The sequence below is a fragment of the Centroberyx gerrardi genome, chromosome 12 (assembly GCF_048128805.1).
Source record: "Centroberyx gerrardi isolate f3 chromosome 12, fCenGer3.hap1.cur.20231027, whole genome shotgun sequence".
Taxonomy (NCBI): Eukaryota; Metazoa; Chordata; class Actinopteri; order Beryciformes; family Berycidae; genus Centroberyx; species Centroberyx gerrardi.
Genome location: NC_136008.1, coordinates 19,044,288 through 19,115,407, shown reverse-complemented (window position 1 = coordinate 19,115,407; position 71,120 = coordinate 19,044,288). Strand labels below are relative to the sequence as shown.

The following is a 71,120-nucleotide window of genomic DNA, read 5'->3' as shown; positions in this document are numbered from 1 at the left end:
AGAATTTATTGATCTGTTATTTTTGGAAATTTTGATGTTAAATGGTAATTTTACTAATTCTCAACAGACACAACATGTGAGTATATACAGTAGGTACTCAGGAGCACTTCCTTTCCCCACCCTAGTCTCATTTCTAATTTAAGATGGCGCCCAGGTGAATAATGTGGATTAGGGCATTTGCCCCGGGCTCTGCCCCCCCTCCCCTCTCTACGTGACTGGTCCAGGGTCTGTGGGTGCCAGTGGAGGCCGCCATGGCAGCAGATAACACTAACGAGCTTCCTGCCATTACTGCTAATTGCCCCACGGCCCGGAACTCCACAGGCACCCTGGGTGGGGTGTGACTGTGTTGTGTGTGTGTGTGTGTGTGTGTGTGTAGCCTATCGTTTGGGGGTTAGGGTTATTCTTCAGACAAGAGATGCGTGGGGAAATTTATTCGCATATTGAAACATTTGCTATGCCTCCCCTGTCATGGGGATAAGTTATGGTTGATGCGTTGTGTCAATATTCATGGTGCTTTCACAGAAGAGGGAGGAGAGGATGGCAGGCATTTCAGTAGAGGAGGAATGGATGGGAGAGATAGAGTGTGGGTAGAAGGAATATGTACAGTATGATGTCGATGGCTGCTTAACAGAAAAAGCAGCAGAGGAAATATCCATGATATAAAGGGGGCTATACGATTCTGATCCTTGTGTTATCTTCATATTCTGTATAAAAAATGACCCGCTCTCACTGTCCCTCCTATAAAGCCTCTTCATTTAATTTATAGCCCAAAATCTATTTTGCATGAAGAAACAACCTGTCACGTATCAACAAGTTGGGGAATAACTGTGTTTTCTTACCTCACAGTCCAGGAGACTGGATTTATTCAGCGTACACCACTCGTCTTTACTGCAAAACACATCATAAGTGGACTGGTACTGAAGCACCTTTATAACACCTTTATAGCACCTTCATTAGAAAACTTTATTTCAAGAAAAAGAGTGTTTCATAGTTATTACAAATAACGTATAAATACTTCAATTAGTCTGTAATTGATTTAATAACTGCTGGCTCAAAAATGACCTGAAGACAATCTTTGTACCCTGATGGTGTACAGCTTTTATAAAAATATTTTTTTTTAAAAAGGTAAATGTTTCACTTTTTCTAATTGTAAGATCACTCCAGAAGAAGTCAACAAATTTCATGCAGAAAAGAATGTATTTAGGATGTTTTCACTGCTGTTAAACTCAGAAACGAGGACAACAGCAGGGATATGACTCTGATTCAGCTATATGACTCTGCTGACTTAAGTCACGTGTGTGTGTGTACTTCAAGGTAAAATTAATTTGTGTTCAGATCAGATCTGGGCCTGATCAATTTGAGGAACATAAATACACCACATGCCACATAGATAGTATGTATATACAGTATATAGCCCACAGCTGTAGGAGGGCATACAAGGTTGATGGTGCATCAGTTTTCCTGATGACTTTCCTGTGTCGCAGAAAAGGGAGGAGAGGATGTTTATATGTTGCACTGTATATTATCACTGAACTGTCTGCAGATGTCTACAGTAGGCTATATGACCCTGGGGAGGGCGGGTGGTGGGCTGAGGATATCTATGAAGGGCATCAAGCACAGACAGTGTGTCTATGCAAATGGTACAAAAACAATATGGATAATATGGTTATAATTTAAAAAAAATTGTTCATCTATTTTTCATCAAAATATTTATGCCTCGTTTAACCGTGGTGTATGTGTGTGTGTGTGTGTGTGTGTGTGTGTGTGTGTGTGGAATTAACTTTGGCTGACTAAGATCTCTTTACAACAACAGGAGTTAAGCACCTTGTGACAGCTAGTGTCATGTTAGAGGTGAGCAGACTGTCCCTGCTTTTTTCCAGCTGGTTGAGCGATTTGAACTGGCAGACCTTCCAGTCACAAGCTTGCATCTCTGACCATTAACCTACACCCTTGTAAACATTCACTACAGCAGTGGCTTTAAAACTTTTCTAACCCTAACCTTTCCAAAGCAATTTTTGCAGGCTGTTGGATAGGCTAATTCAGCAAAAAGTTAGTGTAGACTGTTTTAGGGACACTATTTTAATCCTAGCTCAGGGTCGGGGTTGAAGTGTTGTTGAAGAGGCAGAAGAAGTCAGTTATGACAGGTTCCTATGTGCTGAGTAAGTTCCATCACCCCGGGGCGAATGAAGCCCATTCAAAACCAATGACACTGCAGCTTTTAAAAACTGCTCAAAAAAATCATCTTGATGTCTTGTGACAGCAGCGTCACTAGATATATCTCAGCCAGAGGAAGCCTCCAGACATCTGAAGGCTTGGCTGACTGAGCGCTGCAGACTTAAAAAAAGATCACCGGATCTTCTGAGGAGATCTTGGCTATCTGTGTGTCTGTGTGTCTGTGTGTCTGTGTGACTGTGTGTGTGTGTCTATGCTGATGAGAGGGGGGCATCAAAGCGGGGCTGGCATCCTGTGGGCAGCCCAGGGCAGGACCAGTGGGCACAAGGCGGCAGCGAGGTGGGTGTCCTGGGGCAGGCACCGCACCGTCTGCCCTCTCTCTCTCACACACACACACACACCCTCCTCCAGGCACAAAAGGCCACCGTGTAATTGAAATAGTGTCAGAACTCAGGGGACAGAGAGATGGGAGGGACTGCACTCTAACACACACACACACACACACACACACACACACAGACCAGAGTAGCCTTTCTGAAAATGAGCTACATTTTACAGTAGTAAATGAATTAGACTTGTACAGTTTTACAGTACTGTGTACTATTTGAAACAATGTAAAATTAAAGCTAAAAACCACTGAGGATTTATGCTTGCACATCTATATTTATTTTTTTCAGTGGCGTGGTCGTAGAATTAAATACTCTTCATTAACATTCATCTTTTTAGGATTAAAAGCTCTTCAGGTTTTGCTCCTCACGTGTGTTCTTTGGGACAGAAAGAGAAGGAAAGGCCATCTGGTCTATCAAAGGCACTGATGTAATAAGCAGAGTATAAACCTTGGTGAGCAGTTGATGCTATAACCAACCAACATACATAACTAAGTACTTTAGTCTCTCATTCCTCATCTCAGACCATCCATCATATGTAGCGTATCAGTATCATAGCCATGAAAAGTGTCCGAACAGGACGTGAATGTTTTTTCTCATACTGTGAATGGGACACTACCCTCCGTCTTATTTTGGTTAAGTTAATTTAGGGCAAGAGTGTGTGTGTGTGTGTGTGTGTGTGTGTGTGTGTGTGTGTGTGTGTGTGTGCGTGTGTGTGTGTGCATGCGCATATGTGCAGGTTTAAAGAACGAAAGGGAAAAGGAGGGAGAGGGGAAAAAAATTGTGTTGAGTTGCTGAGGGAAACTTCAAGCAGTTTGGTTCATGATTCATTTGGTTCAGACAGGTCCCAAGTCTCTCTTGCAACTGTTGAGAGATGAAGATTCACTTTCATTGTGAATGTAACTAATTGACAGTTGAGATCCTCTGTATCTTATAAAGAATTGTCAGTGAATAGTCCAGCAGGGCAGGTTGTTAGAGTGTCTGATGTTAAAAGTGTGAATTGAAAGTGAACTTTGAAGAGCAAGCATATAAAATGTGTTAAGTTGGAACCATTTGCTAATATAGACCAGCATTTGCTCGAGCTATTGAAGCTTCAGCTAGTGAAGATCATTTTTTAATTGACAAAATAAAGTTAATCAAGGCATCATCACCAAAAAGAAGAGGAAGCACTGATGAGGATGCAGCAGGTCATTAATGCAGACCTGAAACAACAATGGTCCAAGAGTCGAGTCCTGCGGGACGCCATGTTGCTGCTGCCCTGTCCAGTGTTCATCTATTTGCATCTAAAATGTGCCAATGGTCAACGATGTCATTCTGGAGCCATTTAAATGAAAACTGTGGTGTGGTAATCTGTATATTAGAGTGTCATGATTAACAGTGTCAGAAGTCTAAAAATTCCTATGCAAAACAATCAAACCGACATGCAATTAGAGGTTTATCAAATTGATCAGGTTCCTTTTACTGTATAAACCAGTTTATTACTTTGATGATTTTGCTTGCTAGATATTGCTTGATGTAAATCCTTGGCCAAATGTATTTTCTTCTCCTATAAAACAAGGTTGACTGAAAAGCATTACTTCTCTTATGATGTGAGGACCCACTAGAAGCCAGTCCAGACCCACAGCTGAATAAACCGGGCTATACTAGACTATATATAATAATCAAGACAGTACCCTCCTTTCCCATGATCTCCCTTGTTATCTTATGACAAACTGCTCACTGGATATACAGTGACTAGACTACTCTAACAGAGCAGCTGTGTTGGGACTGCATACACCCACTCAGTCTGGTTCATTTAAGTCCTTCAGTTCTACAAGTGAAGCTATAAGCCCAGCTCAGACATGAATTCAGTCTTGTCTCAAAGTAATGATACACGGTGTGTGTGTGTGTGTGTGTGTGTGTGTGTGTGTGTGTGTGTGTACCTCTCTGAATCTGTCTGTCTGTGTCTGTCAGCCTGTCCGCGGCTTTGTTTCCTAATGTGAGTGACTGCATTCATAGAATAGGCTGCAAAGAGCCTATCGGGTTTGCAGAAACATGATGGTGATTGGCTGCCATCTAGTGGTTGAATCAGACTGATTTGAGACAGATTGGTGACCTACTCAGGCATTTGCTTTATTTTCTGCTTGGTAGTAGGGAATTGACTTTCTGTTAAAGGGTATCTACACTCACTGGCCAAAATAATTGGAACACCAGTTTTCCATAAAACACAAATGAGCTGTCACATGTCTGTTAACCAAACCTGCACCTCCTGTTCTTAATGTGATTATCTACGCTGTTTTGTGACTTTCAATTCATGTGCAACTTATAGATTATGGCTCGGTTTTTTGATGAGCATGACAATTAATAATAATTGACTGGTAATCATATTATTGTCAAATGTTTTTTTGGGTTTGGGGTTGTTGCTGCATGTTAAAGTGACTGGACAGACTTGTTAAATCACCTCAAGAATCATCACCACCACAGATAGGCAATATTTTCAATTTATTATTTTATTATCATTTCAACCACCATTTTGTAGATTTGTATTTTGTGAATGGATACAAACGTACAGGGTTCCCACACCTTCTTAAACATCAAATTCAATGACTTTTCAAGGACTTTCCAGGCCCAATTCCCTCAAATTCAAGGACTCAACACGGCATAGTTTGAGACACGGATCAAGGTTAATTACTGTTACAACACTGAGAATTTTTATAATGAGAACTAGCAGGCTTTACAGAAGCTCACAGACAACAATTAAAAAGAGAGAGAGGCTTGAATGTGTGAACACTTCTCAACTGTGCTGTGTTACAGTGATGGCAGACTATGTGGTCTCTTGCCTTCTCTAACACAAATATATAAATTCAAGCACTTTCAATGACCCATATCTATTTATGTCTATTTTCAAAAACTTTCAAGGGCTTGATTTTTTTTTCTCAAATTCACAAACTTTCAAGGATTTCAAGGACCTGTGGGGACCTTGAATGTATTTTTGCCCATTTCTGCACCCCACCACATTAACATCTAGTGTACAGCATTGACAGTGAAATCATAGGAACAACACCAAGGTTGCACAGGCCTACAGCTTGTGTGAGTTAGGAGGGACCACTGTAAAATTGAATAGCCTCGTGTGAATTTAGAGGCTTTTGAGCCGTTGCTGTGAGAAGATTATGTTGCACTAATTAAAGACTTAAAGCTGGATAAAATAAAATAAAGTTATTTTATCCATCTGGACTATGGAGTCAGGTTACACAATACCGAGTGGCAGTTTTACCATGGTTGAAGACGCTTTCCATAGACTGCTATTGAAAGTTTTGACCGAGAAGAATGAAAATCTGCTAACTATTCAACACAGGCAATCTGACTGATATGCCAGCAGCCACACACTGTAGGCTGCTGTTACTGTCAAGTCACATTATTTACACCACCATAAGCCATGTCATTGCCTAATTTCATTACAAAAGTTACAATCATTGAAAGTCAAATTACCTGGCAATTTATTTTACAATACAATTAAGTAATTACTTAGTATTTAATAGGTAATTATGAGGAGATTATTGGTACAAAAAGGTAATTATCTGTAGTTAGTAATAGGTATAGTAATTACTAAGTATTTACTAGGTAATTATGCAGTAATTATTGGTACTTATTATTGGTAATTACCTGTAGTGACTATTTACAGTGCAGCAATTACTTAATATTTACTGTACAATTATGCAGTAAATATTAGTACAGAAAGGTAATAACCTGTAGTGAGTATTTTCAATACAGTAATTACTTAATATTTACTGTACAATAATGCAGTACATATTAGTACAAAAAGGTAATTACCTGTAGTGAGTAACATGAAATAACACAATAAATGTTACAGTAGTTACACAGTAATAATTACTATATAATAATTGTGTTATTTATTATATAAGTGTTTTTGCCCTGTTTTCTGATCCCGCGGCAGAAGAGAGACGTTCTCTGCGTCTCTTTCCTCGTCCTCCAGCTGTTGGTCACTCCAGGTCCCAGGGGAACGAGAAGCTCTCGCCCTCCATCTCTCCTCTGATGACGGATGAGAATCGGACCTCTTGCTCCGGGCCAAAATGGTTTTTCCAGTCCCCAACAATGCCTGACACACACACACACACACCAAGAGGAAGAAACACAATATAAAATCAATGATTTGATAGAAAAGTGACAGAAGAATTCTAAAAATCATGCCAGACAAATACACATTCACAAATAGGCAGACACACAGAGACTGACGCACAAACAGACATGTACAAGCCTCGTCCCTAATACCTAACCTAAGTTAAACATTCTCCACTTTTAGATCCAATCTCTGAGACATGCATTCCATCCACTCAACAAATTTAAATCGATTTAAAATTTAAAGCAATTTAAATGAACACACTGTTCAAACAGACAGTGGCTGCGATGCAGACAGACACTGTTGGAAAAATACTCCATCAAATTACTGTCACTGACTTTGCTTCACAGCAACACCAGAGCCATGTCTTTGAAGCTGTATGGAACTTCTTTTTTTTTTAAATTTAAAATAATGATGATAATAAAAATTAGTGCCTAAATCCCCGTTTGCCATAAATTGGCTTTTCAATGATGTTCGGGAAGTTTTTTGGGCACGGCCAGCTGTGAACTGGGTTGTGGCTATCAAGAGCAACAACAACAATGGCGGAAAGCAGTAAGAAATGTAAACAGTGACCTGAGTGAACAAGACCTGTTCAAAAACATTGCTTTTTTATTGCAGATTCCCTGTGTTCAGTCTGCTTCTTCCAACACCTGTGGAGGCTTTACGGATACTGGTGGCCTCAGCCTCAGACTAGTTAGACTGCTCAAAATGAGTGACAGGTTTTGGGGTGAGATTATGACCATCTGAGGAAGAGGAGGAGGGAGGAAGTCGGGGGTAACACTTACTGCCTCAAGGCGAAAAGTTGCATATTGTAGCATTAGGGGAGTTCTGCCAAGGAAATCAACAAGGCCCTGGCTGTTCCCTGTGCTTCTTAATTGGATTTTCCATAATTTAATCACCAAATACAAATTGCAGTAGAGTTTTGGCACCTATTGCTTAGCAACAAACGTTTAGGGTCCTGACTACCGTTACATTGCAAAACGGGACACAATCAAACAACTGTGGGTTTGGGCATGGCATGCATGATGCACACTGAAAAAATGTCTGTCTTAACAAGTCATTCAGTCTAGCAATCAATCTTAAAATCTTGCTTGTCTTAAAACAATTGAAAAAAATCTGCCAAAGGTTGAGATAATTTTACTTGTTTCCAATGCAGTTTTCAACTGCACACTGACGGTGCAGATCATCGCAGTCAGTCTCACAAACAGCCTGTTTCCCTTTGGTTATCACAAATTCAAAAATTGATCTATGAATAATCTATTAACTGTAGCTTTCCCTTTCCTTTTTTTAAGATTTACACAATTTATTAGTTTGTATATAGTAGAGAGTGACAGGAAGGGATGGGGAGAAAGGATGAAATGTTTTTTCTGTCTACAGTCTTCTGTGTTGAGGCAGTTTCCTGAAGTTGCACTTCAGCGATGGCTTTCAGCTCCTCTTAGGTATGAGAGGGGTGGAACAGTTGATTAGGTCTCTGCTGGGGATCTTTCATCTATGTTCATCTTCCATATTATCACAAACCCCAAGATTAAGCTACTTTCTAGCCAATACTGTTACAAGGCTTACCCTACAATAATCAATTGAACGCTGGGTAAATATCCCTTAAATGTGAAGGCCTATGTTCAGAGATGTTCTTGTTTGCCCATACAAATGTTTATCCTTTGCTTTCACTGCTCGCATTGGTGGCCATTTTACAGTGCAAACTTTTGCAGCCTTCCTTGTGAGGCTGTGTCCACCTGGGACCCGTCTTTAAAGTCCTAGCTTGTGTTTCTTATAAATTTGAATGATAAGAATATACTCTGGCGTGATTTGGCAGTAGTGAGGACAGACGTTAAATGGGATAGTTTGGTATTTTGAACCCTGGGCCCAAATAACATCTTTTCCGTCATGATCCCTATTATTAGAATAGGAGCAGACGGAGCAGGCGGCTAGTGAAGTTATGGTTTCTACTAATAGGGATCAGCTTGCCCTTTAAGCAAGCGTGATGCTAAAAGTAAAAAATGTTTCAACTTATGCAAAAGTCCAAACATTTTTCAACAGGTTTTCAGTAGTCTGGGGCCACATCTCCCACTTCACCCAACTCTGTCCACCTAATGAGGGAAATGCTTGGTGGCCTCACCTTTCCTGAGGAATGCAGACTTGCTGGAGTCCATGATTTCCTTAGGGACCAGGGAGTAATTGGACATGGAGTTGGTCTTCATGTTGTTGAAATAGCAGTGCTCTGCTGTCCTCTGAATGGCTTCTTCACTGAGATTACTGCCCAGGAAATTTGAAAAACGCCTTAGAGCTCCATGCAAGTCCTGGGAGAGAGGCACACATGTTAAGCAGCAGGTGATTGCCTTATGTCTGGAACTAGTCTGAAACGAATGCCCAGGAAGACAGAGAAACAGAATAGCATACATAGGGTTGGGAATTAGGGAAAAATGTGTCAACACACATTTTTCCCTAATTCCCAACCCTATGTGTCTCATTCCCAACAACCTGCATGCTATTCTGTGGTACCAAGTTTTGGTTTTTATATTGATTTTAAGGCATCAAAAAGTATCAAAAAGCTTCAGTGAGTTTGATTCATATCAAGTTCGCATCTGGTCAAGGACAATTTTATTGTAAAATACTGTGTATCTTTGCTTTGAAAGGTGCTGCTATATAAAAAAAAGTTTATTATGATCATTATTATTATTGAAGAGATCAATGAGCATAGTCTGATCGCATATACAAAACAAAGAAAATCATTTACTTTACTGCATAAGGAAATTTCAATTTTTCAATTTCAACTTTCATTTAACCAAGAAAGGTGTTAAATCTGCGCGGGCAATCAGTCTACAGTCAGCTATCACCTTTCAACTCAGCAATAATTCTGAAATCTGTAAATCATGCAATAAATTGTCAAACAGACCCAATACTTTGTGCTCATTGTGCCAGACACTCACTGTGATTATCCTTCTGGAAATCAGTACAAAGAAAGTCAGTCAGTTCTCCAATATTTCACATGGAAAACCTCTTGATGTCTTGTGCATCATTTTATACACATTTCCATGTACTTCAGCTTGACATATCTGGTATCTTTGGAAACTTTGGGATCTTGACTACAATTTAAAATAAAGTTCTGTGGGTTTGAATAAAGCTTTGCTGCGCAACATGCGTTTGTAATCATGGACCCACTGGTGGGGCCAGCAGAGTTGAAAGGGTTTAACCAACTGGTCTCTATTCTAAAAAGGCAATTTGTGTTGTAAAATAGTCAACGTGGCATTACAGTTAATGCATTAGCCTATAATGTGCAGAGTGTTGGGGGTTCCTTCTGACTGACTGTGTCTCTTACCTGGACCATTTCTTCATATGTGATGTACAGTATTCTGTCTCCCAGCTCTGTATGTCTCCAGCTCTTCACATGATCTGTCCATTTTCCAAACAGCACTGCAGACAACACAGTATAACAGTATAAAAGCAATCAACAAATGACTCAAAAGAAATTAGAAGGTGATTAACGTCATCTTTCTGTTCTCAGAAGGTCTCTAATTTTCATCATCCAAGATCTGCAAAAACATTCTGCTGCCCACTCCAGTAGCCAGAACCCGTCTGTGACGTGACCTCTGACCTTGTCCCTCCAGGAACTTCTCCATGAACTCCTGGAAGGTTCCGGGGTCGTCAAGGAAACTGGCCATCTTGTGGAAGTGGTAGGATGACACCATGACGTCCTTAGGGTTCCTCATTACATAGATCACCTATGGTACAGACACACAACGCACAAAACACACAACGTAATTGATACAATCTGTACCTTCACATGGGGTGATGGAAGGAGGATAGAAAAAGACACTAATACACAAAACGGGAAAAATAACTAATAGAAAATAAAAAAACAAAAACAAATATACTTTACAATAGGCTGTTAACAACTATCTTAATTTTACTATAGGCTATTTAACAACCATTTATTTAAAACATGCTTAAAACTCTTCTCACCCTGTAATTGTTTGTGAGATACTGGAAGTTTGTTCCAAAGTACTGCAGCGGTATATAAAAAGTATTTTTGCCCATGGAACTATTGAATCTAATCTAAATGACATTTGTTGAGCTGCCTCTTGTTGCACAGTTATGCTGATCCCTAACAAGATTAAAATAATTTGATAAGTAAGTAATAAGTAAATTGTGAGTAAGAACCAGCTTGATTTGAGCAACTCTTTTTTCCACAGTAAGATAATTTAGGTTTTGAAAATGTGCAGCACCCAAATGGGTATGGGGCAGTAACTTTAATATAACCCTAATGAGCTTTGTTTTGGGCAGTCTGGAGTTATTTTAATAAATTGTGGACTGTGAACTGCTCTACCAACCCAGCATAATGAAAATGGCATAGTCTTTTGGTCAATGCTTTAACTGTCATGCCCTCCCCTGATAGATGATTATCTAAAATACATCCTAGGCAGAGGTGGTAGAAGTACACAAATTCCTTACTCAAGTAAAAGTGCAAATACTCATCTAAAAATATACTCTGGTAGAAGTTGAAGTACCGTTTAAAATCCTAAAGTATAAAAGTAAAAGTCGTTCTCCCAAAGTCATTTCTAATGTTCTAAACTGGTTCTCTGTTGAGCGTTCCTCTGAACCACAGATGAGAAAGAGTCTGCAGCTCAAATCACAAACGTTAATTCTAGCAGCTGAATTCACTAATGTTAATTCTCTCTCTCTTGTTGCTTCTCTCTTCTTCGTGTTGCTTCTCTCTCTGTCCCTTTCCTTCCTTTTTGGTGTTGCTTTGCTGAACAAGCAGCCAGTCACATCTGGCTCTTGATCAGCTGCTTCCGGGATGGAAGCTGTCTGATGCGGAAAATAAAAAAAAGTGTTGAAAATCAGTTGACGATTTCCCAAGAGTAACGAGTCTGTTTTGAAAATGTAGTGAGTAGAAAGTACAGATTTTTCTTTTGAAATGTAGTGAGTAAAAGTAAAAAGTCTTCAGTGAAAGAAAAACTTGAGTAAAGTACAGATACAGTACTTGAAAAGTCTACTTAAGTACAGTAATGAAGTATGTTTACTTTGTTACATCCCACCTCTGATCCTAGGTAACTGAGGATTTTGCAGAAATTACAGCCTGTCCTACCTACACAAACAAACCTTGAGATTTACTTAGATTAGACCGGGAACCAAAGGGAATGGCCTCTGTTTTCCCTAAATGAGGGGAAGGTTTGTTGTCAGACAAACACTGGCAACTTGCAACACTACTGGGAGTTCCCTCCGTGTGGAATGCAGGTTGATCAAAGCGACAGTAAACTTTAATAAGGCAGTCAGGTCGGCTGGAGTCATCGCAGGGGGCAACATGCCTTGATTTATAGTAACAGTAGTTTATAGTAATCTCCTTCAGGCCATGACACGTTCCTCTGCTGTCATGGAGCATGGAGTTTACTCTCAAGATTGTGTCTATATGCAGACTTAGCCTTTTCCAGCAGCCTTGTAGGCGTCCTTGTCCCCACTCCTAAAAGCAATGTTTTTCTCCTTGCAGAGATTTTTGACCTCCCTACTGCCCCATGGTTTGCTATCGATGTGTCAGTATGTTACTGACTGGGGGCGCCCCGGTACTCACCCGGTAGAGTGCGTACCATTAAGGCTTTGTCCTTGTTGCAGCGGCACAGGTTTGAATCCAGCCCATGCCCTTTGCTGCATGTCATCCCCTCTCTCTGCCCTGTCTTTCCTGTCTCTCTACTGTGACTGTCTAACAAAGCAAAATACCAGTTACCAGTTACTATAGAAGAAGAACTGGGTAGTTAGCATGAGCAGCGATAGCCACCATGGCTCAACAGACAACAAAAAAAACAATCAACAGATAATCAACAATAATCCAAGACCCAGTAAAGGACACACTGTTTGATTGACAAGTCCTCTAAAGGACATCAAAGAAAAATCTCAGCAGACATTACATTATGATGAAGGGAGATCCTATGTGTAAGCAAACAATTATTAAACGCATTCCCCCTAATTTTGTGTCATGAATTAGTGTGCAAACTGTATATTCAGTCAATGCTGTGAATACTGCAACAGTGAGCTAAATGTAATTTTTGCTGGTGACTTTTCTACAATGTAATATGGTTTTCACCTTAAAAGACAATCAATATAATTTGCTATACCCATACTTAGGGTTTAGACCAACTTTAGACCAACTTTACTTTATACTTACGCTACCGATTATATATTTGAGTAGAGCTTTGGAGAGGTTCTATGTGTACGAATGAATCTGTTTTTTGACAGGGACTTCAAACAAAACTTCCACCCATTTACCTTGGCTTTGGAGCTGTAGAAGGAGGTGGGCATGAGGTGGTAGGGAAGGTGTGTGACCAGCGCCCGGGGCGACGGCAAGCAGTCCATTACCAACGCTGCTCTGGTCTCCTCCAGCCAGGGAACCCTGTCCCAGTTAGGAATGGTTTGGACTGGCGTTAGATCCCCCCCATTCAGCACCAATGGGAGGATCTCCTGCATCCAGGTTGTACCTGCAGACATGAAGAGGAGAGTGGAGAACATTTTTTATATAGAACACAGTAAGGTAGAATAATACAGAATAAGTTGAACAGAATAGAGATTTAATGTGAAAAGTTGTTCTTGGTCTCTTTCATAGTCACCACAGCAACCAATCAATGGATAACGTTACACTTCTCAATCTGAGAATTTTATGAGATCACATTGCTGAATGTTCACATTTGGCCTGAAAATGGCCGTTATGCATCACCTGTGGCTGTATTTCTATGCATAACTCAAGCCATTTTCGACCTGGACCCCATTTTCATACCAATTGATTCTGACCACAATCTCGTCAATTGTTTCTTGATAGAGCTACTACTGCTATCCCAACTGCAACATCAACAGATGTCATTTAGCAATATACCAACATTCATTTGAAGCCAAATATCTGCACAAAATTGCAACGAATGACACTTTAGCTGAAACAGTACATTACGTTCAGCTCACACTACCTACCTAGTTTGGTGGGTAAATAAAATGTTCAGATGCTCCAGAACACAGGAAAAGACACTATGAATGAATCTATCTATCTTTCACCACCTTAATCATTTTGGAAGTCATCCAAAAGTTCTACAAAGAAAAGGTACAAAATGTTTTGTATGTCATCCTCGGCTTCAAGTTTTCCTCAGGTATGTAGAGGTATAGCCTAACTCAGCAGGCCGCCACTGAGTTTTATATGCAGGAAAAACATTCATGTAGGCCTACATTAACTGCAGAACAGCAGTACAACCTCTCTCTCTCTCCCCCTCCCTCCCACTCACACACTAGTGAATGAAAGTAAATGTATGTAGGCTCTGAGTTCATGCATTGTGATCATTCCTGTCGGGCAGGTAACATGCTGTGTAGCTGGTGAGAGAGACACTTAACTATTTGACTGCAGCCGCCCTGCTACCGTCTCCATGTAACCTTGCAAGCTATAGACCTCTCTTAAGACCATGTTTCACTTTGATAGAAGATTTTCATTTTCATGTCCTTATAAGAAGGGCTGTTAGCAGGGCGACTGTGTTAGTGTCCCCCTACACAGTTCTTTTTATTAGGCCTACTTGTCTTATTCATCTGAATGCAATGTTTTTGTTCATGTCGGGTTGTAGACAGGTGACAGCCAAAACGTCGTCGACGTTAAATTTGAATTCCTGCGCAAACTTCAAAACTCTCGACGGAGTGATTGTGGTTTGGTATCAAAAGTCCGCAATAGCCTACACGCAGGGGCGGAAATCACGGGGGGGACAGGGGGGTGCGGACCCCCCCTTCCTGGGACTAACAGAGAGTTGTCCCCCTCAATATATCATTGTAAACATAACTATATAATTTGAAATAATATAATAATATGCATTGAAAGCACTTGTGCTAATTATAGACGCAAAACAATGCGTTTTTAAGTTTCGAAAGATTGCGTCCCCCCCTCATACGCCTCACAGTGGTTTGGTCCACTGCCTACCTGACTCCCCGAACCCACACACACATCAGCCCTCGGTACGAGTGTCTGTGGAGGATCTCTGGAAGTGTGTCAGTGGTGGCTGACCTCCAGTAAGAAGTTACTTTGCAAAGGTTAACTTAAAACAAAGGATGTGTCAGACATTTTTCTTTACTTCTACCACTCAATAGAATAAAACACATTCACAATGTAACCAGACTACATTTTGTTGGCTCCATTACCTCGCGGTTGAATCTTGTGCGTCAGCGTGTTGGTACGGAGCCGCGTCTCCTAATGCATGTATGTGTATGGAGGCAGGAGGTCTGTCCACAATTAAAATCGTCATAACTCGCTGAATTTTCGACCGATTTTCAAGCGGTTTGGTTTGTTACAAATGCCAGACATGTATTTATGATACAGGATACTTGGTTAAATTAAAATGCGGGTTTTCATACCAAAATACTTTATCTTTTGTAGATGGTAACAGTAATATTTCTATAATATAATATTTAAGATTAACTTACCCTATGTAATTAGGTTCTAAGTATATTATTTTTTTCTTACTGCATGTAAAATGGCTGCCACTATGTTATTTTGTTCATAATTTTGGAAATAAATGAAGACTTAATTAATAAAAAAGACATAATTACAACAAACATTATGTTAAAATATAAGTAAGTTTCTGGCAGGCTTCATAGCGTTCTGGACTTTTACACACTGACAGCAAAACATTAGAGATCTGCTTTTTCGGGAAAACTAAATCTAATTAGGCATATATTAGCTTTAGTTCAGTTAATGGGTGTTGCATCTCACCTACTACTGTAAATAACCTGCATGCTGTGTGTGTGTGTGGGGTGTGTGTGTGTGTGTGTGTGTGTGTGTGTGTGTGTGTGTGTGTGTGTGTATTTGTCAGCCAGTCAGTTAAAATGGCAGAGAAAAGAAAAACAGACATCCGATCATTTTTCAGTGCACCGAAACGCCAAGTAGAAAGACCCCAGTAATATCAAAGGCAATTTGATAAAATCTTCATAAGAAAGGAATGAAGTGCTTATGGAAATGTTTCATAATGGACCTCTATATACATTTAATACAACAGTACTTTTGGCGGCACCTTTGGTGTCCCCTTCAGGAATTGCTCTTGAGAAATTTTTCTGTTTATTGTCCCCCCCAACAGTGAAATGAAATGTCCGCCCTTGCCTACACGAAATGTTTTTCTTCGAAAGTCTTTATGTTGTAGGCTACGACGCACTTTCCGCCGGTATCACATGCCGGTATCACATTCCGGTATCACATTGGCACATACAGAAGAGTAATGTGGTTTCAGTGGCAGACTGCAGTGCCAAGAGGGAAGTGTAGTTACTCAAAAAATAAAAAAAGAAACTATGACTTCGAGTCGGTGATCAATAAAGCATCACAGCTACCAATATAAATATTTAGGCTACATTTTCAAAATTCAGTTTCCCCTTAGAGATCTTCACATAACTTGCATCAGTTTGATACTACTTACTGTTTACTAATAGTTACACATGATTTGATGTTGCATCATGATTAATACGCTCCTCTGAATTTACATAATAAAAAGTTACAGTTGCCGAGGTCTAACATATGTCTGCCTATAGCTGGATCAACTCTATTTCACAAATACAAAGGTGGCTAAACGGAGTATGACCCTCTACATCTCTGGTTGTAACCCCAGAAACTAGTGGGAAATTGCTGAGAAATAAGAGGTTTAGTCAATCAATAGTCAGTTCCAATGAATAATTATAATACCCAAACAATAATAATAATTATAATATACTAAGTTGAGAACTGGGCTTTATAGCCTAATTAGATAGTGCATAATAGAGTAAGTATAATAGGCTACCTGATTTGGGGTATGTCACCCCAAACACGTCGGTGTCCTTCACGAGGAAGTTTTCGGCGTACTTCAGGCTCTCCTCGGAGTGAGCCACAGTGGGCAGGAGGAGCCCGTGGTGCAGCAGGTACCGGCCTGAGGACATGGCTGTGGCACGGGGGAGATGCAGCGTAGGCAGTCGGTCCCGCAGTCGGTCCCGCACCTTGCTCCCCCGCCCCCCAAAAGGACAAATTAGTCCAAACAGGACAAATTGGTCCAAAGACAAATCTCCATAGTTTTTAGATGCGAGTAACTCGTGGACCTGCCAAGTAACTCACTCACTCACTCGCGTCCTCACGGTTAGCCTATCTGCCCCCCTAGTGGCCGTTAGGAGGCATGGCACTGTCTAGATACTCTAAACCAGGATCATTCACTCGTCTCCTCTCTGCACTGCTGAACTGTGTAGCCTGCTGATCGCATCTATCGCACTGTGAGCCCTTGCTACAACGGTGCCATGCCATTCTTCCGACGGCCCATTATTCCGAAACCCCAATAGTCCGAAAACTCCATGCCTGGCTCCATCCACAACCGTGGCTTCTGACAGCCTTGACCGTAAGCTTGCTCTAACCCTAACCTCAGTGACCCCATGCCTCAACCCAACCACCTCCGGGATGTCGGACAAATGGCCTTTCGGTCCAATATGGGACATTTTTAGGACTATTGGGGTTTCGGAATAATGGGCCGTCGGAACAATATGGGCAGTCCCCGCTACAACTGATATTACATAATCCGGTGGGGGGGGGGGGGGGGGGGGGGGGAGACGACTTGCACTGTGGCATTAAGTGCCTTATGCAAAGCTAAGGATTGCCTCTCCCCTTCACTCTCACATATGGTTTGTATAAAGTGTGTCGGGGGGCACCCCAAAGTGTGACATCAATCACAGCACGAGACACCATTATGTCAAAAGCTATCCCCAAATCTCAAATCCTCATGTTAGGTAAATAAAATACCATAGGCTAAATTGGAAGTACAAAAAGGGTAAGGTTGAAGCCCAACATGTCAAAAGGTTAATTATAAAACATACAACAGATATTTCTGGTCCTCAGTTTTGACTGGCTGAGACACATCTGAAAAGCACACCTGTATCTGTGAGCTGTCGCTTAGCAGCCACTTTGTTTAGCTACTGTTCAAGAACTATAGGCTATTCCTTGTGAGAAGAATAATATTTTATCATTATTATCAATCAAAAATACAAAATCATTTGAACACTGCCTAACAACACCTCGTAGCTGGTCTTAAGTCACTGCAAAGGGCTTCCTTTCAGGGCTTACAGTAATTTGAGAGGGTGCAGGCTACCGGAGAGGAAAAGTTTGAAAAACCAGTGTAGCAGGAAGCACCGATAATCGCCTATACAGAATTGTTGGGTAAGACAGAGAAAATGTGGAGTACGTACCCTACCTGAAACCGGAGGAAGTTTGGAAGCGGGGAAAGATTTGTACCCTCTCTCTTTCTTCTCTGTTTTTTGGTCAGTATTGCAAGCTGACCCCCTCTGCGGCGTTGCTATATTGCCAAGCCCCGCCCACTCCTGGAGTCATAAAATCTCACTGAAATCCACTGTCCAGCTTTCAGACTTTCTCTCCCTCCCTCCCTCTTTCTTTCTCTAGCTAGTGCAATTTTATCAGCATTAGTGGACAAGCAGCAGGAGTGCACGAACAGAGCAGGGTGTGTGTGTGTGTGTGTCTGTGTCTGTGTGCATTAGGTAACAGTCAAGCCTGGTCCCATTGTGGTGTTGCAATAATGAGAGCTTTGTTAGACTCCAGAGGCCCCAACTGAGAGAGAGAGAGAGAGACTCCAGAGGCCCCAACTGAGTGAGAGAGAGAGAGAGATTTGTGGGGTTCAGTTCAGGCAGAGTGAACTCCACCAGGAGCAACGGGGTGGGAGGGAGAACGCCTTTAGACCAGGATTCGGATTTCTCAAAGGTACATCAAGACATGAGTTCTCAGAAGAGTTCAGACATTGAGCATATTACTGTCCCAAGGCCATCAATTAGATTATTGAACAGAAAGCTGCTAATACATACAGTCCATAATTCCCTTGTGGATTCATCAATTTTATAGTTTCATGTTCTTGGTTCGCCGTATCACCTGGTCAAGATAGATCGCCTTTATTGTCCACGAGTGGAAATTTGTTTTGATCGGGTCAAGCACACATCATCAAGCAACATCTCAACAACAAAACAAGACAAGATAACACCACATAAATAAATACACTTTAAAAAAAGAAACGTTGACTATGTACACATTAAGCACACTGTTCAGTTTGAAGTCCCTTTGGATGGTGGGGGGGTTAAAAAAAAAATAGAAGGCCTTCTGGGGCGGGAGAGAAGGGGGGTTTCGGGGGGCTTGCTCTGATTTCAACAGGCGAATGGCGGAGGGAATGAAGCTGGCCCTGGCTCTGTTAGTTTTGTACCTAGGGGTGGCATACCTCCTGCCAGAGGGCAGGATTTGAAAGCAGCTGTTGAGGTTGTGTGTTGCATTCCTTGCAATTTTGTGTGCTTTCTTCACTGCTTGCTGGTCGTACACCTGAGCGTAGACCTGAGCACTGCTGCTCACAAAGCTTGGTCCGCAGAGAGGTCACACTCCGCAGCTTGCTCTTGTTGATCACAGAGTCCCCCATACCAGACCAGGAATGAAAAGGTTAGGAGGCCCTCTACGTGGCAGGTGTAATAGCTGCGGAATATTGCCGGGGCTACATGCAGGTGCCTCAGTGTCCGAAGGAGGTAAGTCCTCTGCTGGCACTTCTTCACAATCTGCTGTGTGTTTTCATTGAAGGTTAGTCCGCTGTCAAGGATTGTTCCGAGGTACTTGAACCTGCAGTGCTTACTCTCTCTACAAGCGTCAGCTGTGGGAGAGGGTCCGCCTTCCTCCTGAAATCAATGAGGTGCTCCTTTGTCTTCCTCACATTCAGTTGGAGAAAGTGCTCCTCACACCAGCGGTGCAGCCTCTCTGCCTCCTCCTCAAAGTGGGCGGCACTGTTGGAGGTGTCAGCCAGAGCAGTGTCATCAGCAAACTTCACTGCCATGCTCACACTGCCTGAGCCCCTCAGGTCATTGGTGTATATTGAGGGACGGGAGAGATCACTGTTCCCTGGGGGGCGCCAGTGGATGTGAGTAAGACAGGAGATGTTGATTGGTTTACTTTGACATACTGTCCTCTTTTGAGGAATAAGGATAGCAGAATCCACAGAATAAGGTAGGGGTCCACCTGGAGCTCCTGCAGCTTGGTGCAGAATGTGAGGCTGCATACAGTTGAAAGCTGAGGAGAAATCCAGGAACAGAATTCTGGTGTAAGAACGTGGCTTCTCCAAATGAGGGTATGTGTGCAACACAGACATCACTGCATCGTCCACAGAGCGGTTCTGTCTGTATGCAAACTGCAATGGGTCAAGGGAAGGGCCCGTCTGTGTTGTAAGGCGAGATAGCACTAGGCGCTCTAGGAGTTTGATCATGACTGATGTTAGAGCCATAGTTGCCGTTTTAGGTGTGACCTAATTGGAGAGGGCTGGAGCCTAGGAACATTCAGTGTTCGATATGAGGCACTGGAATTAGGGAGAGGAGACGGCAGATTCCACAAAAAGGAGATTTATTGTGTCTTGGACATTCCCTTTAACGTCATTAAGTGGTGGGTTCTGTATAGAGCACACAAACAGAGAAATCCATATGGCATTTAGAAACAGTCACGTATTTTCTCAACTTAACACAAATACATAATTAAACTCAAAGTCTCAGTTGGCATTGAATGGAATTAGACTGATTTCCAAACATACACAAACAATACATCAGCTGAACACTGGAATTAGCCATAAATGGAAATATACAAACACATTATATAATCAAACTGATAAGAAATGAAATAATAACCCAATAAGCTAAAGATTAAGCAATCAACTTCATATATCACTCACTTTAGACGCACTTAGCGAGCACAAAGGGAAGGCCAGTCTGGTTGGTGGCAGAGCAAATGGAACAATGGTTTCTCCTCCTAGTTATGAGAGAGCTCAGGCTCAAAGGCAGATTGAGCACACCTGTGTCTAGCTGACCTCAGACAGCAGGTGTGTGCTTGTTGCTCCTCCCAGAGGTCAACAGGGGTGATCACAGACATGGAAGACTTACAACAGTTGCCATAGATGTTATAGATGTTAGAGCCGATAGTTGTTGGGTTCCTAGGGTCTCAGGTACATGTGCTCCAGGTGGAGGTTGTGGCCATGGAGCCACATGTACTGTACCTCCTTTCCTTCACCATGTCCTCAAGCCTGATCCACGCTGCCAGGAGTCCTGCTCAAGGTGGTGGAGCTAGAACTGGGCAGTCCAGCTGTTCAGAAAGCTGCTTAGTAAGTATTGCTAGTCTTTAATGTCCAGAACCACAGCCAGACCACCCCCGCCCATGTCCAAACATTCCCTGCTGGCCCATTGCCAGGTCTGGGTGTGGTGTGAGAGGAACTGGAAATGGAAGGGGAAACTGGAGTTGTGTGTCCTTTAGAAGCTGGCCTTGCTCTGTCAGGGACACAGCTGGACATTTCACTGTTAACGTCCAGCCATTTTCTCCTCCCTTAGACATTACTTGACCTTTCAATTCAAGGGAGAAAAGGAAACCACCAGAATTACAGTTATGTTGTTTTAATCAGATTCTTGGCCATTCTCAGTGAACTCTGCAGGCAGACTCCCTTAAATGGGATGAGTAAGACGAGGCTGCTGCTCTACAGGCCAGAGGCCCAGATATGCCAGATCTGCCAAGTATAGACTTGTCAAAACATACTTACTGCTGCTATCAAGGAAAAATGTGCTTCTACTAAGTAGTGATTGAGGGGTGTGCACATTTACACAGTCAAGATGTTTTTCAATTTCAATACACTGGCAGAAATGAGTAGCCTTTTGTTGTTACGTCAGTTATGCTGGTTATTATGTGCAAATAGAACTGAAAAAAGTCTGAGATATTTATATTTGAGATTTGACATTGTTTATGATACACAAGGATGATAACATGGATGGATCTTGGACCGGAAGCAAAACAATTTCCATCCACCCCTGACACTGTGTTGTCTGTGTTGTGATACTATATAAAACCTCCTTGGTCATATTACGTTTTGTAGTGTAAGTCGTGTTTTATCTCCAGGACAATGCTGCTACTGCTTGCATGCTCCTGGTGTACTCAGTAGCTCATTACAAGGCAGAGGGCCTGTACAACAATACAATACAATACAGCTATATTACTCAGCTGTATTGTAGACCTTCTGTACAGTTTGAAGGTGACTGAATCTACAGCACTGTGCACTCGCTGGAAGATGCACATTTGGTAGCTTAGTGTTAGACTGTTAATGTATTTGATTAAATGCATGTGTGATGCAGTGAAGTGCAAGCATCCTTGTCAGCTGTCTTACCTTTGCACTGAGCTTTATGTGACAACTGAACATCTACATAACTGCAAAGGGTCCCCACACTTTTCACTGATGAAATTCCCATGACTCCTCCATGACCTCTTTTCAAATTTCCATGACCAAATTTTAATGAGACTGAATTAAAAAGTAACAATAAACTACACTAACTTTAAGCATTAGTTTGTTTTTAACTCTAAAATCAGAGATTATATTATTTGAACTAAACAGTCAACAAAAAACAGCCAGAAACCAACATTATTTTCCTCCAGCAGGGAGGTCTTGACTGTTTCGGAGCCAGCCACAGCTTTTTTTTTTTTTAAATCATAAGGCCTGGAAAATACTATTTTAAAATTCCATGACTTTTCCAGGTTTTCCTGGACTGTGGGAAGCCTGGACCCAGTAGGAAGACTGATGTGCTGTCAGTCTAGGTCAGGTGAATTCCCTCCCTTCAGTTTTCCTTCCCTGTGTTCCCTGTGTGATGCTCCCCTCTCCTCCGCAAGTCTATCTTCATTGTTCTGTACCTCCCCTCCCTACCTCTTCTCTCCTCCTCCCTGCCATCCCACCCTCCTCCTTCTTTTCATTGGGGCTAGTGCTTTTGTTTGGATTGTGAAGGTGTTGTGGAAACCAAATTCTCTCTCTATTATCTTCTCTGCCTCCCTTTTCTTCAGAACTGCTTTTAATTCTTTTGATTCCTTCCCTCCCAGGAGGCAAGTGTGTTTTCTAGTTGTAGTCATTCGCTCCAGGAGTTCGACCAGTTTCTGTGTAACAGTAGAAGTGTGGGACAGAAGAGCAGTGTGGGAACTACAAGCGGTGCGTGTCATTAGGCAATTTCAACCTGAACCTCGTTGACTTCCCCTTGGCAGAATCCCCTCCTCCATCTTAAGTGCCGTTCCATTACTCTGATAACTCAAGGGAACTTTCTGAGCTGGACCCTTCAAGGGCCGAGGGAGCGAGTCAACAACAATGTACACTTCACAAGTGCATATTTCCCAGGATGCATTGTGGTCGTCCGTCAATTCTGGTGCACGAACAGGTGATAAATATAAATGGAAGTAAACAAACAATATTTAGAGGATTTAGACATATTTATGAAATGAACTCATCTGCAATATTTCATTACTCATTGTTCTGTGTAATTTTTATTATTTATTCTTATTATTAATTATTAGGCCTGCTTAAGGGCAAGTGCGTTCCGTTTCAAATATTCTGCTCCCCCTCGGACCCTGCCCCCCTGCTCTGCAAGTGGCCACTCGCGTTACGTATGGTGCTACGTATTACCAAGTGCCGAGGGGAAGTGAAGGAGGGCTGGTTAAATGACTAATGAAACGCAGCAACAGTGTGGCAAACCAGGGGAAAGAGCCACACAGCCAGAGACAGAGCCACAGTGAACCTGCAGAGACACTTCAGAACCTGGGACAGCTCCGCAGGCTTAACTGAGACCAAACACAGAGACTTTTCACGTTGGACTGACATCTACTGGTTAAAAGCATGCTATTGCACTTGCAATCTGCTATTGGCTGATCTTGGTTACCTGTGATATAGGTTACCCGTTTTGCCATGGTTCCTCATGGATCAGCCAACAGCAGATTGCAATTGCAATAAAATGTCAGTCCAACCTGGAAAGTAGTTTCTGTGGTGATTTTGGACCTATTGTATATATAATTTGTCTCTTACATACCTGTAGTACTTGGACCCACAGAGAATACTGACTCCTGAGTCAGCCGTTGGTTGAAACAGCGAGCTCCGTTGCTAGGCCCCTTGCTGCTAACAATGAGTCCAAATGGGGTACAGTATATTAAAACAGAATCACTGGAGGCTTGAAACTGCTCCTGACCCGTTAAATGTCACATTTTTAGATACAAGGTTTTGAGTTAAACCAGTGTTTTTTAACATCTAGGTCAGGAAAAAAGAATAGGTGGTAGGAAGGTCAAATTATTCTGGAGAAAATGATAATCAAATGTTATGGGCTATATTACCAAATTCTTCTCAAGTCTCTGCAATGTTCTTAACACAATTAATTAAATACAACTGGCTTATTACACTGGATATGTTAGGGTGAACACAAGGGAAAGGAAGGCTGCAGGCTGAAATCCTGGCCTGCTGGGAAACTATTGATCTTCTTTCCCTCAACAAATATGAGGTGCCCTTGAGCAAGGGGTTTAATCTCTTATTGGTTCACTGGAGCTGTTCAGTGGCCAACAGAAGACTGTGGTTGGATCAGGCAGCTGATTCAGGTGTGAATGCATGAACGTGAAGCACACCATTGCTGACAAAGAGCATGCATCCTCAGAAAATCTGTCCCCGGATAAAGGCTTTAAGACGGAAAAAATTTAGCAATCCAGTTCTTGTCTTCTCAAACCAAAACCACTCAACACAACACTATCTGGTCAATCAAAACTCTGAACAGCCAAAATTTACAATAGAAAGACATTTATTAGTTGCATGTCAAAATCACAGACACTCACACCAAATGAGGCCAAAGTGCAGAGTATCCACGACTCCGCTCCTGTGCCCTCATCTCATTCATACTGTGGGCCTCATTCAATCTCCAATACCATTTACCTAATAATAGAAAAACAAGATATAAAGTTTCCTCAGCATAGTGGTGATATTTTAAATGCTTGCTGTATTTACTGGTATATGAATAAACTGATAAATTGAGGCCCATTGGTCAAAGGATATAGCCAGTGTCATCCATTTGTTAAAAATTCATTCAGTCTAGCTCACTATTGAATCTAAGCACACATGCTGGCTCATTTGGACAACAGATAGAAAAGAAATATAAGTTATTGTACACTTAATTCATTTGTGATCATTCTGTTTCCATCTGGGAGTGCTACAAAATGCACCTTTTCACAAAACTAACAAAACATGTCAACACCAGCTGGGTAAGCCAATCATACTACAGTTTTAACTGGTGGACTGAACACGAACTTAGTTTTACCCCGAGTACATATTTTCTGTTATGGGTCCATACAAGACAACAGGCTGTATTATGGCAAAAATGTGCCAATGTCCATTTTCTAAAGAACAGACTGACAAAAACAAATTGGTGGAACAGCTGGTTAGCTTGCCAGTTGGTGCAGTTTTAAACAGGTCCAACTATCCAATATCAAACAACAAGCAGTTTGTAGTATACTTTGGAGTTGTACGGTGATACTTAGACTGCTATGGCATCAGGGGTAAAATTCTGGCATGTGGCAACCCGAGTCCAGGCCAAGACTATCTGAGGCTTATTCCAGGCTGTGGGGTTTTACTTAGTTGCTGTGGACCAGAGTGACGAAGAGAAACAGCGAGCAGAGAGAGATGGCTCCAGTCAGCACGGCTTTCACCAACAGCGCTGTCCAGCTGCCCAGCAGGAAGACGTGGACAAATAACCTGAAGGGACATACACAGAGAGGTGGAGAGAAATGGAACACATATTAAACATTTTACATTATACATTATATGTATTATCATTTTCAACATGTTTGTGTGTGTATGTGTACACGTGTATGTGTGTCTCTGTGCACGTGTCCACATTACTCAATGAGAAACCCCTGTAGATACACAGGCCACGGTTACTTGTGTCTCTCTGTGGACTGTATGCAGTATGTCTACGTGTGTTTATGTGGGTGTTTGAACGTGGGAGTGTGTGTGTACGACTTACTCCATTAGGAAGGCCTTGTAGACACACAGGCCCAGCAGCACGGTAACAGGTAGCCTGAAGCTCTTGGGAAGGTCATACCGTGTAAACATCCATACCACCGCTGCCATGGCGATATAATGGACCTATACACAGAGAGAAAGGCGGAATAAGAAGAGAATGAAAAGTCCATCTTTATCTAAACAGGCAGACAAGAACACATTAATCCATAACGTATTCATTTTGTTATCTTTTCTTCATTCAACACACAACAATCTGAGGTCCTGGTAAAGGAAACGCAGAGGAAGATTCAAAATGAGAGGAGTGTGTGAAAAAATGAGAAGAGAACATGTACTCACCAGACTTATGTTAGAGTCAAAACTCATCTGGATGTATTTCCAGTCAAACTCTATCCCTCTGGCTCCTACCCACAGAGGAAGACACCTGGAGACACAGCAACGCAACACACACACACGCTTAGATATACAGTATAATGATATACAATAATTAGATTAAACAAATTCTCTCCCTGGGGAAACTGGATAAAAAAACGCATGATAAATGATGTTATATAATATATGTTTACTATGCACTAAAAGATCCCTTCTAGGAACTGCAGAAATTAGTTTATAGATAAAATGAGCTTAAGTATTTCAGTATTCAGGTTAAAGTGAGGTTAAAGATTGTCAATTCGTTTTCAGTACATGTTCATCCATAATGAATAAAGAGTTGAAGAACTAGATTACTGCTTACCTGGACATGACCAGTTCGGCTGTTGCCCAGCCCATGGCAGCCACCATGATCTTGTACTCTCCTTTACCGGCATTACGAGACATCACAAGATGGAGGCCCAACAGGTCTGCTAGGTCCACTGTTGCCTTCATGAATTCCTGGGATACACACACACACAAAAAAAAGTGATACAGACAATGGTGGGCACATATGCACACATTTCATTACTGCATTTTTGTAAATCGGAAGACACTGCAATTTTTTTTGTTATGGCGGAAAGCTTTTTTGGTATTCTACAGGATCCCTGGCCTACAAATCAAGTTGCACTTTGGACAAAATCTTTTAATTTACTCAAACAAAGCAAACACTAAGAACTGGGATCTCAGATTACCCCCTCAAAATGAATTTGGATATATATTATTTTTCCAAATGTTTAAAGTGTTGACAATCTTGAAAATCTGCTGACATTTTTTAACTACGTCTCTGCAATTACAAAATGTGACTGAATCAATCTTTCCGATATTTTGTTACTACGATGCAGTCCCACCACTCACCCCTACAAAGTCGTAAACTCCAGCTCCTCCTTCCCAGGTGGGGAAGAATGTGGCCAGGAACAGCATCTGAAACACAGAGAGACCAACGAACTCTGCTTACATGCTCCAACACACAGGGAAGCTCATGACATTTCAATTCCTGTTGGTCGTCGCTATTTCGTCTTGTATTCCAGGTGCTTTAGCCTTGCAAAACAGGTGAGATCTTGAGGTCATCACGGTGTGAGACAGGTTTGGCCCTCCTGTCCAATAGGAGGCTGGGAATAAGGTGTGCCTGGCAAACACTCTAAAAGGTCCTATCGGCTTTGGAGGTGGATCTTCAGGGATGCTTCTGTTGCACACAGCAAAATGCTAAACAGAAATGGTGGCTAGGAATTGATGGTTCATGATTATGGATTTCTACAGGCCACTACTGGTTTTAAGAGTGAAACAAGCCAATTATGATTAATCAGCAATTGCTAGGGAGTTCACTCACCTTACATAGCTGGACAAACAGGTAGGTTGCTCCAGCCTGGACACACCTCCAGAATGCATTATACTCTGAACTGAGGGATGGATGAATGAACACACACACACACACACACACACACAGAGTTAACTAGCAGGACTGTACACAGAGGCACAGCATGAGGCAGTCCCTCCAGAAATGTGCTATGTTACACCATTTTGTAAAATCAACCATTCGAGGGCTTGCGATCAACGTATACAAATACACAGTACAATACAAGCACTACCCCACCACCGTCCAACCCACACACACATTGCACAGTTATAAGAGGATTGTCTGGACCCCCTCCCAAACCTGACATTACAAAGCAGATTAAAAACAAAGACTCTTTAGTCTCTGGGTGTATGGCTCTACAACACAGGAATAGGCCTCCATACTATGAATGTACTATGAATGAGGAATAGAGTATTGTCTCAAGATAACAGAGTCCCTGTTGACTTCAGCAGGTGGTACAGCACAGTACTCTAATCTTTCCTCCACAACTTATTTACTGTATATGAATGGATGGATGGAGTTCATACATTGTAAGCAGCCATACATTACAACGCATGATGTCATTGCAGCATCACATTTCTCAAAGTCCAACAAACACTTACAGTCCGCTGCATTTGTATGTGATGAAGTAGGGGAAATATGCCAAGGCAAAGCAGTTTCCAAAGTGAAACAGTGTCATGATGTCTGGTAACCAACAGCAATGGGTGATTCAGCACGCTGTAAAAGACATGACAGGACTGCAGTCAACACAGACCAGGTGTTCTTCACACTTTCCAATCCAGGACCCAAACTGAGTAAATGTAGTCTTCCAACCTGAAGCAAAGGCTCTTTAAAAACACTATGATTCCCCACCACCAACAGGTGTGCGACCCATGTTGGCCAATGAGAAAACCTGGTTTATGCTAGTTTGAGAATATAGTACACTAATCAGTATATATTATGACATAAAAAATATATTTAATGTCTGCTATATAATTATTGAACTTTAATGGGCAGTTATTCACAGCGTTTAAAGATGTGCTTTAAGACATATAGATACACACAGTTACACGCGTAAAATATATACCATCAAACACTACGTAGGCTAACGTTATTGACGGTGTTACCACATTTGCCTTTAACAAATCTGTAGAAAACAGAGCAAAATATTTTGAACCTCGTCTTTGAAAGGGGCCGTATAAAGCTATAAAGCAGTGTAATTAAATTCATGAAGGGATAACCTAGCTACCGTTACAAGCTGAAATCTCGTCACCTGTCATTTAGCTGACGTTAGCTCGCCGGTGCTGTGCTAGCTATCGAGACTTGACAGTAACCGTTTATGTTTGACGATCAATATCTTGACGGGTTAACCACATAATGATCAAATATCACTTCAACCAGGTGGATATCGCAGGACCTGTAAAATGTAACCTTTTAGAACATTATTTTCACTACTTACGTTGTAAGAAACGGCTGAAATGCCGAGCTGCTCACTCGCTGAATGACAAACGGAAATGGATATTGTCCCACCCTGAAATGGCTCCGACGACGATAGGAACCTTGCAATAGTTCCACGGAATGCTGTATCCGTGTGTGTGTGTGTGTGTGTGTGTGTGTGTGTGTGTGTGTGTGTGTGTGTGTGTGTGTGTGTGTGTTATTTTATTGTAGGCTACTTTAATCTTTTAATTTGTCTACTGCACTGGATCACTGAATTTTCATGGACTGTGGGACTGAACAACCAACGTGAACCCTCTTTGACTGAATGTAAATTATATTGTAGGCCTACCTGCTCTGAGCTTTTCGTAAAAAAAAAAAAGTCTTTCTCTCACTCCAACAGATAAATTCAGGGTTGGTGTTTGCTGGTGTATTTTTCTCATTCCCATGGATAACTGGCCAAACGTAGACGACACAATGTCATGTTGAGATATTTCCAGTGCAGCTAATGGAGTTTGATTGCAGAAAATTGTTCAGCTATCTAAAACAGTATCTTCAACAGTCAACCTCAGATTTTGGTGTCAATGCCTCAGAATCAAAGAGCAATGGGCTTCTTTCTGGACTCACCATTTTGCACTGACATCCAACAATCATACAGGGAGAAATCCATCATGGAAGATATGGAAGAGATACCAATTTCTCTTCTGACAGTAGCCTCAATAGACCATAATACAATGCAGCCACAAGACATGTTTCACTTTGCATGAGGGGAGCAACTCTGGCTTTTTCTTGCTCTCTTGCTCTTACTATAGCTATCCTCATCACTATTGCTGTTGCTCTCTTCACCTACATGTAAAACCAACGGCTGGATGCAACAAGTTACAGTTACACTTTTCACCCTCCCCTATCCACTCCTTGTCTTTGTGCTGAAAATCATACTTGCTTTACTTCACTATTCAGAGAACTGCATTTGCCACTGCTGTGCACTTCTCTCTGTGCTGCATGCTAATAAATAACCTTTTGGAAGAAGAACACAGAGATCTCAGTTTGAATTCTTTTACTGAACAAGTTTTCTCTATCACCTTTCTCTCTGTAGTAAATCCTACTAAAATACAATTCTGAATGTCTGATATCCTGATTTCACGAATGAGCAGCCTTCCACTTTCCAGCAGTTCAACAATATCTTGTTGTGTGCTTTCAACTCAATAATAAACACAAAACAAATAATGATTGCCACAAAATATGAGCATTGAATATATGACGGGTAGTCTTCAATGAAGTATCAATACAACAAACAAATAATGATTAACATATGAACATTGAATATCTGACTGAATTGAGCAATTATGATAATTCGAACACACTATGATTAGTACAGAATATGAGCATAGATCTCAACCCTATTGGATTTTAATAATACAAAAACATTAAATATGCAGTAAAGACCCCTCAGTCTGTGACAACCTACAGACAAAAAAGGGTATAAATAGCGGAGGGTTAACAAGCTTCAAGCATCACCTCTTGTCTCATTGGCTGTACGAGTAAAATTCTGTCTCTCATGACAAGAGAAAATTCTTTTCGTAGCAGATGAAGTTCCTTCTCTCCCTGCAGTCCCTGGTCCCCCAGTGGTCTCTCTGGTCCTTGGACAGGGTTCCACAGTGCTGCCGTGGGGCCGGGCAGAGCGGCAGGTCCTGGTACCTCAGCGGCTCTCCGTTCACCCACAGCCACCTGCCAGCCAGGAAGCGCAGGCCGGTCCAAACCTGAGAGAAAAAGGCCAGCTAGACAGCTAAAACATTTCCCCCAAAGTGTCATTATCCCTGTATTTTCAATTTTGCAATGAACTCTTTTATATGTGATGTGTTCAGCTTCACTTCAGTCTTGCTTATTTGAGGAGGTGGTAGCTTAAAGAGTAACTGTAAACTGATATCTAGAACTATTTATTTAGTTATGAAATACAACAATGGCGGTCATATTGTCCACATTTTTGGACACAAATGTGCTGGTGCCGTAATTATCTCACTAAACCTGACTCAATCCGCCCTCAAGTGGTTAAAACGAGCAGCCGGTGTTCAATTGGAGATGCAGTAAAAAAAAATGTACCACCCTCAGTATAAAGGTAGATTTGAAACATCCTGTTCCTCTTCTCACCAACCAAACCCTCCTCCACTCCCCCACCTCCCTCCAGAGGGCCCACGTCTTGGCCAAAGAAATTTGTTGTTTCAGCTATAGTTTTCAGCAACATTTTTGTTTCAGCTATTTTACTTTGGGTAGTAAACTTGATGAGGCTTTGTCAGCACTTTTGATATAACAAAGACACAACAATGATGGATTATGAAGTTAGGTGAAATTTGTTTGTGCTGTGATTGGATGGTAATTTGCAGATTCATTTATGAGATTAATGTATTGTTAAGTGTAAATCACATTTATATAACGTAAAGTTTGTTGTGTACTTTGTGTGTTTGTCATGTTCACCTTTATTTGACAGTTGAAAGTAGAGACAGACAGGAAAGATTGTGAGAGAGAGAAAGGAGGATGACATGCAGCAAAGGTCCCGGGTCAGATTCAGACCTAGGACACTGCATTTTACATGGTAAACGCCTTAGACCACTGAGCCACCAGGACACCCTGCATTATGCTATTCTTAATGTACTAATTCTGCTCAGGGGCAGCCTGGTTGTACTGGGGCAGCTCCCAGGTGTGAATGTGTGTCACTGCATAAATGTGAAGCCTGGTAGAGGTACAAAAGACCACGCATGCTCAGCAAAACCTGCCTGGAAGAAACAAGCTGAAAAAGGCAAGCTGAGTAGTAAAACACATTTCTTACAATTCAGTCCATTCGAAATGTAAATATACTGCAATCCATTTGTGCATGTTAGAACAATCAGTGAAAACTATTTAAAATGAAATTAAATTGCAGAAAAAATAAAATTGACTTAGATTTGAACTCAGCCGTGTTCAGAAAAAAGGCAAACATGCTTTTGTTCTAAAAGTTAGGAATGCACATTATGTTAGGAGCAAGGTTAGAATTATGTTTAATTTGGTTAGTGTACGTTTATGATCAGCTGGGGTGACAAATGTAACTGTGTGTGGCATTTTAGTTAAATAACCAAATGACAACACTCTCACACTACAATATGACCCCCCATCCTCAAACCTCATTGGTCGTGGCCCCCTGGATCCTCTCTCTGGCGTAGGTGTGGTCGTTCCCAGTCTGCAGGCTTACCAGGTCGTACAGGTGGTTGCCATGAGTTTTGCTGCCAGCCATGGCCCTGCAGTGCTCCAGGGCCTCCTCCCACGTCTTGTTCTCCTTCACCAGGACCAGGTTGTCACCGTCGCAGACAAAGCTAAAATACTTAGAGCATGAATTGCTGTACCACAGTTTAGTGCTGAGTTCAAAAGTGCCGCAGTCTCTGTCAGCTGGATGTCCTGGTGCCCAATTTGTGTAGTTCACTGTCTCTTGTCCAGACCACCTCCAGATCTTAGCCTCTCTGTACAGTCCAATCCAGCCACTTTCACTGAATTGTTCTGTGTTCATCTCGGTGATGGTAGCTAGGTCAGTGTGCCTCTGCTGACAGTACTTTTTAGCACCGTACCAGGACCGTAACTTTTTATGATGGTCTAGTTCGTCCCCGTTAGAGCAGTAGAAATGGTTTCTTTTAGAACATTTACGAGCATACCACATTTGATCCTCCACTAAGGCACAGACGCTACTCTGCTCTCCCTCTGCCCAGTGACTACTCTGCGAGACGTCTTCTCCTGGGCTCCCTCCTTCGCTGCAAAAAAACAAGAACACAAGAAACAAGCTTAGCAACTGACTTTAATCTTGCTTATATTTCAAGTCAAATCATCTCAGCGCAACTGCTGATAATTTTGCTGGTTTCCATTCAATTATCAGTGAAATTCACTTCAATTTAAACATGGTAACGTAAATTGTTTCAATAAAGTTGCTTGGAAGACGTGATGCCTTATATCAAGTCTCTCATTTCAAACAGGATCCTCACCTTGCTCTAGTCCACCTCCAGACTGAGTCGTTCTCAGGGCTTCTGTGAAGACCAATCCAGGCAGGACTGTCCTTGGTGTGCTCCAAGCTAGCGGCCAGTTGGTCTCCGTCCTCTGCTCCCCTGAGAGTAACCAAGTCAAAGAATTTCTTCTGGCAGAACTGTTGAGCTTCTGTCCAGTTCATCTTCTCACCCAAATAGTGAAATCTGGTCAGCACAGATGCCTCCAAGGAAAGAGCGGCAATGAGCAGGAAGGAGAGGGGGAGTACAGGGCTGCTCTTGTCCACCATGACTAATCTTCAGTTCAAGTAAAGTGGGTTTGAGTCGGCTGTTGTAATGTCAGCCAGGTTAGTATGAGGTGTGGTCAGTAGTTGGTGATCAGCTGTCTTTCACCGTCTTTTTTTGTTCCTATGGCAACTACCTACCTGGCCACTCCCACCTAGACACACCTGGCCAGATCAGGCTGACCAGTTCAATCTCTCCACAGCATTAACACACACACACTCTATAGCCTACCGGGAGCTGGGTGGAGCATTGGTCTCATGTCCACTCTCATCTCCAAACGTGATTTTATAAATATTCACTTCTTTAAGTCACTTATAAAAAATGAATTCCATGTGACAATAGCATGCATTGGAAACACCATTTTCACCTGTTCATCATGTGAAAAGGTTAGCTATAGGCTTATGTTTAGGCAGCTAAAATAATTTGGTTAAGTTTAGGGAAAGATTTTGGTCATGGTTATAAGGAAAACTTTAGCTAAAAGTTAAAACTTCACTCACAGTTGAAATTGTATTGGTATGAGTTGTAAATTGATCCCAGGTTGTTGAATTTGAAGGCAGGTCCACATCCACCACCCCAACCTCCAAACCCTTACTCTCCACCGTGCCTATTTCAATGTCAGACTACTTCCATGTTCTCCTTCACATAATCCTTTCGTGGTGGAAAAATGTATTTCTCTCACCTTTCGTGCACGGAGCACATATTTGCATTTTAAGACATTGTGCTCATTTCACTAAATTTCAGGAGATCACCTAAAGAGCAAGTTGGCCTACAGCCCGACTATGTCCTAGATGCACATCATACAAACATTTATCATTTCATAGGTTTTAATATATTTGTCCCATTATTGTTAGCTCAAAGGAAGAAATAGCTCGCTCAACTCCACACTCTTCTTGTTGTTTTTAGGGTGCAGCAGGGGCGTTGTTAGGATTTCAGAACATCCAGCACAGTAAACAGTTTGAGCAGCAAAGGCCAACAGTGATACAGTATATTGTAGTCTGTCTGTCTCTCTCCTCAGGCCTGCCTCCTGAATTCTTCTCTTGACACTTATTTGTCTCCTCCCCTCATCTCTCTTTGTCTCTGTCTCCTCCTCTCTCTTGTTCATTTCAGGTTTTGCAAAAAATGAACAGAGACACAGTTATCAATTAATATATAAAACTTTAAATATATATGACAGTATGTGCTTCTCACTCCTCATCTGTCTCTTTACTGTAAAAAAAAAGATCCAATCCAATCGTAATCCAGTGAGTTATATTTAATCAAATTTATATTTCTATATATTTCACTACCTATATCACTATATTACTACAACCTAATAGTGAGCTACTTTGGTTTGTTTGTTACGTATGGAAACTTAACTTTAAGCATAACTCATTTTAAGAAGTAAATTATTTAACCTGTGATGTCCTTCTGTTAGGAAGCTGATATTTTCAATGCCACATCAAAAATCCATTCTGAATGGCTGGAGGAGTCTACCAGCGTAGTAAAAATATACAGAGGCACAAATTAAAAATTACATTTTTAAACATTTTCTCACCTTTAAGGGAAACAATATCTTAAGTTGAAAATAATGTTTCATGTGAAGACAATTAGTTAAAATATATATATAAAAATATAAAATATAATATATAGCCTATATATATATTTATATATAAAAGAGAATTAGTTTTTGCATTTAATGTTCAGCAGCCCACATAAGTAGACCTGAATGGGAGGATTCAGTAACTAACTGACTAATCAGCTGACTGGAGAGAAATAGTAACAAAGAGTAACATTTTGTTTACAGTGATCCAATATTATATTGAAGATGTTGAGCTAAAAAAAAACAACTGCTGTAGCTTGTAGGCATCTAACCATGAAGCTATCAACCAAGTGTCAGTCAACTCGCCACCACACAGCTGCCTGATTTTTGCTGTCTTTCCAGATATGGATAATCAATCACTTGATTAAACTAACCTATAACATATCTTACCTTTCTTCCTCTTTTGAAAACGTGAAGAAGATCCATAACCTGTCTTGTCTTTTCCTTACATTGTGATTCCTGGCTGTTATGGCTGGCTGTATGTAGCCTACCTTGCCTTCTCTGACCTAGACTAGGACCGACCAATTAAAATCATCCATAACGTAGCCTTTTCCTTTAGTTCGACTCAAACTACTCGATGACAGATTGGCAGAGTCCCCTACCAAACAGACACACATAGCAAGCAGCGACAGGTGAGTTCGATTTGTGTCCCGGCATGTACCTCGATGCACCTAAAGCCGGGCTTCAAAGCTGGCTCACGTAAAATAACTGGCCCGCTCTGACTACTAACTCTAATTATTTTTATTTTTTTTTGAGATCCGGGGCTATTCATTTGGGGTGGGCGATACCGCAAAATTTGGTTTCGATCCAATACCAAGGAATACAGGGCCAGAATCGCCGATATCGATACTGATACCGATACTTTTTATTATTAAAAGTGCCTTATGTACTTTCATGTAGGGGAGAGCAGTGTGTCATGATTTATGAGGTGAATGCATCATCAATAGGCTAAATCTGAATACATTTTCATGACCACTAAATTATTTGCCAAAGGTTAGCAATCATTGTAAGGTGAGTGGTAGAATTTCTACCTGCCACCTGTGAGACCCGGGTTTGATTCCCAACTGAAGCATGTATGTAGCAAGCAAAGCAAAAAAAAAGCCAGTTTTTTTTTGCTTTCCACTGTTAATTACTTAATCACATGCATGTTAAAACACATGACAGTTTTTAAAGGCAAATAACAAAACTATTTTTTTTATTATTGTAAATTGAATGTGCAAACATGAAAAAAAGTTTTTTGAATAAACAAAGTGCACACAATTATTTGTGGAGAACAATGAATGTTTTAAAACTTTCACAACTTTTATAAATAAGCAAAGTGCAAATAACTAAACAAAAGCACAAACTACCCTCAACCATTCTTCTTTCCTTCAGTTAGAGCAATGGTTCTCAGGGTGCGCGCTGCGGTGTGCGCCGCGGCACGCTGCGCGTGCGCGACGCGTATGTTCGTTGTTTGAGTGCACACGACACGACAACAGCAGTGGAGAAGCAAAGAGTGCATGCATGCACTAAGATGTGTTCACGACAACGGAATGTTGTTTGCACAGACAGTTCTACTCTTTGATAAAATGGATACAACGTAGAAGAGGGAAACTGAAACTGAAACTGATATCGATCCTATTGACGCTAGAATCGATCTTCAAAAACGAGACGTAGTATCTGTAGTATCGATATTTTGGGATCGATCCGCCCACCCCTACTATTCATAAAACATTCGAGGCTGTAGCCTCGGACGCCCAGGCCTAACGACGCCGCTGGGGTGCAGACTCTTGTGCATATAGATTAAAAAAAAGAGGGATGTCCGCACAACCAAATGAATTACAAAAGTTTATTATATGCACAGCAGCAAGCTGGGAACCGAACGCATTTCAGCGCTAAGCCTTCATCAGCGTTTCCAGCATTGTTAGCTACCTTGGTAGCTAGTAGTAAGCTAACTACCGTATTTCCTCTAATAGTGGCCGGTAGTCAATTAAAAGCCGGGTCTCCGATAATGGCCGGGGCCGTGGTCGACACGAACAAATAAAGGCCGGCCTCAAATACAGGCCGGAGAAAAAAACAAAGGAAACAAGACTAGGTCAAAACCTAGTATATGGCTGTGTCCGTCTCCTCTCTCCGCTGCTGCCTCTCCACCGCGCCCACGGCCCGCACTGATCCCCCCGATCCAAGCCCCGGACGCCCGGTGACGCATCGGCGTTGGGACCCCCGCCGAAATCTCGGCCGGATCACCGGGAACACATCGGTGCCCAGGTTCAGTTAGCTTCAGTTAGCTTCAGCTTACATGCAAACAACGGTGGATACTGGTAAACTCCTGGTGCCTGTTTGTAACTGTAGTTTGTAGTAACGTACAAGTGCCACAAGATGGCTCGGCCGGCGGAAGTCTCTGGAGCATGCCGTCGTCGATTACCGTAATTATCGTAATGCATTGCAGTAACAAAAAAACGTCTACCTAACGTACCCCAACAGAAGCAGATCAGAAAACACGGAGGCTTCATACTAAAATATGAGCAAATATACTTATCAAACAGAGGGAATTAGAAATAAAGGCCTGTCTCTAATATAAGCCTGCTTCCAATAAAGGCCTGGTACCCTCTGCAGTTGAGGTAAATAAAGGCCCGGGCCAATATTAGAGGAATTACGGTAACTAACTTCCATAGTAAATTCTGCCAGTTGTGTGTATTGTTCCCGAGCTTGCGAACTAATTTGATAACTGTTAGGTCTATCTGAAGTCTTTGTGTTGAAGTAACTTTAGCTTTATGTGCAAATCTTCTAAGTGCTGTGTGAACATAGGCGTATCGGCTCAAAGTAGGCAAAATTGTCCCTCCCAATAAAATTGATGGTTCACATGTGGCGTCTTTTGCGTGCGCAAATCCATTATTTCCAATGTGCGGTCAATGCGCGGTTGCGGTGCGTACACGTTGCAAGGCGCCTTTTTTTTCTGGCACGAACATGGCTGAGATAAAAATATCTCAACTTTTTGGAACACCACAAGCGCACCGCATGTCACATAGCCTAAAATCCTGAAATAATCCTTGAATTGCTCACCATCCAAACGAAGGTCCAGGATCTACCGGTGATATTCTCAGTACTCGCACAGTATCCTGGCGCTCGGCCAAATTCATACGCCACGTCATCATTCATTCAGTTTGTTTGTGATACGGGACGTTTACTATCGAAACCACCATGTCATCAATCACCAAGCATGCCCCCGACCTCATCCCAAACTGGACTCTGGAAGATATCTTAAATTAGCATTTTGACTAGTCATAATGTAATTAGAGATATTTTAAATTAGCATTTTGACAGGTCATAATGTAATTAGAGATATCTTAAATTAGCATTTCGGTTGGTCATAATGTAATGAGAGATATATGCTAATTTACAATATCTCTCATTACATTATGACTAGCCAAAATGCTACTTTAAGATATTTCAGATATCTGTAGTGGAACTACCACTACTAGGCCTATACTGCTGCAGCAGCTGTAGTAGCAGCAGCAGCAGCAGCAGTGTTGTTGCTTGCCACTACTGACTACGACCACCTGGCTTAACTGTACTGCTGCAGCAGCAGGAGCAGCAGCGGCAGCACCCACCACATTCCCTGGAGCCCCTAAAGCTCTTACTGTGGACTTTGACAAGGGCCTACAACCCTATAAGATAAGATAAGATAAGATAGCACTCTATTAATCCCCTTGGGGAAATTCAGGGAAGCTTGCCTCCCCGTCGGAGAATTGAACCCCAGCCTCCTGTGTGACAGGCAGGGATACTAGCCATTAATGACGAGCAGTTTGGACTGGGTGGCGGGTTTGCTTCAGCGGGAGGCAAACCACGTTTCAACCGCAACCGCCAGACCACCGTTTGGACTGGCTGGCAGGCTTCAGCAGGAGGTGAACCGCGTCTCTTCGTACCAACCACCAGCTCTTCAACGAACCACAATCGCTAACCGCCAGACCACACCTTTGGAGCGGCTGGCAGGTTGGCTTCAGCGGGATGCGAACTGCGCCTCCAGCTCTTCAATGAACCGCATTCACTAGCCGCCACACCACCTGGTCCAAACTATCAAAATTAACTAGTAGACGTGAGAGACACCCCCAATCTGTTGCTCCCGCTCCATCTCTTGGTGTCTCGTGTCGGTTTTGACAGGATTGCGATCATTTGAAGGCGTTTTCACAGGGTCCTCATTTCTCTCAGAAACACATTTCAGTGAACTATTAACTTAACATAAGAGAACGTTTCCAAACACGCCCATCAAGCCAACAGCTACTGGTCTGAAATGAGGACCGTGTAGAAAGATTCCCAAAGAGAGCCTCTTGCCGCGGTCCAAGCAACAGCTGTACCAGCACCCAGGGGAGTTCATACCTTACCAGACAGAGCCTGGTAAGGTATGAAGCTGAAGACCTCAAGCGAGGCTTTTTATGCCCTGAGCTGCTGTGACCAAACACGTCAGAATTCTGATTGTGATGTCATCAGTGCAGCTGAGACAGGCTCTGATTGGTAGAGCAGAGTCCAGCTCCATCCAATGATGTCGTAATCGGTTAGAATGGTGAAGCCGTATTCTGATTGGTGGAGGAGAAACAGTGGGCCAAGCTGCAGATTGAATGGCAAAAATGAGTTTGGATTATTTGAAATGATATTTAGCCTTTTACATATAACTTTATTTCTATTTGGAGTAGGCTTGTAGATGCATGCATTTACAAGTCAAACTTTTCAAGATGAATGGATATAAAATAAGTCAAAATGTATGTGCAATTGGATGTCACATGCTAAGGTAGGTAGGTGTGTGTGTGCTAGGTGTGTGTGTGTGTGTGTGTGTGTGTGTGTGTGTGTGTGTGTGTGTGTGTGATATAGACCTATGTTGTCTAACAGCCTTGAAGCATAAACACACCGCCAAGCCTGCAGCCGGTCCAGCTGCACCGGGATGAAAGCAGCGAACAACTCAGAGAAATTAGAGAAATTGTGTGGCTGAGTTCAGAAAATCAATAAAACATAATAAATGTACACTCACCGGCCACTTCATTAGGTACACCTTACTAATACTGGGTAGGTATCAGCTTTCAGCTCAGTGTCAACCGGCTACCAAAGTGACATCTGCCTCAAGGTTGGACGTGTTGCATTCTGAGATGCTTTTCTGCTCACCACAGTTGTAAGGAGGTTATCTGAGTTACTGTTGCCTTTCTATCAGCTCGAACCAGTCTGGCCATTCTCCTCTGACCTCTGCCGTCAACAAGGCATTTTCGCCCAGAGAACTGCCGCTCACTGGATATTTTCGCTTTTTCGGACCATTCTCTGTAAACCCTAGAGATGGTTGTGCGTGAAAATCCCAGTAGATCAGCAGTTTCTGAATTACTCAAACCAGCCCGTCTGGCACCAACAACCATGCCACGTTCAAAGTCACTTAAATCACCTTTCTTCCCCATTCTGATGCTTGGTTTGAACTTCAGCAGATCGTCTTGACCATGTCTACATGGCTAAATGCATTGAGTTGCTGCCACGTGATTGGCTGATTAGATATTTGTGTTAACAAGCAGTTGAACAGATGTACCTAATGAAGTGGCCGGTGAGTGTATATGAATAGAGTTAAGTTCAAGTCCAAGTAGTCCATTTTGTCCAACAATGTTTGATAGGAAATAATTGCAATATTTCTGTGAAGAATTCCCTGTATCCCTGTCTTGAAAAAAACAAAAAACAAAACTGAGCTTTCTGTCAATAGTTGTGTTCTATTTGGATAGGAACTATTTTTTCTCAAAGATGCGCTGCCTTCTAAACCGGCATCCACAAGAGCCAGAAGAATCCAAAAATAACTGCTGACCGAAAGCTCGTTTTTTGTTTTTTTTTTACAATTTTTTTCAAGATAACATACTGACATACTGACTATACTGAGTGTCGTGTGAGTGTCATGTTTTGCAAAACAACGTTTATCATAGTTTTCAGAGACTGTCGCGTATGCCCCTAGGTTTCTATTGCAGTAGAGAGGGAGGGGACCGCCCGGTGTTACCAGACGGATGGAGCAGGCGGCTAACGAATTTATGGTTTCTACTAATAGGGATCATGACGGAAAACATGTTATTTGGGCCCAGGGTTCAAAATACCGAACTATTCCTTTAAAGGCAAATAAAAAGGAAAAAGACATGAAAAAACAAACAAGAAAAAAAACAAAGTGGATTCAAATTCAGTCATGCGTTGTGCAGCGAGAGGCTCTGTTCCTCTGCCTCCTGAAAAGCCATTCAAATCTTCCACATTCAAAACTGTCCAGTCTCCATGCTTGGATGGGGAAATCAGGCTACAGGGAAATGACTGGATTTGAATCTTCTTTGCCAGCAGGTGCTGATTACATTGTCCTTGTGCTGTCCTCTGTCTACCTTACCAGCGGTGTTGGTATGTATTATCCATGAAGACAACACGCATATATGCTTTGAAATGAACATTTTCAAATAATAGTAGAGATGAAGAGCAAAGTTACCTTGGTTCCGAACTTCAACACAATAGAAATTGTGCAGATTTGACTTTGTGTGAACAAGACTTTATTATTTATCTTCTGATACCTTTTAACCATACAGCAGATCTAATGTAATATGATATAATTCCTTCTATAGACAATATTGGACGGTGCAGGATCCTGCAGTTCACTCACATCTGTCTGTCTGAAATATTACAGTGATTCTTGAGAACTATGACAAAACAATGCACCCACAGATATAAGCCTTGTTTTTGTTAAATGTTAATAAAGTCATGATAGAAACATGTTTAAATGTCAAATAAGGGGGACTGGAGGGCATATCCATACCATTTAATCATAATAGAGCCAAGGGGTCATTTTTACCCCCCTTGTGTTTTCAAATGCATGTAACTCTGTTAAAATAAAACCCCTACATCTCTCAGTTCATTACTTTTCCTAAAATGGGTTTATTAATCATCTAGTGAATTATGGGGGGTGTGGGATAAAAAGAAAAAAAATTATGATCATTTATACCTAGAACCGCCGAGGGGTCATTTTTACCCCCTCATAGAAACAGCTGTATAATGCCGCGTCCGGTTGCCTAGCAACGCCCATTGTTTAGTCAAGACGTCTTTTTGGCTTACAGTAGGCTACCTAGCTTAGCAAAAACAAGAAATGGACGGTGACAAAAGAAGAAAGATGAATGTGCAAGAGGCAGTGAAAATGCTTCAGGACATGAGTGAGGGAGAATCTGATGGGGGAGAGATGACTGACCCTTCATTTTCACCTCATGAATCATCTTCATCTGAGGAGGAGTACGAGCCTCCACACCCGGTAAAAAAAAAAAGGCTTCTGGTGACAGGTAGGCTCCTACAGCTCAACTTGAAAATGCGTGACTCTAGCTATAGCATAAAACAAACATCACAATCTATATCATATCTATAATTACTCTCAATAGAGCGACCAGCCACCTTGCCCATATCGTAACCATGGACAGCTCCTTCAGCACCATGGTCTCTAAAACTACTGAATGAAAGGAATACACTGTATAAAATATTGCACAGACTCAAAAACCATCAATGTCGCCCAGCATTTAGTATGATGTTGTGTGTGTGTGTGTGTGTGTGTGTGTGTGTGTGTGTGTGTGTGTGTGCGTGCGAGCGAGCGAGCGCTCCGTTTCTTTATTTCTTATTATTGAATTTTAAATAGTTATTTTGTCAAGTCTTACTTATTATTTAAAAAAATAGATGAAAATGAACAACTTAACTGCTTCAAGAAATGACATCTGTGCGATTGCTGACGCTGTTGCGGCAGGGGGTAAAAATGACCCCCTGGCGGTTCTAGTGCTTGCATTTTACATGCACAGTACACAATACATGTACTTAGTACTGTATTGTCCTGAGACAGTGATACGGCCCAATAATTCTTGGTGGTAAAATGTTAATAGAAATTGAAATTAGATACTTTTTTTTCACAAACATGTTTTGGCTACATGCCTTCATTGCCTTCACTGAGGTGTCATGACAGCAGGGTTAGTATTGAGGGGGGACTTGGGGGGTGGAAGGGAACTTAGAACTCAATCTTAACCCTGCATGACAGTAATAGCTCGGCAGGACCTCTATCACACCTGTAGGTGATCACACCTGCAAACAATAATGATGTCACGCCCAAAATATCAACCCAGATCTGGTGGAAATGAGACAAACAGGGCAGGGGACACAATAACAGAATCACCACATGAAAACGGAGACATACTGTTCATCAGCTAGGTCTGTCCAGATGTGACTTAAGTGGGAGTGGCCAAGAAGGTAGTTGCAATAAAAACAGAGTGACGGACAGCTGTTCTTCACAACAAAGCCTATCCTCCCTCTCCTCCTTTCCGCTCCAACTACTGCAGCAGATCAGCAGGTTTCACAACAGACGGCTTCAACAAGTTGTATCCTACTCTACTCCGCACTACCGATAGAAAAGAAAAAAGCGACTTATCAAAGACTCATAACTATGAAGAGCACCTCTGAGCTTCCTCTCTCCCTCTTCCTCTTGCTTCTTATTGCTGCTCCTGCCTTGGAGGTATCTGCCAGGAGGAAGAAGTTTTTCCGTGTGGCTCTGTCGAAGAGCTGGTCAGAAGCACAGCAGTACTGCAGGGCGCATCACACTGACCTGGCTGTGGCCGGAAGCAAGAGGGAGGAAGACCTGTTGGCTGGTGACAGCCCAAATGTCCGTCTCTGGATTGGTCTGCACAGAGACTCTAAGTACCCCGCGCTGTGGAAGTGGATTGGAGAAGTAGAGGGCAGCAGCTGGGTAACAGTACACAGGAGCAGAATGGCCTGTGCCTATATGTTGGAGAGTAAAAAGTGGATTAGTGTGTCTTGCTCTATGGAACAAAATTTTTACTGCTCCCGTGGCAACCAAGTTCACATTGAGCCAGTGGAACGTAGGAATTGGTACGATGCTCGTTTCTACTGTGAGAATAAGCACACTGACCTCGCCACCATCACACTCCAGACAACCATCCCTGACAAGGGCCACGGCGGTTGGATTGGACTGTACCAAGATACCAGTGGCATCTGGAGGTGGACAGGAAATGCATCATCACACTACAGAAACTGGGAACAAGGACATCCAAATGACAATTGTGGCTATGTCAACACTGTGAGGAAAATATTTTACAGGATGCTCTGCTCCTACCGTCTGCCTTTCATCTGCTTTGAGGACAAACTGGTCCTGGTGAAGGAGAGCAAGACGTGGGAGGAGGCCCTGGAGCACTGCAGGGCCAAGGCTGTCGACTCCAGCAAACCTCACCTGTATCACAACCACTTGTACGACTTGGTGAGCCTGCAGTCCGCGGACGACCACCGAATCGCCAGGAAGATAATACAGGAGGCCGCGACTGATGAGGTTTGAGGGTGTGGGGGGAAAATTGCAGATGGTCTTTGAGATCAAAAAACGATATTCAGATAAATGCAGAATACCACAGAATGGTAAAACTATTTGTTATTTTGAGCAGTGAAAAGATAAACAGAAATGTATTTAAACATCATGGCAACTTGTATGGGGAGCAGAGATATGCTTGTGGGATACTGTGTACATGTACGATAGTTTTAAAAAAGCACTGCCGCAAGCTGTATTGCATCTCAAACAATAATGATAACATGACACGGGAAGACATATTTGTTTAATTTATTCTTACATCACATTATTTAGGCAGTTAGAAATAGATAGGAAAGTTCATTACTGCTTTTGCCTCATTATTTTTGCTCTAGCTACATCGCAACACTCACCCCTTTAATACCCTTTATGTAGGCATGTGTGTCTCCTACTGTACATGTCAACTTGAAATGGTATTCCCCTTTAAAGGCTAAAATCAGTCTACTGCAACCCCCTCAGCCAACCCCCAACGAATGAGCTTAAATTTAAAATACAGCGACAATACCACTCAAGAAAAATGTTTTACCTGTCTAGCTAGCCTTTTTCTCTCAGGTTTGGACCGGCCTGCGCTTCCTGGCTGGCAGGTGGCTGTGGGTGAACGGAGAGACGCTGAGGTACCAGGACCTGCCGCTCTGCCCGGCCCCGCGGCAGCACTGTGGAACCCTGTCCAAGGACCAGAGAGACCACTGGGGGACCAGGGACTGCAGGGAGAGAAGGAACTTCATCTGCTACTGAAACACTTTACTTTACAATGGACATATTTAACTTGATGAAAATCTCCCTAATACATATTGTACTTAACAACGGTGTAACAACACAATGTAACTTACAAGTGTACAAACATAATGTACTAAACCAAGTACTTATAAAAGCATCGAAGCACCTGGAATAAGTAAGGTTGAACAGGGTTGGGGCCATTCATGAATTGAATTGAGAGTGCATGGTAAATTCCAATTAAATTCCTGGAAACAGAATTGGAATTGAATCAGAATGAGAGGAAACAGAATTAAATTCCATGAAATTCCACTTCTAAAAGAGGTTGTCTTGACTTGCTAAACATTATAAATCAAACATCATGAATCAAATAAAAGACAGTTAAAGAAATCAAATGCATTCAATCATAATGCATGTATTATGATTACATATTATGTATCAAATACCACCTGAAAGGTACGTTTAATATTTTATGACATTATATGATATTATACTGATAATATATAACACTATTTGTAATCTCAGATATGCGGTAAGAAAAAAACAAAACAAAAAAAATCCCAAAACAAAACAAAACATGGAATTTCACAGAATTTCATTGAATTAATTTCAATTTCCTGAAATGTTTCCTGTTTTTCAAATTCCAATTCCTCAGTTCAGTTGGAATTGATAGTTCATTCATGAACTGAGCCAACCTTGGTGCTAAGTGATGTGCCATCTTCAATTCTTTTCTTAAATTAAACTGAATTGAATGAATCGAATGTTGTGCTCCAGTGACCACTAAAGTGATAGGTTATAATGGCGTGATGTTTGATTATTTACCAACAGAAGATTAAGTCAAATGCACCAAGTGCTTCTATTCAATTTTGTTGACCACGTTTTTCTGGTATGTTCAAGTTGTGAGCAAAGTTTGGGCAGTGGCCAACTGATTGCCTGAAGTTATTCATAATGAATGCACTAAACTAATAATAAGGCCGTTGTAAAGTAAAGCGTTATCGTAACCCTGCTGCAAGAGGGATGGGTGTAGACAGTGGATCAGGAGGCAAAGAAATGAAATGTGGAGGCTGATGAGATAAGTGATGCCTGAACCAAGTTATACCCTTTTATTTTTCTCTACTATTCCAGAGCAAGGCTTTGCCAGTGCCAGTCACTGAGGGAACACTCCTTTTAAAGTCAGATGATCCTGCTGTGGATCTAATGGCAGCCTGACAAGGGCATCTAGTGGTAAAATTCTCCTCGATCCAATCCCTGTTCCAGTGCTAGTGTTCTGTCTATTTAGTGAATAGGAGAAATGAAAAACAACACATTGTTTCTAGTATATGATTTTAATCCTAGTTTTATTCCTAATAACAAAAATGGTTTCCTGATTGTTTCTGGTGTTTTGATTAGCCTGATTTAAAAAAAAAAAAATAGATGTCAACCCATACAATGGCCAAGCCAGATTTACTTCAGTTCTATTTCAGTGATAACAAACATCAGTTGACAGGCATTATTCTATCTTGTGCCCTGCGACCTTGTTGTTGATCTGTGTACTCACTGTAAATGGACAACAAACAGTTAATAGTCAGTCTTCACAAATATGTCTACAGATCTGCCCAATGTAATCATGTCTGTTGGCTTTCAAAACAGTGAATCTGGTGAAAAAAGCCTAACACACTAGGTTAGATAAGTACTACATTGCCTATATGACTCTGCCTGCAGTAAAGCAGTAACTGGCATTGGATGGGCAATAGTGTACAGCATTACAAAATATGGATAAGATCTTGTAGTACTGTTAGGAATAGTTGGTGTGGTCTGTGTGTTGATTTATGTTAATTTATCCTGCACAAATCAAAGCAATTCATGTCATTATACAGCAACTCAGCCAATCAATCCTGATTGGCTGAAGGTTTGCCTCAGCCTGATGGTTTCAATGACACTGGGATTTTCAAGTGCCTGTGTAACATTGTTAAAAATGAGTCATTTTAACCACTGGGTTGCATCCCAACGTCTGTGTGACTGCTACTGCACTGTGACAGTTTCCACAGATTGACTGGCTGCTCTCTCCAGGTTAGACGCACCGTCTCGGCACTTTGACGCCATCAAGGTCTGCTTGGAGACTTACATACTTACATACATACATATATTTATCATTGTGTGCTCTTGTATTGTTGTAATTACCTAGGGTTGTGTGAATTAAGGTTGATGTCCAAGAGTGTTGCCAGTTCACTTTTCATTGTTATGGTTATTGGTTATGGAGAAAGACTTTGAGAACTGTGACAGATTTTCACCCTGCTATTCCAAATTTAATTTTGATTAAAACTTCCACAAAATATGAATATTAATATTGCAACCTTAGTCAGAATGAGGGTAAAATCTTGGATCATTCTCACAGCTTACAAATCTGTAAAACATGGACGGTTTCCAGAATTATAAATTAATTCATGAAATCTTGCAGTGTGCTTTTTAGCCTTGAAATGTGCTAAATCAAATATTAACAGGGTTGGGGGTAAACAGATGAGATCCTGGTACTGACAAAAAACGTTAAACAGTTACAGTTACTGTAAAAGCACAATTTACTGTAATAATATTACAAATGCTTTTGGAATTATATGTGATAACTTCTTGGGTTACTCAGCAGCATTTGAAGGGAAAAAGACATTTAGATTGACAGATTATTGACATAAACATCATTTTACAAATCTTGTAACTATGGATGTAGACACCACCATTAGAACTGAGGTCTATGGAGAGGCAGGGTGACCCAAAAGCAGCTAAAGGCAATCAGATTACATTACTGGAGTGTTCCAGTGGATGATTTTACTGATTCTACTTTTTACATTAGGTTATTGTTAATCTGAAACATTTTGAAACCTTTCCAGTCCATATCAATATCAGGACTAAGGAATAAACACTTGCTGTGTGTGATCAATATCAAGTAGTTGAATATAATAATAAAATACATTGATAACTGGTAAAAGATATATGATTATTTATATCTGACTGTTTGAATATATTTTTCATGGTTTTTCATGCATTTTCATGGGTTATTTGGTCGTATTGCTGTCAAGTGGCAATGTCTTCAATGAAACAGCAGGCGGCACTGCAGGAAAAAAAAAAAACCCAAATCTTTTCAGTCCTGCTCCTTTCCTCCCAACCCTAATTTCCGTCTTCTGGATTATTCTGAGCGCAGAGGTGGCCGTCATGTTGCAGCACCCTCAAACAGACAGCAGGTGGCTCTACAGCGACAGGATTGGACATCAACCAGGTCTAGATTCTCAGGCTGCATCCAAAACTTCCCACTACTGTGCCTTTCCATCCCTCCCAGACGACAAGTCTCCTACCAGGAAGGAGACAGCGGAAGGGAAGCAGTGGATTGACACAACCTTTCCCTGCCAAAGGAGACTTCAGGCGCTGCTTCAACTAGCTTCTAAAAAATAAAATGGCATATAGGCTGGTCAGAGGTAGCTGAAGACAGGAGTGAATTTTGGAGGTTTGGAACGTATCCTGTCAGTCCCTCCTTGCTCTCTTCATCCCTCTTTTCCTTCCTCAGTTTCCCTTTCTCTCCTTCCTACCCTAACTCCTTGCCCTTCTCTAGATCGTTTGTCCTTCTTTCAATTCTATGTAATAGATGTAATTCAGTTTTTTCCTCATCTCTACACTTAGTTATGCTCCATCAATTACTGTCATGCCTCCGGCCTAAACATGGTATAATATTTACCTATTTACCTTGACATATCACTGGTGGAATATTACAGTACTGGAAAAAAAAATCAATGTGGTGTAGTTCTCAACAGTAGTGTTGATTATCTTGGATCAGTTTGTCACAAAAATCCTAATAGGTAAAAAGATCAACGTATAATGAGCAATTTTGGAACTGTCATGCTTTCTAATGCAAACACAGTATTTCTACCTTTTAAGATTTTAACAATTTGACAGTGTAATAGAATGCAGTGCATATCTCTATTAATGAGTATCTACAAAATGTGTTGAGAAATACACTGGTGACGTATTGACTTGAAGTGCATATAAATAATGAAACAGGAGACAGCTTGAGGTTTTTGAAGTTTTATTTCTTCGTCTCATTGCTCTTAAGCGGAGTTACAGTAGCTCTGCCTCTCAGCTTCCTCCTTCCACTGGTTATTAAGCCTTTAAAACACACCAATAGGGAGATGGATACAGTAGTTACCATAATATCGGGCCATAACGACACATCTAAAGTGGCGGTGGGAAGTGGAGGGGGGCACACGGACACAACAAATACTGTCACCGACCAACTGTCTCGTCGTTAAAGGAAAATAACAGATAAACTCAGAACACTCAAACACACGGTTGCTGCTGCCTACGTATAGTAGTGCTAAGGGCTGTGATGCTATGACTTGGCTATGGGTGGTGACTGTGTGTAAAAGAGAGGGGATGGGGGGGGTGGGAGGTTGGTTGGGGGTGGTCCCTTTCCGGACTTCCTTTCTGGACAGGAAGTGCCTACTCCTTGGAGTGCATGTACAGCAGCAGGTCAGCGACACGGTGGCTGTAGCCAAACTCATTGTCATACCTGGAGAGAGAGAGAGAGAGAGAGAGAGAGAGAGAGAGAGAGAGAGAGAGAGAGAGAGGTTAGATGATCCATTTTAAAAAGTAAAATATGCCCCCTTTCCCTGTTTGGGGATTGAGAGTACTGGTCTACAATTCCACCAGAAAGCAGCGATTCCTCTAGCACTCTATTTTATAGTCTAAACTAATAGCCACATGTTTGTTATACAGTCACCATACAAAGCTGTATGCCATCGGTATATGTAGGATTGCAGCTTTCATTTAAGCAACAGCTGAGCCACAGAAGAAGCTGTAGGATTTGGAGTTTAAGAGGCAACAGCACAGAGTCATGATTGACAATCCATGAGCAGCCAATCAGCATTGAGTAGAGGGAGTGACCAAGAAATACAGAACTGACCAGGAAATGAGCTTGACGAAGTTGTCGTTCAGGGAGATGCCAGCGCCAGCATCAAAGATGGAGGAGTGGGTGTCGCCAATGAAGTCAGAAGACACCACCTGGCAACAACACATCACACAACAGAGTCTCACACTACACAGCCAGATACAGCTTAGCAGACACTTCACTACTTGCACATTGCCTCTCAATACATGGTACATCATGCAAAAATCAGACATGTCTCTGGTGACAACATTGTCTTTGGATCTGAATACGGATATTAATACACCATTTATTTTTCATTGTGGTGTATGTGAAATAACTCTGGGTGTTACCTGGTCCTCAGTGTAACCCAGCACGCCCTGCATGGGGCCGTGTGCGGCCTTCTTTACGGCTTCCTTGATCTCAGAGTAGGATGCAGGCCGGGACAGACGGCATGTCAGGTCCACCACTGACACATCAGCCACTGGCACCCTGAACGCCATGCCTGTCAGCTTGCTAAAGACAGAGAAAAAGAGAATGAAGAACCAGCCACCAATATCAAGGATGCATTGGGTGACGATTAGGATGATGAGAACAAATGTGTTTAGACGTATGTCTCCTTACCCGTTGAGTTCGGGGATGACCTTGCCCACTGCCTTGGCAGCACCAGTGGAGGCTGGAATGATGTTCTGGTGAGCACCGCGGCCGTCGCGCCAGGCCTTGGCACTGGGACCATCCACTGTCTTCTGAGTGGCTGTGTACGCATGGACTGTAGTCTACAGAGGACAGACAGACAGGTCGGTCAGACAGTTAAAGACACTGGATGAGCAGACAGTCTGGAACCATGTTTTAGTGTGATATTACATGCAACAAACATTTCCATAGTGTCTGAATTCTAACCTCAAACTTTGGCTTACATTTAAGGCAGCTAAATATTACCCACAATGCACTGTACTATATAGGAAACAGCCCTGGTCACTACTGTGGGTTAAAAGAGACAGTAATATATTTGGAAGTCACTGGTTGTCACCAAAATGATGCAGGTTTTTAGAGCAGGCACACACATTCACTGTGACTTACCATAAGAGCCTCGTCAATGCCAAAGTTGTCATGGATGACTTTGGCCAGGGGGGCCAGGCAGTTGGTGGTGCAGGAGGCATTGCTATCGACAGACAGACACGCACGGTCAAATACCATTTCAATTCTCTTAACATACTGAATCTTTTCATGTAGGAATAGGCTTTGAGAAAAGCACCGCCGTGTGTGTGTGAGAGAGAGAGCGAGTGTTACCTGACGATGGTCATGGAGGAGGGGTCGTATTTGTCCTCGTTCACTCCCATGACAAACATTGGAGCGTCAGGTGAGGGGGCGGAGACAACCACACGCTTAGCTCCGCCCTGGACGTGAGCCTGAGAGGGGCCGAGAGAGCGAGAGAGAGCGCGAGAGAGAGAGAGAGAGAGAGAGAACAGGTTAGAAACTGGACTGCCAGCGTGTCTGTGTGTTTGTGTGTGTCTCTGTATGTGTCTCTGCCTGTGTGTGTGTGTGTGTGTGTGTGTGTGTGTACGTACAGAGGCCTTGTCCACACTGAGGAAGACTCCAGTGGACTCAACGACGTACATTGCACCAGAATCGCCCCAAGGGATCTCTGCTGGCTTCATACTACAGACAGAGAGGGAGAAAAGTCAGATGAAATGATGATGAAATAGTCCTAAATATAATCTAGCAGAGTAAAGCGCACCAGTGTTTGTCTATGGACTTTCTAATGGCGTTAGAAGACAAGTCAACAGACGAGTCAATCCAGCTGGATTGTTCTTCATAAGGAGGGCTTGTCATTCAGCAGGACTAACACACAACACTCTCCACAATCATATAAACAGGCCCATACGTAGCACATACATCCATACTTAAGACTAGTAACACAAGGTCACAGATACTAGAGTGGTAGATTCATTGCAAGAAACAGAGAGAGAGAAAGACACAGAGTGGGCGATGTAGAGAAAAAGAGAGAGAGGGAGGGGTTAATCTTGTTAGAATAGTACATCCTGTGCTGCCTTAACTGAATACTCAGCGCTTCTTTGGATATTTTGGTTTCAGTATCCAACAGAAGATAAGGGTGTAAAAGTACAGTGCCTTGTAAAAGAAAGAGGGTGAGCTACAATATAGAAATAAGGAGAGAAAACCCCAAACTTCATGCTCAGTGCTCAAACAGAAACTCCCTGAAACAGGAAGGTCTCTTCCCTAACCCTCCTATCTGTGTTGTGTCTGTTGGTATTGCCTTTTGCAGAGTGGAGGCGCCATCCCTCAATGGACTAAACCAACAGTGAGTGCAAGGGGGGGTTGAGGAGGGATTAGGGAGCTATATGAGCTAAGACCAGAGCAGCGGACAGCCTGATTCCATGTGCCAGGGATTCACCTAGGGAATTACAGACCAGGAGGGCCAACTGGCATCATTTGCCCCAATACCTCACTGCCTAGTACCTTGGCTTGGGTTGGCTGGCAACTTCTATGTCAAACATACATTTTGATACATTTTAGCATTGCATTACTGTGGGACCTGATGGAATAGTTTGCAATTCTTTCATGAAACCATAAACCAGTGGGCTTGTTTCAAGCCTCCCTTGTAGCTAGTCACCACCAGTTAGCAACTTTTCTGACTCTGGATACCCATCTGAACACTGGATACCCGTCCAGCAACAGCCACTGACCCCCTACAGACTGGTTCACACTGCATTGTAAATTCTGTATATTGTTTTTCTTGAATATGTACTTGTTTCATGTCCCTGGAACAAAGCCAGACTGTACAAAATGCATTATAAAATTATTAAAAAATCAGGGCAAAGTCAACGTTTTCCTCAATTCCTGAAAAGCTGACTACAAGGTTTCTGCAGGATACTGGTGATGTGTTGGTTAACACACCAGCTGCTGCCACTCAAAGCATCAAACCGAAAACATGATTATCACTAACCACTGGAAGACAGAGATGGCGTTGCCGTCGACGACGAGCTTGCCGTCTTCCTGGGCGACCTCGCCATGGTAACGGCCGTGGGTGGAGTCATATTTAAACATGTAGACCTAGGGGAGGAGGAGGAGGGGAGGGCATTAAAATTCTGAGTTTGAAGGGGTGTGTGTGTTTTTGTTAATGAGTCACTTCACTAGAAAAATAAAGCTGATATATTTCATACAACAGGGTTCCCACACTCACTTGGGCATGAAATTAAAGGAATTTTCCATGACTTTTAAGGTCTTGTTTAATGTAATTCAAGCACTCAAAATTGGCATGTTTTGAAGGCATGACATTGGTCATTGAACTAGATTTTTAAATAATTGTGTGTGTGTGTGTGTGTGTGTGTGTTTCCTCACCATGTACTGCAGGTCAATGAAGGGGTCATTGATGGCCACAACCTTGATGCCTTTCTGGAGGCAAGCCCTCAAGACCAGACGGCCAATACGACCGAAGCTACAGAGAGACAGAGAAAGGGTTGGGGGGTCAATATTTTTGGTTGGAACAGGACTAAACTCTAAAATTAACCTTGAAAAGTCAGGAGCTAACCCTGGGCTAAAGTCAGGGTTAACTTACTGTACAATGTGACAGTGTGAAACCTTAGTTAAACCGGGCTATAGACCAAAGAGAGAGATGATTAATGATGGTGCCTTTGTGCTTTGTGAAAATGGTGGGAAACTTCCTCAGGAAGTCAAACCACTCCTGGGACCTCATACGGATGAACTATCAAGGCCTGAAACTGTAACAACATCTGCTTGGAGAGGACATTCGGACACCAAAGGAACTTTTTTTCCGATATCATCCCTAGAATGTCCTTAATTGCAATTCCAATCATCCTGAAGTCAGTGGAAACCATCCCCCAAACTAGCTTTTATCAAATTCACTTTTACTAGTCATTTGTAAAGCTTAAGAAATGTGTGTGTTACAAACTCACCCGTTGATTCCAACACAGAGGTCTGACATGGCTGCTGTTGACTGGGGGGGTTTGAGTCACCTGAAAAAACAAAAACAAAATACAAACAGCAACATTAGAGGCACAGGGATAAACTTGGTAGCTTGTGACATCTAACTAGCCTTCTCACGTTATCGTTGTGAGAGGGCAGTGAAGACATTCTGTAGCACTGCATCTTATTTCTTCCTTTTTTCTTCCTCTTCCTTTTCATTGCCATAGCTTGAACATCAGAGGGAAGACTTCGCAACAAAAGCATTAGTATGCCTGGGTTCCAGGGTGAGACCAAACTCTCATTTGAACATTTGAATGCTGGGATGGCAAAGTGGCGAAGTAACACCCCGTGGTCTAATTAAGTGCCTGCACAACTCTACACCACACTGGCTGGGGCAAACTGTTGCCTAGGTAGCAGGAGGTGGCATTAATCAGGTTAGTTAAGTTGCTGGCAATACACAATGTGTGTGTGTGTGTGTGCATTGTACTGCTGTAATGTGACTTAGTCCAATCTGTCACTCTGAGCAGAACCTTCTGTTCCTCAGGCTCCACAGACCACAAAAAGAATGTGTGTGTGTGTGTGTGTGTGTGTCTGTGTGTGTGTGTGAAACACTACCATGATCCTGCCGGTTCCCCTGCTTGCCACAACCAGTTGAATGGAACATTCATCACCTATTTCACTGGCCAGTATAAACTAAAGCCTGCCAATACTTCCACTTCTCCTGTCTTCTTTTCTCTGCCTTTATTCCTCTCTCCTGTTACGAACCACCAATCCTACTGCTAGCATCAATCCTCTCCTCTCCTCCCTCCATACAGCCCGCCCTCTCCTCCTACACACAGGGTTAAGTGGGAGAAACGTACTAGCAGGGGACCAACTTTGCCTGTTTGTAGTTTCTCATTAAAAATCACACATTTAAAGCAGGCTGTGTCAGCTGTAAAGTCTGTAAAATGGTATGAACATGAATGGTGTTTGTAATGCTAACAGACATGCGGAGAGACTGGTAGCATTGCTAGCCAGTTAGCGGTGGCCTCGCACTACCTGGATGGACTGTGTGGATGTACAGCTGTTGTTAGCTAAGAAACATTAGCTTTAAGGTCTGGTGGTGTGCTCTGAGTTTTGAAATTAGGACAACACTGTGATGGGCTAGGTATTATGGTTGAAGGTAGAATGACATTGACTGCACCAGTGCAAAGGGTGTGGTTTGGTTTGCTGGTAGTGTAGGCCAAAAACAGGCTGTCAAATAGCATATTTTGTGTAAAGGCAAGCTGCTGCATGAATAGGGAGGAGCTCATGCCATGGAGGGACATGTTTAGAAAACAATGAAGACGGATAAGGAGGGAGGAGGGGGGTAGAGAGAGAGAGAGAGTGAGTGTGTTTGTGTTTAGGGGTAGGCGGTTACATAACAAATAGAGACTTGTCTGCTGACTGAATAGAGAGGAAGCTTGGCCTTGACTCAACTATGTGACCTCTCCCCTCTCCTTCCCCTTTCCTCTCCCCTCCACACCTCTTCCCCCCCCATCCTATCCTGCCCTCCTATCTCTTTGATACACTCCTGTCCTCCTTTCTCCTCTCCACACCTCCACTTTCCTCTCCTCCCTCTTTTCCTCCACCCCGTGTTTCCACCAATTGCTTCCCCTTTCCTCCAAACTCTCCTCCCCTCCCGTCCCCACTTTCGTCTCCTCTCCTCTCCTTACTTGGTCTGTTTGCCTTAAAACCAATGAGGACTCGATATCACTGTGGTACAAAACAGGACTGTCATAACAGCACACACTCACACCCATCCACAGTGCTATTAGATCACACAGTAGCAGGGATGGCGTGTGTGTGTGTGTGTGTGCGCATACCTATCGGGGCGTCTGTGTGTATGCAGGTGTATAGACTGTATACTTAAACTATCTACGTTTGTGTATAGTATAGCAGTGCATCTGTATGTGGTATGTGTGTGTGTGTGTGTGCGTGTATGGAAATGCCGAGTCAGCAGCGGTCACATGGTCATTGGAGGTCAGAGGAAGACAGAGGAAGCAGATATGTATCTATATGTGCATATATGTACGTGTGTGTCTATATTATAAACCAGGACAGCTTGGCCACATACGGACACACACTCTTTGATACAAAATTAGATAATTAGCTTCTCAAATCTATGATTTCACGTCACGTCGTTAGGAAACTCTTCACGATAAAACACTGGAAACCACAACAAAGATGTATGTTGTTAAGTTCAGCAGCATCACCTAGCTACTAGCCTGGGCTATGGCTGGTGTGTATGTGTGTGTGTGTGTGTGTGTGTGTGTGAGTGACAGCCGCAGCTACCGTGGATTGTCCTTGGAACTGGTTGGTTGTCATTTTAGACTACCATAATCTCCTAATCTGTTGCGTGCGTGCGTGTGTGTGTGTATGTATGTATGTGTGTATGTGTCTCTGTGGGGAGCATGTAGGGCAGTCTGTCAATCTGGAGCAGTGCATTGTGGGAACCCTTTAAATAGACAAAAGGGGCAACCAGATTAGGATAAACCAGCTCGCTCTCATTCTCACACATGCACTCACACACACTCACATGCTCATGCACACACATACACACACACACACACACACACACAGGGTAGGGGGTAGCCTTGGCCTTGGTAGCACAACAGTGTTGCTTGTTCCATATACAATATAGTAGTAGTATGTTTGCACACTGCTGTGTTGCATCCTAACCATGCGTACACACCCCCGACTTGGGCACTAGCTCTCCACACTGAAACACTTCAATTCACACTAGCTTGTGTTATATAGCTGTAGCAGAGTATTTAGTTTACCTAACTTTACATGCTGCTCTGCAATGAATGACCAGTTTCTCTCTCTCCATTTTGCTCAGACAGTAGAGTGTTGCAAAAACACATTTGACAGGCTACTGACGGTCTCCTTAAAGTTCAGCTCTCATCTTTTCCACGTCAACAGTGAACCGTTGCCATATCAGCTGCATTTCTTGTGGTTGCTCATCTTACTTGGCAGTCTACTCCCCTTTGCATTTTTCTTTTTAATGAGCCAGTAGGACGGCAGAGAGGGACAGAGCAGAGGAAACACAAGGAGAAGGTGCAGGAGGTATTTGATCCTAGGCCAGCAGGGATGGATGTGGTTCCAGAGGTGAGGGTTTTAACCACTACACCATCTCTACAGACAAATACCAGACTTCTGGTGACTAGCTATTGGTTGTTCGTACAGTCAGTAATGATGCATCCATCAACAATCCTTCAACAATATAAAAGAGGCCTAAATAATCCTAAATACCTAAATAATTCTTTCTAGTATAGATTCATGAGGAAAGACAGGACTAAGCTGGAACAACATGCCAACTTGGTCTCCATTTGTAGATTCTCATCCTAAACACGCATTTTCAGATCGTCTGTGAACCAAATCTAACCATCAATCTTAGTATTTTTGTTAGTCTGTTATGATGCTAGACATTTTAACTGTCACATATTTCTGGATCTATCCATAAAAGGTGTAGTCTGGATGTATCTTAACCAGGAGTGATTCACCTTTTACTTCCTGGAACTAAATTTTGTTGCTTAGCAATATTAGCCAAGACTCTGTTGCCTAGCTTGGAACTGTAGGACTATTTGTTGCCTGGCAACATTAGCTTATTGAACACTCTGTCAGCATGTATTGTGAACTACTAAGGCCTCAGTGAGTTCAGTGTCAGACCACTGAGATAGAGGGCTAGATTGTTTCTAGTGTACACTTGTCTTTAGTGTGCCTGAATATAAAATGGCCTTTTTTCTTGTGTGCCCATTTCTAGTGCCCTTCTTTCAGGCTAGAGCAGCCATTTTGTGCTCTGCTGCCAGCATCATTCATAATACAAGGTCACCAAAGGAGAGAGTGAGAGTGAGTGAGAGAGAGAGAGAGAGAGAGAGAGAGATACATATCCCCATGCTGTTCTCACATTTCTTTCTCTTCTCCTTTGTATTTGGTTCCCACCATCATCCTGTCTGCATTCACAAAATACTGCACCAACCTTCTCTTTCCTCTCTTTCAAAGTTTCCTTCCCCTTCAGTCCCTTCTGCACTCTGTCCCCCTCCTTACTCTTCATCTCCATACTTCCCTCCCTCCCTCCATTTTGTCTCAACAGAGCAGTTGCCCTGGGTTGTCCAACACAAAATGGCTGCTCACCTGACAATTGCGACTATTTTTTTTAAAAAAGCCAAGTGGGCAGTCCAGTCCTTTTGAGTGTTTTTATTATTTAGTAAGACAGTTGGAAAGTGGAGCTGGAGAAAGAGAAGCGGAGACACAGCAGAGAAAGCTCTGGCAGGACTCAGTCCCAGACATGTGGCTCCAGACCATCATACTTCTCTACTCTTAGTCAGTAGCTTGAGTTACAGCTAAAGTCATGAGTTTTAATTCTCTGTTGTGTCGTTCTTTGTATACAGGTGTGTGTGTGTGTGTGTGTGTGTTTGTGTGACTTGACTCAGGAGACTCATGGAGGTGTGTCATCAGGAGTTGTAGGGCAGTGTGCGTGTTTGAGTGTTTGTGTGTGTGTGTGTGTAAGTGTCAGTCTGCCCGTATGTAACTGGTGACACGCCCCCACCCCCCATACCTTACTGTTGCCTAGTTACAGTGTGACCAATAGACTTGCTTGTTTCATCTGTAAACCAGTCAACCCTGATCTGGTATTCAACACATGCTTTCTCAGATGCACACACACACACACACACACACACACATACACACACAGGCTCACAGAGGCAGTATTGTTTGGAGCAGAGCAGAGAAGTAACATGTTGTTAATGGCACGCTGCAATCTGCTGACCGTCATTAAACTGTAGAGAGAAGAGACAGACAGACATGCAGACATAAAGGCAGATTCTCTAGTGGGGCTTCTTAAACTTTTCCCTACCATTTGCTGCTTAGCACAGATAAGCCAGGCTTACAGTAGTTTACCATGAAAGAGTCAAATTAATTCTGGAAGAGGACTGACTTGCAAATTCAAGTATTGAAAACTCTTTGGCATGAGAAGGCTGTCATCATGACTATTATTGGCAAATCAATTGCAGTTTCCATTTCCATTCTGAATGGGCTAACCTCAGCACTGGTGTGAGTAAAGACTTCTGCAGTGCAGCCATCTCCTCTTCTGATTGGCTGGCCAGAGAGCAGGCCTGACCAATCAGAGAGGCACTAGCAGTGTTACTTCCTCCTAATTAGGGAAATGCATAATGTTCCTCCTCTCTCCTCTCTCTCCATCTCTCCAGCCAACTTCCCTCCCACCGCCTCACCTCTGGCTCTTCTCTCTGCTCCATAAATCTCAAAACTTCTCTTTCGCTGGATTGGTGTTAATGAGCATTTGACAAATTTATTGATTCGCTGTGATATTGGAGATCTGACCGTGAAGGATCAATCAAATTAACCACAAACTTGACGAGGGCGGTGCTACCACCTCCTCTGCTGATTGGCTAGCCAAAAGGCAGAGCTGACCTATCACAAAGGCTACAGTTGTGTTCCTTCCTCCTCAGTGGGGAAGTACACCCTGTTCCTCACTTGCCCCCTCCCTCTATCCACTTCTCTCTTTCTGTCTCCATCCATCCTTCTTCAAACCTTTTCTTTCTCCTTGTTCACCCTTTTTGACTCCGCCCCTCCCCTCCCATCTTTTCCTCCCCTTTTCCCTCCAGCTCTTTCAGTGTATTCATTCCCATTCTGCTCCTCTGTCTAATTCTCCCTCCATCTCCCTCTCTATCTATTCCCGCCACCTCTATTCATCTGTCTGTTCCCCCTTCCCTCCCTCTGAGCTGTGACCCATTTTCCTCACTCAAACACAGTGTGTGACGAAGGGGGGTGCACAAGAGTGTGGCTATGTCTGTGTGTGTGTGTGCATGTGTATTGGGGGGACAGTGCGTATAATGTGGGTCAGCCTCCCCCAGGGGCTGAGAGATGTCTGACACCCAGTCAACCAGAGAAACTAGACAAAGACAACAGGCTGCATCAGGTGGTGAAATGTCTTTAAATAACTTTAAACGAGTTTTGATCAGTTATCAGAATGATGAGAGGAGAGGAGAGGAGTCTCTTTCCTGTCTCCTCTCTTCCCCACTGTGACACAGCATTTTACTTCTACCAAATGACTGCCAACACCTCTGATGTCAAACACAAACACACACACGCACACACACACACACACACACACAATATCAAGCCCTCTATGATTTGTATTTTTTTGGACTTACTTCGCCGTCGCTGACCCTTATATGGACTTGGCTTTTAAAGAGCGCAGACAGACCCCACTTTGTTTCCAACAGTGTTAGTGTTGGTACACAGATGTGACACCTATTGAACAAATCAAACCATTTATATAATCACTGGCCTGGTTAGCTAGTATAGAGACGAGATGTTTGACTGCTGCTGTTAGACAGCTTGCATTAAACAGCTTACAGAAAATAACCTCTGTCCATGTCAGTGTTGCACCAGTTTGTATTAAAGCTAGTATACCAATCCTTCAGGGAAACGTGGTTTGTGTATGCACTGGAAATAAGTGTATGTGAATGAACTCACTGACTCTCTTTGTTTTCTCCCATGCCATTTCTCTAACCCCTGGTTTGCCACGCCTCCAGCCTCCCTCTCTCTTCTGCCCCCCTTTCGATGTCTCTCGCCTATCCAAACCCCCCTCTATCTTTCTAGCCCTCTGTCACACCCTCTCTCTCCAGTAGTTTTCCACTGCTGTGGTTTGATTGGCTGAGAGCCCAGAACCAGCCAGATAAACTGTCCATTTAGGTATTAGTTTGTCCTCTTGCCCCGCCCCTCACTGAATCACACAAATTAAACATGTTACAGAGACTTACAAATAAATGCCAGTCACACACCCATATATACATACACTAGATGAGGTGGAGTTAAACTGTCTGTATTGTCTGTAACTTCTAATAGTAACTGTCAGTCAGTCAGTCAACACGGTGCCTCTGTAACACCTCCTCTGCCCTCTCCTCTTGTCTCTCAGCCTCTCTTTCTCTCCTTAGCAGCAGTATCTGTGCTCCTTGTCTCTCTGGTCTAGTATCATCACCATGGCAACGTCACTTTGCTGCCATAAACTAGTCAGTCAAATGTCCAACACCATCACATCATCATTCAGACACACACACACACACACACACACATTACCACCACAGGGTGTTGTGTCCTAGTCAGCAGGCATGGCCTCCTGCTGACATTGGCAGACAGACTAGTCCACTGTTTCTATTGGACAATGCATCAGACTGGCACATTGGCTGTCCAATCAGCTTTCTCCATCTTTAAAGGTTGTGTTACAGTGAAGTTCAATTTGCAAGCGGATATATGAGGGCTGAATTTTTAAAGAGTTACAAAAACAGAGTATGAGCCTTCAGGCACAGCCAAAGTTAATGGGCTAAGGCTTGTGGATTTAGCTACTTAGTAACTGACTATTATGGTTTAATAAAGACGCGTCCATGCACACACACAGGCACACGTATGCACACACACACACCGACCAACATGAATTAGTAAAAGGTGTGCTGTATCAAACTGCAGATGATTCAAAAGGCAAGACATGTGACTACTCTGCAGAGGTACTGTTGTGTCCACACACACACACACACAAGTTAGGCATAGTCCTGTGAGCTTGGGTCAGCAGGTAGTTGACAGATATCCTTCCTACGGCTCAGGCCCTGTCAGTCTCTGCCCGTCCTTCACTCCCCCCCACCCTCCCAGCACAGAGTACAGCTATCAAACTACAGCTCTGTGCTATCTCTCTATGTTAAGTTAACTGTGCACAAACCTGTACCTTTTGAATAATTCCAATATAATGAAAGAAAGGCAGAGAATACTGTATGCAAAACTGCTTCATTGTACAAATGGTAGCCTAATATTCCCCAATTATCTATCCCCCTCCCTGCTGTATGCAATATTTCCTAACATTCATGGCCGTTAAGCACAGAGTGTTGAGTCATTGTGAAGTTTCCTCTCTCTTGCACACATCCTGGACAAGATGGTAGGTTGATTAGTCAGTCGAGGAACGACATAACCTCAACCTTGCAACAGCCATTCTACTTTTGACCAGGAAATTCTCATGTTAATCTAGCAAGATACCAGTCATAACCAACTCGATAGGACTGGATGACGCAGGCCTGTGTGTCGAATTAGTCTATTGACAAAGTTGAGCTCTTAGTAGCAGTGATAATCTACCAACCCCAAACTATGAGTCAGGACGCACTCAACTAATCTGTGGTGATTTTGATCCAAGGCAGCCTGCCCTGAAGCGTGCACCACAGTGCAGAGGGAGATTCTCTAGCTGGACCAATATCAGCAGCGTGTGGCAGCTAATCTGGACGAGGAAGAAAGGCACTAACAGGCTGACAGTCTCTGTACTTACAGCAAGTCCCTGATAATCCCCTCTAACTCTTTTGTAGCAGTTGTGGTTAGGGGAAATTTTAGATTTGGTTCCAGGCCTGTCCCTGTTTTAACCACAAGTTTTGGTCCTATTGCATGTTAGTTATCTGACAGGTTATTATGGAAAAGGTGCTTATTCTAAACTGAGTTCTACACATATTTCTGTATTGAGAGGAAGTTGAGCTAAATTCTATGTAAATGTTTTACCTTTCACTTTCAGCGTTGGGAGTTAAGTGGTGGCCTGAAAAGAATATAGACGAAACACTGGCACATACAGAGTAGACAGACCTGCAGCCTCTCACTCACATCACATAAATAGCTGGGGTGGTTGTCAATATCTCCTTAATAACATGGATGTAGTCTTTGTTCGGCTGGAGTAACATGAGCAGTGTGTTGTTGGTCTGCTCTAGCTAGAGGGATAGGAGGATCTGATTGGCTAAGGGCCTACTCCATGCTCAACAAATAGGTGACAAGCCACTGACATTTACATTTTAGACACTTAGCTGACACTCTTATCCACAGCCACTAACACAGTATAAACAGTAGAATAAATCAACATTTACATGTCAAAGTAATTTTGAGCTACATGACATGCCAACAACTAGCTTCTATGCATTATATGCAATGAATCTCTTTCTCTCAAGTTATTTTTAAGACTTTCACATTTACTAAAGACTAAAAATACCAATTCTAAACCAAGATACAGAAAATATGTGTGCTTTAGAATTCTGTTTGAAAAATTGGTCTGGAGGGGGGTTATAATTATAAATTATGTAGATTAACAACACTACAAAATCATTACCAGATATACCGGAGATACATAGATTATGGATAATCTACTTCCTAAATTAACAATACAGGACCCAAAAACCATATAATCAGATATAGCTACAGGACTGCAGTCCTCAGCATCTCCCTGTAGCAGCTCTGGGCCTGCTGTGACCTTCCCTCAGCTAAAGTAATGACCTTCACCAGTGGGACAAGGCCGGACATGGCTCCATCTGCATCTACCACACCTAATGAAACTGAATCAAAATTATTTTAGTAAATGGTATCAATGTGTCCCGCCACAGAGATTACTGAGAATAATAGTGCATACCTAAATGGAGTATAAGAGGGCTAGCACTCCCCCTGTTTGCACAAAATAGTATGTTCCTTCCAGACATTGTTAACTATAGATTTTAGAGGAAGACGTGTTTAGAAACATCAGTTAACCTGCTACCTTCCCTCTGATTTATTTTTACTCCACATATGCATATGGCTGACTAGTTCTGCAATAGCTCCTACAAAACCTGTTGCACTTCTAGTCAGTTTGGCAGTTGCAGGTGAATATACTATAAGAGATAAACGTAAAGAAAGTATAGTGTGTATTATTGTTGCTTTAAAAAAAGACGTGTGGTCGTTTCCCAAACCGCATCAACAGGTCTATCTAGTCTCGGTCAAACTGCGGCAGAATCATGCGACACACTGCCTGTCTGCCCTTCAAGGGCATCACGGGAAGGATTCAACAGCATCTTTTGAAATGCAACAAACACATCAAAGGTTATTCATTTGTCGCATTTCGATGATCCCGATGCTATGACCCCTGCTTTCTCTCATTGCGACAACACAGACTGTAGGCTACATTGCAGGAAGGGAATGGCGCAACGAGGAGACTTCATCATGAGGAAGCAGGGAGGCACGTAGCTTCACCTCCGTTCATTTACTCATTCATACAGCAGGCCTACATCTGCTTCATAACACTTCAATAAACCAGTACTGCAGTGGTAATATTTCAGTTACAAGTCTATTTCCACATTTTCCTGTAAAGCTATGTTCAGTCAAACCTATTGAACATTCGCTAATTTAACTATAGCATTGCTAATAATGCTGTAAATATGCAGTTTATATGCAAAAGCATTGTAAAATATCTATTTCTGTGGGGTTACATAACGCTACTTCTTCTAGCCTCTTAATCCACTTCCGCAAAAATGCAGCATTGGGAGCTGCCAATGTCACGTTACCCGCTCGGTAAGACATTTTAGCTTCGAATGAATGAATTATAAATTATGAATGAACAAGGCTATTATTAATCTGTATTTCCCCCCCCAAAAAACATGCTTTAATTCGTAGTTATATTATGCGTTTGTGAGTTTCGTGCTTTGTAGGATTTCTCCAGCCTAACGTCGTTTTTAGCATCTAGATGATGCAACGACGCAACGACAAGACATTACACAACCAGCCTCTCTCCAGACTGCAAGGCCATGGGCGCATCCCCTCCCATCCTCGCTGTTTCCTCCACCATTCCTGCACCATTTTAGCATGCATCTAGCAAAAAATTGAGTATTATAATCACACGAAATGAGTAGCCATTCAACACTCCTTCAGTCCTCTCCTCCTCTCGCCCGCCTCCGATGTTCTTACAACGGACAGGCTACGTGGCCGATTAAAATGAAGCTGTCTGCAAGTGTAACGACGTCCACCATAGCTTACATGAGGGTGGCCACAGTTTTCTGCAAGTTAAATTTAGCTCTTTCAAGACTATTTAATTCCGGTATAATTAAAGTTAAAGTTAAAAATAAAAAGTGAAGTATGAGTTCGCGCAACCAGGGAGATTTTTTGCTGGAAAAGTAACGTTTGCACTGATGAAAAGCGACATTCTTAAGACCTCTGAAACCGTATTTAAGCTTCATTACAACATTAAATCGTATGTAAGACCTTTAATGTCTTCATTTTAGAAAACCTTAAACCCCTTTAAGGGCCTACATACACTCTGTACATAGACAGTCTGAAAGGGAGATCGGGCTCACGTCTTACCTCACGGTTGATGCTGCTTGTGTCTGTGTGCGCAAGCCGCGGTGCCGCCTTCCGTTTTTATACAAGACACGTGCCACAGGGAGCCCGGTCGCCCTGGTGACGTGACGTCACATCTTCCGCTGCTGCTAGAATCCATTCGGAACGAGGGCCTGGTCACGGTCACTCAACGGCTGCCATGGTAACAGCAGGGCGAGAGAGAGGCTGAGGAGGGAGAATGATGAAGCGCTGGACTAGTTAGTAGTGGGGCATCTTATTAATAACACAGGACGGCTAGAATGCACCCCGGGGTTGTGCAGTAACAGAATATAAAAAATAAAAAAAGACAAGTGTGTGTGTGTGTGTGTGTGTGTGTGTGTGTGTGTGTGTGTGTGTGTGTGTGTGTGAGAGAGAGAGAGAGAGAGAGAGAGAGACACTGGCAGGATGCCAAAGGGAAGTGGTGGGGAATGATGAAGCGTTTTATCCAGTTTCCACCATGTAGAAGGTTAGCCATGTGGATCTGATGAAATAGCCTATAGCTTGCTAAAGATGATACATGGACATGTTTTATAACCAGGCCTCCATTGTGCATTGATGTGTAAAGGACTGTGGGCTGGACTGCCTATGGATGCAGCGTGTGTTCATGTGTGTGTGTGTGTGTGTGTGTGTGTGTGTGTGTGTGTGTGTGTGCACCTATGGATGGATGCAGCACTGTTATGTAAGATGTAGCATGAACTAACGTGCAGTGGCACAGGCTGTCCCTGCTGCCAAATAGGCTTTAGGGGTCCTGTATTGTTGGTGATCTACCACATCAATGATGCCTGAACACCAGAATGTGAAGTTAAATAGAACCAAATAGAAAGATAAAGCTCTATTCTATTCTATTCTATTCTATTCTATTCTATTCTATTGTCTTGCACTGAGTGACAAATAGTGACCTAAAAAAAGACAAGTGCCATGCAATATAGGCTATTATATATAGGCTATCCATAATATTAATAGTGCAATTAACAGTAGGCCTACTCTTCTCCTCTCCCCTGTCCTCTCTCCTCTCCTCTTTCTTCTCCTCTCTCCTCTCCTCTTTCTTCTCCTCTCTCCTCTCCTCTTTCTTCTCCTCTCTCCTCCTCTCCTCTCCTCTCCACATGTCACAACGTGTCTGAGTGAGAACAAGGCTACGTGAGGGAGGATGCGTAGGCCAGCTACTGTAACGTGGGAAATCCCCGCAGTGCATGGCGGAAGAAATGAGCATTGACCAACATGATTTACGCACACCCATATTTAACCCCGTTCACTTTTTTTGACGAGACATTTCGCCATCTCTGATTGACATATGATTTCCTTATTCTTATGCAAGGATGGATTATCGTAGCCCGCGGCTATTTTTGCGATCTGGGCTGATAGAAACTTAACTGTCCTTGCCTGTTACGCAAAATTAGGTTAGTGGAGATGTATTTAGAGATCACGGCAGCCAAATATGCTCACCCTTCATTTCACCCCTGTTTTTATGATGGCCTTTTCATTTACCACCACAGAGGAAGTGTGGATGTGGATTACAATGTGAAGCATCTTTAGACGTGGAAATAATGTTTTATAAGTGGAACCTTCTGTACTCATCTACAGCGCCCCTATGTGGCGAAATGTTGCAAATACTACAAATGCTGCTTGATTTCTGAAAAGTGAAACAACAGGCACCAAAAAAACTGCATTGTTTGCAAGACTCTTTCTGTTATTATTTCTGATTAAATCACTTGAATGCAAGACAAGTTTCCTTTTCTCCTTAGAAAAAGCAATTCGTAGCTGATGAACTATGACGGATAACAGAAGACTTCCTCTAAAATCTCAACAGATTGACAGATTCTCACTGGGGAGACAGAATGGCTTGGTGGTTAAAGAAACTGCTCCAACCTATTATAGATCTGGGTTCAAGTTCCTTGTCAGCAAACATTACCCTTACTTGATGCTCCACAGCTGCTGAATAACCAGTGGAATAGGTAAGATTAAAGCTAGATAGATGTGTGTCTTATTAGATGTATGAGGAATCCACACTAAAACTAAAAAGTTTTATTAACAACTAGCTATCTCTGTTTTGGTGAATGGGAAGAAGTGCCAGGGAGAATGCCTCCCTAAGCCTTCCTAATAATCATCAAACCATGATTAAAACTCATGGTCATACACTGTTTCTCCATCAGAAATAATTGTTTCTTCACTTTACACTACACTTCATTTTTTTGTATTTATTTTTTAGATATAACGTGAAATCAACTTCAAACCCAGGTTTGTAAAGAGATTCAGCAGGTAATTTACATAATTTAGGAGTTGAGAGTATTCTCAAGATGAAGACACATTTATGCATAAGTCAAATTTGCATCACTTTCAGAATTGTCTTGCAGTAAAACCAAACTTTTAATTTGGAGCTTTATATACTGCTGTCATCACAGGACCCACTACGGATAAGTTAAATTATGGCGCCATCTCCTGGACACAATACCATCCTGCACACAAGCCAAACAGAATATTTTCTTAATGGGATTTGAATGTAGAAATAAAGATGTCAAATCAGCATAAATTAGTAGATTAGGAAGTTGTGTGCAGTGGAATCTTGTGCAGGGTCGTTCCCTCTGAAAGGAAGTCCTTGAGGGCAAGTATCTATTTGTAACCAGACTCTTCGACCCTCTCACCCTACAGCCCAATGGGAGGTCTAGCTTGCTAGGTGAAGCTCTGGCTTCATAATCAGCGGTGAGGACCTCATTGTGACAAATGCCCGTGTTATGGCCAAAATGTTCCATGCAAAGCAAACCATTGGAGACACATATGATGCAACTGTGCACCATATTGATCAAGGCAGACATTGTCATCAAAATTACAGCAAGGCATCCTCTGCATACTCTCCCAGACTTGATTGTCTGATGTTCATCAAGGAGAAACTGAGGTTGCTATGCGCAGTGCATTTGGGTTGCAGAGCTCAACAGCACAGTGCTGATGGACTTACTGGCCCCCTGAATTTGGGACATTCTGGAGGTCCAATGCTTATTTTAGATGGGGAGGTTATTGGCAAAAACACCATGAGTGCCACTGCTGGGATCGCTGCCCTAGCACTGGTAAGGGGTTTTGACAGTGAGAAACTGAGGGATCTGAGGCCTCATGTAGAGCATTCCACTGTAAATCCCCATAGGAGTCACAAGGTCGTTTTCAAAGTGCCGCTGTTTTGCTTGTGGCCACAAAGGAAACACCGGTGCTTTTGTTTTACCCATGAAGAACTTTGGAAAGTGTCCAGATTGGCAGAGACAGCACAGTTGCTATGAAAGCAGTAGGGGCAGTAAATTTCAAACCTATCATTACGTTGAGCCTGACCCAGATCCATCCCGCTGGGTCTCGCCACTGTAAAGAGGCCCTGCTGGAGTTTGAATTGCGCCTCAGCAGGGGGAGGGAGGTGCTGGGGACACATATGCAGCCAGTGTTGCAGGCCAGTATGGGACAGCAACAGGACAGTAATAGTCGATGTAATAAATCAATGTTTCTTGCCACTGGATGGGCGGGGGCGGGGTTGCTGGACTGCAGAGCTAGACTGGATACTCCTGTCGCCGTGCAGAGTGGAGACAGGGAGACCGTGGCTGTTATTGGGTCAAGGTGAGGTGGCTCATGTGGACTAGGGAGAGCTGATCTAGAGGGCAGTGCAGCCTCGCAGGCTCCATCCTTAAAGCTGCAGTGTTCCCTTTGACTGCTGGGTAATCCCTATAATCCTTATAGTAGATACAGTAGCTCTCTGTATTCCAGCTGGGGAATCTTCTGGCTTGTCGTACAGATGTGGATGTTTCCCATGGTTCGCCAGTGTGCTTCCTGGTGGCAGCCATCATAACGGATCACAGTGTTCTTTGTCTTTGGCCTTTGAAGGACGTCCTGTTGCAGAAGCCTGAGAATTGTATTTAGTGCCACTTTTTCCCCTGCTAATACTACTACTACTACTACTACTACTAATACTAATGTTAATGCTATTTACAGTTTATCATGAGATTAAAACAGGTCTGTACTAAATGACAACAAAATTAATCAAGTATTTACATTTCTAACATATTCCACATATTCAACTTTTTTATTTTTGCCTAGTCCCTGCGCTCACATTCAAGTCAAATTAAAACACAGTCCCTTTGTCAGTGTGAGGTAGTAGGACGAAGCAGAGAAGCAACCTGACTTCAAGGTCTACTTAGTGGACTCCCCATGCGTTTCCTTCCTTGTCCAACAGGGGATGACCTTGCCTTGAATGCAAGGTTTGGTATGAAGTGACAGGAGGAGTGGGTCAGTGTTGAGGTCCGTTCACTTTCAGTTGAATCTAATAAGTTAATGGATTTCTACGGTTAATAAACTGTTAAATATAACTAAACTGTTAAGGCTTATTTGTCCATTTTTGATGTGACACAAAGTTTATTCTAGAAATATTGTATATATATTTATATATGTGTATATACATTTGGGCCATGTCATATGCACATTTGGTGAGGTTAAGGCATTGAGGTGGGGTGTGTGGGTGGGGATTTGGGGGGGGGGGGGGGGGGGGGGCATGACAAGGAGAGCAAGGATTAAAAACACTGAGAACTACTGCCATAACTTAATGAGTTATTTATTATGCTTATCGTGGGATATAGTAATAGATAAACAACCTTGCACTTATTTTTTTTTTTTTTTTGAGGCATAGTTAGGCATAAATGAATCATTCATTAATAATTTTATCAGCCACTCAATTACTTAGTAAATTAAATTGCTTGATTATGTTGGTGTTGGGAGGGCCATGATAGTTTGAGTTACGTCTCTGCATATTGCGAACTGCAACAGGTCACTTTTGTCTCCAGAAAACGTAGAGTTACAGCAGCCTTCATCTCTGCAGTGAGAGACAAATCCTGCGCTGTACTTAATGTGATGGCATCTCTCACTAAATCAGTAACAAAGTATCCTTGTGGTACCGCTTTATGAGCTCTGTGTCATCTCTAAGTGAAAAAAAAGACCACTTCTTTCCTTCAAAAGTGCAACTCTCCACCTTTGGGTAACACAGCCACCTGCTGGAGGGGACTTCTCTAACTCTGGTAAATAATTTAAGGAAGTAAAATATTTATGCACAAGTCTGCTTACTCTTAAAAGAAGGGTAAAACGTGCATCACTTTAAGAATTGTCTTACAGTTAATGGCTTTAGAGATGGACCCTGATATTCAAAACTGTATTAAAATTTGATTTGATTTGGTGTTTTTTATTTACATAGGAAAATAACATTTTAAACATTGTTCTCTTACAACAGTACATATGCTACAACAACAAAATACATAAAAAGATAAATACTATAGAGAAATAAGAGGAAAAAATAAGAAAACAGAAAGCAAAATAAAAACAAAATCAAATTAAAGTCAACAGAATTAAAATCATTTTAATATGTCTATTTAGATTACAGAGGAACAGTTTCATGGCTTTTTATTAATTTTTGAAATAGGCTTATTGATCTGGTATGAAGCCTATATTATGAGATACTCTACCAGATAGATCATGGAGTATGCAAGGTCCAATCCAGACAAAGGCCCCGTTGGCCATTCATAAAGTCAATTTTTCCTGGTTATTTTGATTATTTATTTTCTCTACAAACTGTAGATTATGTTTTGGAAGTGGAAAGCAGCTGTGTAGCACTAGAAAGTATTTATTGATATTTAAACTTCATTATATAAACTGTCAGTTGAAACGAGCCACTTGCCAAATGACAAATGTTTCATATACACCTCCCACCACTAATTCACAGGAAATTTAGGTCTGGGCAGAGGTGTGTGTGCATGTGTGTGTGTGTGTGTGCGTGTGCATGTGTGTGTGTGTGTGTGTGTGTGTGTGTGAATGTGTGTCCTGTCACGTACAGTGGAGAGTGAGCATATGAAAATTCAAACCTTCATTCAGGCACAACGTAGGAAAAACAAACCATTTGTTGTTATAATTCAGATAACTTTTCAAATAATTTCCACATGTTCCAGTAAAGTCGAGGTTTAAATAGCGAAGGCATTATCCCGAATTTTCACGTTTACATTACTCACTACATCTACGATTAAATAGACTTAGCGCGGATAGTTTTTTCGACACATTCTCAACCCACTGAAAGTGATTTAAGGCAAGTCTAATGCTATGAGCTCGGCCTGTTCAACACACTGAGCCCATGGTACCATTAAAACAACCTTCTGACCCCCCCAGGCAGGGACCTGGCCCTCTCTGATAATATTTTCATAGGCTGTGAATTATAAGTGTTTAAAGGGGCACTAATCGCAGGGTTACAGCCATGCCAAGAGCTGCTTAGCATCAGTAAACCACAAACTCTGGATAGAAGAGCTACGAGGGCCAGGTTTTAACCAAAGTTAAAACATTCATTACGACAATTATTTTTATGGCATTTCTGCCTTTTAAGATAGTATATAGTGGAAAATAAAAGGAAAGATGGGAGAGAGAGAGTGGATGAAGTACGGCAAAGTCATCATTAGTCAGATTCAAACCCTTGACACCACTTATATGTAGCGTGTGCCT

At 42.3% G+C, this 71,120-nt stretch overlaps 4 protein-coding genes across 5 annotated transcripts; all 4 read right to left on the bottom strand.

Moving 5' to 3' along the window:
• Positions 1-5,027: 5,027 nt before the first annotated feature.
• sult2st3 (sulfotransferase family 2, cytosolic sulfotransferase 3) lies at positions 5,028-17,929 on the bottom strand. Its single transcript, XM_078287168.1, has 8 exons — positions 17,877-17,929; positions 16,449-16,641; positions 12,934-13,142; positions 10,268-10,394; positions 9,992-10,086; positions 8,792-8,972; positions 6,285-6,654; positions 5,028-6,200 (listed from the first exon to the last, which is right to left on the bottom strand). Exons 2-7 carry the CDS (start codon positions 16,582-16,584, stop codon positions 6,539-6,541), a joined length of 864 nt encoding a protein of 287 aa, XP_078143294.1. The 5' UTR covers positions 16,585-16,641; positions 17,877-17,929; the 3' UTR covers positions 5,028-6,200; positions 6,285-6,538.
• A 6,335-nt stretch (positions 17,930-24,264) lies between these two features.
• tmem147 (transmembrane protein 147) lies at positions 24,265-28,764 on the bottom strand. The gene is made up of 8 exons (XM_071905006.2): positions 28,700-28,764; positions 27,864-27,978; positions 27,235-27,304; positions 26,763-26,828; positions 26,230-26,366; positions 25,836-25,920; positions 25,501-25,622; positions 24,265-25,229 (listed from the first exon to the last, which is right to left on the bottom strand). The coding sequence occupies exons 2-8, from the start codon at positions 27,938-27,940 to the stop codon at positions 25,109-25,111; spliced, it is 678 nt and encodes a 225-aa protein (XP_071761107.1). The 5' UTR covers positions 27,941-27,978; positions 28,700-28,764; the 3' UTR covers positions 24,265-25,108.
• Positions 28,765-29,752: 988 nt separating this feature from the next.
• Positions 29,753-32,966, bottom strand: LOC139916207 (macrophage mannose receptor 1-like). 2 transcript variants are annotated; one of them, XM_071905009.2, is made up of 3 exons: positions 32,676-32,966; positions 31,829-32,447; positions 29,753-30,434 (listed from the first exon to the last, which is right to left on the bottom strand). In XM_071905009.2, the coding sequence occupies exons 1-3, from the start codon at positions 32,960-32,962 to the stop codon at positions 30,231-30,233; spliced, it is 1,110 nt and encodes a 369-aa protein (XP_071761110.2). In that variant the 5' UTR covers positions 32,963-32,966; the 3' UTR covers positions 29,753-30,230. The 2 variants fall into 2 exon arrangements, with proteins under 2 accessions (XP_071761110.2, XP_071761111.2); XM_071905010.2 differs by having other exon boundaries at positions 31,898-32,447.
• Positions 32,967-48,642: 15,676 nt separating this feature from the next.
• gapdhs (glyceraldehyde-3-phosphate dehydrogenase, spermatogenic) lies at positions 48,643-64,636 on the bottom strand. The gene is made up of 11 exons (XM_071904995.2): positions 64,608-64,636; positions 53,432-53,491; positions 52,857-52,953; positions 52,462-52,568; positions 51,065-51,155; positions 50,787-50,905; positions 50,577-50,658; positions 50,121-50,272; positions 49,850-50,012; positions 49,536-49,633; positions 48,643-49,142 (listed from the first exon to the last, which is right to left on the bottom strand). Exons 2-11 carry the CDS (start codon positions 53,458-53,460, stop codon positions 49,073-49,075), a joined length of 1,008 nt encoding a protein of 335 aa, XP_071761096.1. The 5' UTR covers positions 53,461-53,491; positions 64,608-64,636; the 3' UTR covers positions 48,643-49,072.
• Positions 64,637-71,120: the final 6,484 nt, after the last annotated feature.

What these genes read in the sequence shown, in the direction of transcription:
- tmem147 (XM_071905006.2), bottom strand. Translation starts at nt 27,940, where the DNA reads ATGACACTGTTTCACTTTGGAAACTGCTTTGCCTTGGCATATTTCCCC. An exon ending in GCCGAACTGGTCATGTCCAG is followed by an intron (nt 25,921 to 26,229) that starts GTAAGCAGTAAT and finishes CTGTGTCTCCAG; the next exon opens with GTGTCTTCCTCTGTGGGTAG. An exon ending in TTGACTCTAACATAAGTCTG is followed by an intron (nt 25,623 to 25,835) that starts GTGAGTACATGT and finishes CTCTGTGTATAG; the next exon opens with GTCCATTATATCGCCATGGC.
- sult2st3 (XM_078287168.1), bottom strand. Translation starts at nt 16,584, where the DNA reads ATGTCCTCAGGCCGGTACCTGCTGCACCACGGGCTCCTCCTGCCCACT. An exon ending in TCTACAGCTCCAAAGCCAAG is followed by an intron (nt 10,395 to 12,933) that starts GTAAATGGGTGG and finishes TCTGTACCATAG; the next exon opens with GTGATCTATGTAATGAGGAA. An exon ending in CATATGAAGAAATGGTCCAG is followed by an intron (nt 8,973 to 9,991) that starts GTAAGAGACACA and finishes CCTCTCTCCCAG; the next exon opens with GACTTGCATGGAGCTCTAAG.
- LOC139916207 (XM_071905009.2), bottom strand. Translation starts at nt 32,962, where the DNA reads ATGGTGGACAAGAGCAGCCCTGTACTCCCCCTCTCCTTCCTGCTCATT. An exon ending in TGGAGGTGGACTAGAGCAAG is followed by an intron (nt 32,448 to 32,675) that starts GTGAGGATCCTG and finishes GTTTTTTTGCAG; the next exon opens with CGAAGGAGGGAGCCCAGGAG. An exon ending in AGGGGGCCACGACCAATGAG is followed by an intron (nt 30,435 to 31,828) that starts GTTTGAGGATGG and finishes TTTTTCTCTCAG; the next exon opens with GTTTGGACCGGCCTGCGCTT.
- gapdhs (XM_071904995.2), bottom strand. Translation starts at nt 53,460, where the DNA reads ATGTCAGACCTCTGTGTTGGAATCAACGG. An exon ending in GCCATCTCTGTCTTCCAGTG is followed by an intron (nt 51,156 to 52,461) that starts GTTAGTGATAAT and finishes CTCTGTCTGTAG; the next exon opens with TATGAAGCCAGCAGAGATCC. An exon ending in TCAGTGTGGACAAGGCCTCT is followed by an intron (nt 50,906 to 51,064) that starts GTACGTACACAC and finishes GGCCCCTCTCAG; the next exon opens with GCTCACGTCCAGGGCGGAGC.